General features: G+C 33.8%; 4 protein-coding genes across 4 annotated transcripts; 1 reads left to right on the top strand and 3 right to left on the bottom strand.

Annotated features, from left to right (window-relative positions):
* Positions 1-15,899: 15,899 nt before the first annotated feature.
* Positions 15,900-18,542, top strand: LOC131626540 (uncharacterized). The gene is made up of 3 exons (XM_058897363.1): positions 15,900-16,946; positions 17,363-17,905; positions 18,187-18,542. Exons 1-3 carry the CDS (start codon positions 16,047-16,049, stop codon positions 18,307-18,309), a joined length of 1,566 nt encoding a protein of 521 aa, XP_058753346.1. The 5' UTR covers positions 15,900-16,046; the 3' UTR covers positions 18,310-18,542.
* Positions 18,543-20,116: 1,574 nt separating this feature from the next.
* Positions 20,117-21,646, bottom strand: LOC131626557 (probable serine/threonine-protein kinase PBL5). Its single transcript, XM_058897380.1, has 3 exons — positions 21,505-21,646; positions 20,445-21,223; positions 20,117-20,326 (listed from the first exon to the last, which is right to left on the bottom strand). Exons 1-3 carry the CDS (start codon positions 21,644-21,646, stop codon positions 20,117-20,119), a joined length of 1,131 nt encoding a protein of 376 aa, XP_058753363.1.
* Positions 21,647-25,350: 3,704 nt separating this feature from the next.
* LOC131626547 (two-component response regulator-like APRR3) lies at positions 25,351-31,329 on the bottom strand. The gene is made up of 11 exons (XM_058897367.1): positions 31,173-31,329; positions 30,507-30,947; positions 30,236-30,397; positions 30,005-30,138; positions 29,414-29,575; positions 28,296-28,482; positions 27,764-28,205; positions 27,625-27,649; positions 26,450-27,217; positions 26,012-26,085; positions 25,351-25,911 (listed from the first exon to the last, which is right to left on the bottom strand). Exons 2-11 carry the CDS (start codon positions 30,817-30,819, stop codon positions 25,818-25,820), a joined length of 2,361 nt encoding a protein of 786 aa, XP_058753350.1. The 5' UTR covers positions 30,820-30,947; positions 31,173-31,329; the 3' UTR covers positions 25,351-25,817.
* A 9,816-nt stretch (positions 31,330-41,145) lies between these two features.
* Positions 41,146-45,523, bottom strand: LOC131626546 (mitogen-activated protein kinase homolog NTF6-like). The gene is made up of 6 exons (XM_058897366.1): positions 45,125-45,523; positions 44,914-45,043; positions 44,701-44,838; positions 42,071-42,403; positions 41,787-41,970; positions 41,146-41,689 (listed from the first exon to the last, which is right to left on the bottom strand). Exons 1-6 carry the CDS (start codon positions 45,283-45,285, stop codon positions 41,514-41,516), a joined length of 1,122 nt encoding a protein of 373 aa, XP_058753349.1. The 5' UTR covers positions 45,286-45,523; the 3' UTR covers positions 41,146-41,513.
* Positions 45,524-72,089: the final 26,566 nt, after the last annotated feature.

Genomic DNA, 72,089 nt, shown 5'->3' with positions numbered 1-72,089 from the left:
TAGAACGCAAGAATAGAACTCTACAAGAAATATCCAGAACCATGATCAACGAGACCAACATGGCTAAACACTTCTGGGTAGAAGCAGTTAACACAGCGTGCTACATTCAGAATAGAATCTCTATAAGACCTATTATGGATAAGACTCCCTATGAATTATGGAAGAACAGAAAGCCCGACATTTCTTATTTTCATCCATTTGGTTGTACCTGTTTTATACTAAACACTAAAGATCAACTGAACAAGTTTGATTCTATGGCACAAAAATGTTTAATGTTAGGAAATTATGAACGCTCAAAAGGCTATAGGATATATAACACTAAAACACTTATTGTGGAAGAATCAATAAATATAAGGTTTGATGATAAGCTTGGCCCTCAAAAGTCAAAGCAGTGTGAATCTCTTGCAGATATAGAAGTTGAAATTGCAGGTACTGAAGGTAGAACTTCTGATAACGAAAGAACAAAAGTTCATCAAATTATAGAAGAAGACGAATTATCACCTCCAACAACTTCTGAAGAACCCATTCAGAAGAAATGTTCCAGAAGCATCTCAGCACATCCCGAGGACAAAATTCTGGGAAATGTTGATGATCCAATCAGAACAAGATCCTTATTCAGAAATACTGAAGAATCTCTCATGGGACTAGTGTCTCTGATTGAACCAACCTCCATAAATGAAGATCTACTGTATAATGATTGGATACTTTCTATGCAAGATGAACTAAACCAATTCACCAGAAATGATGTATGGGATTTAGTTCATAAACCAAAAGGCTTCAACATTATCGGAACAAAATAGGTCTTCAGAAATAAACTGAATGAACAAGGAGAAGTAGTCAAAAACAAAGCACGACTGATTGCACAAGGTTATAGTCAGCAAGAAGGGATAGACTATACAGAAACCTTTGCTCCAGTTGCTAGGTTAAAATCTATCCGACTCTTAATTTCATTTGCAGCTAATAATGACATAACTCTATATCAGATGGATGTCAAAGTGCATTTCTAAATGGCTACATTGATGAAGCGGTCTGTGTGCACCAACCCCCTGGTTTTGAAGATTCAAAACATCCAGAGTTTGTTTACAAACTCAAGAAATCGCTATACAGCTCCAAGAGCTTAGTATGAAAGACTAAGTAGTTTTATTTTAGAAAATCGCTTTACCAGAGGGAAGGTGGAAACTACCTTATTCTGTAAGTCATTTAAAAATGAAATTATGATTTGTCAAATTTATGTTGATGATATTATCTTCGGATCTACTAAAGCCTCCTTGGGCAAGGACTTTACTAAGAATATGTAGGCAGAATTTGAAATGAGCATGATAGGCGAACTCAAGTTCTTTCTAGGAATTCAAATTAATCAAACTTCAGAAGGAACATACATACACCAAACTAAGTATGCTAAAGAACTTCTGAAGAAATTTGATATGTCTGAAAGTAAACCATCAAAGACCCTCATGCATCCTACATGCATCCTTGAAAAAGAAGATGTAAGTAAGAAAGTAGAACAGAAGTTCTACAAAGGTATGATTGGCTCTCTTTTATATTTAACTTCCTCAAGACCAGTTATTCTCTACAGTGTTTGTTTATGTTCCAGATTCCAATCAGATCCTAGAGAATCTCACTTAACAGCAGTTAAACGAATTTTCAAGTATCTGAAAGGTACTACTATTCTTGGTTTATTGTATAGAAAATCCAAAAATTACAAATTAGTAGGTTACTGCGACACTGATTTTGCTGGGGACAAAACAGAAAGAAAAGTACTTCTGGAAGCTTCCAGTTTCTTGGAGAAAACTTAATCTCATGGTCCAACAAAAGACAATCTACTGTTGCACTATCAACTGCTGAAGCTGAATATATAGCTGCAGCTGGGTGTAGTACTCAGATGCTCTAGATGAAGAATCAGCTTGAAGATTTTAACATATATGAGAGTAACATTCCTATCCTTTGTGATAATAATTCTGCTAGGCACAAGATGTTATGTCTTGTCGAGCATAATTTTAAAACAAACTCTCTTTCTTTTGCATACAATTTCTTTTAACACACAAATTTACAAAAAGGTTCATGTGGAGTACTATAGATGTAGGGGGTGCTAACACATTCCCCTTACATAATTAACACTCGTACCTAAGATATTTGTTTTTTTTGTTGTTTTATATTTACAAAACTTCTTTGGGTTTATTTCTCTCTTTTCCCTTTTCCTTTGGAAACAATAAAGCGCGGTGGCGACTTTCACTAAAATAATGAGTCAAGTAAATTCATGGCTTTGATCTCAATTTTTCCCGCTATAGAAAATTGGCGACTCTGCTGGGGATCGAACCCAGAATCTATGGTTTCATAAGTGTGTTGAGCCTACTTTTATTTATCTGTGTATATTATTATCTCTTATTTGTTATTGTGTGCTTTGTCTGTTTTTTTTTTAAGTGCTTTGTGATAAAGCGCTTGATACCCCCTGTGTGAGATAAGTCCTATATCCGAACTTGAGTGTATATTAAGATAGGATGGTGGTATAATCATTTTGGCTTATGTGGAGTTAATCTTTAATAAGCTAACTTGAGGTCCACCAACTCAGTGGATTATCTCCTTGAAAGTGATGATGTTGAGCAAGTTAATTGTGAAAGCATTGTTGTTTTCAACCTGAGAACATTATTTAGAGGGAGTCGACTCCTAACATGGATGTGTCGACTCCAGACATAGTTTTTCATAAAAATCATATTTTTGACTTAAACAAATACTCCTAACTTGTTTTATAAGTGTTCTAAGATGAAAATGCAAACTAGACATGGTAAGATAAGATTCAATGTACAAATACTACATATTCCTAGTTTTGACATCATTCAAAATATCTAAGAGAGGATATTGCACTCACATACTCCCCATTTTTTATGATGGAAAAAAATACAATGTATTTGTAGTTTATGATCACATCTCCCCTTGAATATGTGCATCTTCCCTACAAAACTAGACTTTGTTCTTAGTTATTGCATAGCTTTTCCCCCTTTGAAAACATCAAAAAGAAGAAAAGCAACAAAACGTAAGAAGCATCAAGTAAAACACACCATCACATGTATACAATTTAGAGGTGTTGCAAAGATTAATTGATCAACAATAAAAACACTCACATAGAATAACGTTAAAGTGAAAATGCATAAACATAAATAAAGAACAACTAAGACAAAATGAAATATAAACTCATTACAAATTTATCAGAGCAAAGTCATAGTAGAATTATATATAATAACATGCTCAAATACAATGGCATCCAAATGTTCATAATTTGTATCATAAGATACATATGATGATGAAATAAAAATGATTAAAACATGAAGTCACTATAAGCATATAGATTGAAAACACTCATAGGTTAACAACAAAATTTTAGAAAGTGAACATTCATGGGATTGCCACTTTCATCTTTGTCTATGTTATCGTTACCACTATAATTTTTGACGTTAACCTCCTTACCACTTTCATATTTGTCTAAGTTATCGTTAGTGGGAATTGAAGTGTCAGTTGACTTTTTATTTTCCATTCTGAAGCATTTGAGAAACCCTTGGCAGCATTTTGATTGACACATAAATGTCCATTCTTTGAGATGCTTGATCTTAGAGCGTATAGTTACGCCTTTGGCGATGTTTCCAAGAATGTTGTCAATTGGATGGTCCTTGAAGTCCTCCACACCAAGGGAAGATCATCCAATTTAGTTTTACTTTTATCCTTCTTCTTTTCATCAACGTTATCTTCCTCCTTATCAAGTGTCCCCGCATTAGGTTGATCGATTCCTTCTTCGGTGTCTTTGAATATGTCTTCTGAAGATACATTTGTTTCATAAAAATAAATACCTTTCTCGACATTTATCGGATAAGATTCATCAAAAGTAACATGCACATACTCTTCAATAGTAAGAAATTTCTTTTTATAAACTCTAGGCTTTGCTTGATTGAGAGTATCCAAGAAAAGAATATAGATAATTTTTTATCCTCAAGCCCTTGAACGAGTAATCTTTCTTTTCATCATTTTCAATCATGCATGAACTATTTGTGAAAGTTATTTTATATTCTTTGTCGCATTGTTGACTAATGCTAAGTAGATTATGTTTAAGGTTTCAACAAGTATAAAAATAGAGATAGTACTAGAAGAAGGATTACTTGCACTACCTTGACCAAGTATATCACCTTTGTTATTGTCTCCGTAGGTCACATAGCCCTTCTTCTTTGTCGTGAGGTAATGAGTACGGAAATGTCGCCCATCATATGCCTTGAGCATCCATTATCGAGAAACCACATTTTCTTCATGGAGCCTAGACATTTAATCTACAACATAAATTAAGAGTGCTAGGTACCTAATTTTCATTGGATCCTTGAGAGTGAATGGACACTTGGTTGCATTTAGGCAACCATTGAAAAATACCATTATAAATAAGAAATCTCCTAAATTTGCATTTTGCAATGGTATGATCTTTCTTGCAACAATAGTGACAAGTTAAATGATGATGAGAATGAATATTTCTATTTGATTCCTTTTCAACAAAACTATACTTTTTGCATGGCACTATTAAAGATCTTTTAAAATTTGTTAGATCAATAGCAAATGTAATTTTTGGTTCTAAGGCCTTGTTCAATTTGGCTTTTAGAGTATTAACTTCTTTTTGCCAAATATGACAAGTTTCACAACCAAACAAAGAAGGCTCCTCATCCTCCATTTTAACTTTTCGAACCTCTAACATGGTTTGCTTAAGAGTCACATTTTTTTTCGTTTCTAAAACCTTGGCTTCTAAGTGTGAAATTATTCTTTTATTTGAAGTCAACATTTTAAAAGCGTCTTTAGCTTCACCATATAGATTTTCAAAATCAATTTATAAATCAATAAAATACATTTTATCCATAGGTTCATGTTTAGAATGACTTACATTCTTCTTATTTTGATGGGCCCGTGAGGCAAAGATTTTCCTTTTCATCACTTTCACTTGAGCTACCTTCACTTGAGGATTCACTATCACTATCCCATGCGATGTATGCTCTTCTAGACTTGGTAAAATTCTTTTGTTGACACTTTTCTTTATCCTTCTTAAGTAATGGACAATTCGACTTTTAATGACCAGCTCTTCCACAAATATGGCATGAACCTTTAGACTTTTCCTTATTATTTTCATCTTGTTTTTTAGGTATTTGATTGCCTTCTATATTTGATGAGATTCTTGTTGAAATGCTTCAATCCATTTATGACAAACAATTCCATTTCTTTAGGGGTGTTTGCGGTGCGGTTTGGACACTTTTGATGCTAAAAACCATCTGAACCGCGAGAAAAAAATGTGTGGTTTGGTTTGGTTCAGCTGGCTTTCAAAAATAAAACTGAACTAAACCAAATCAAACTAATGTGGTTTGGGTTGGTTCGGTTTTTTATTAAAAAAATTATTGAGTCATACATACACATATAGAGGAAAATATAATTTTGTGTTTAATCGTTCATACATTACCATAAAAAAGTTTATAATTGTAAAAATAAGTTTATAATTTGATACATAAAAATGCTCTTACAATTTTGTATTAGGTCTAAAGAATGATACACATGAAATTGCATTCGTAAATAAATATATAAAGAATACTATATAATATATTTTGTCAAAATAGTATTTATAAATGAATAATTTTTGTTTTTTTGATGATATATAAATTAAAATAAATATCATACAAAGAATATGATAAAATATACCCATAATACTAGTTGATTTCTCTAAAAAAAATTACATATAGGGGTGGAAATAGGCTGGGCTGAGCTAGGCTTTGCCAAGCCTAAGTCTGGCCTGTCAAAAAAACTGAAGCCTAAGTCTGGCCTGTAGCCTGTCGTAGGCTTAATTTTTAGGCCCGAGCCTGGCCTTTTCGAAGGCCTGGTTAGCCTGTTAGCCTACATAAAAGCCTATTTGTTTTAGACATATGTAAATAAGCAATTAAAATAATATATATTTATGTAATTTACATAAATATATATTGGATAGTAAGATTTTGTAACATAATGCAGTTTGGTTCGGTTTTCAAAATAAAAACTGCAAACCGAACCGAACCGTGCCGTTTTGCTATAAATGACCCGAACAAATCCGAACCAAATGCAGTTTTTTGCGGTTTCGATTTGGTTCAGTTCCGTTTTACTGTTTTTTATTGGGCTGGTTCGATTTTGAACACCCCTACATTTCTTCATCATTCAAACACTCATCATCACTAGTTCCACTATCATCTTGCTCTATAAAAGAGTACTTAGAGCTAAAATCCATAAGAGCAATAAAATTCTTGTCTATCTCATTTACCTTGTTCTTCGTCTTCTTAATTTTCTTATCATGCTTATCTAAGCTTGTCAAATAAAGTAGTGATATCCAATGTCAATATATCATTAACTTCCTTGATTCTGGTGACTTTATGTTGCCATTACCAACTGGTTACAACAAATCTAATTTGACCTTATCAAACTATCTCTTGATCATACAACATAAATAGTTATGTCTAGTTGTTGTACGTATGCAATGAGAGGGTATGAAGATGATAAAAGTCTCTTTGTATATTTTTGGTTTCAATCCCTTAGAAATGATGCGTGAATGTGTGTGTATGGGTATTCGCGGTGCGGTTTTGGCGGTTTTTACGTAAAAAAATCATCCGAACCACAAGAGAAAAAAGTGTGTGGTTCGATTTGCTTCGGTTAACTTTTAGAAATAAAATCGAACCAAACCAAACTAACGCGGTTTGGGTTGGTTCGGTTGGTTTGTTTTTTTTAATTATTGAGTTATACATACACATATAGATGACAACATAACTTTGTCTTTACTCATTTATGCGTTATCAAATAACAACAAAATTCATCATATTTGGATAACAACTTTCCATTTAATATACATAAATAAGATTAGATAAAATTGGAATAAAAAAACATAAAATAGTAGCATAAAACAATATGAAAAATATTATAATTAAATAGAAAAAGAGACGAGTGAAAGATTAGAGAAGATGATAAAGAAAGAGCAAAAGAGATGTGAGATTAGAGAATAAGAGGAACATTAAAAACGTAATTAGAAGAGAGAACAATAAAATAAAAATAATAAGATGAAAAAAGAAAGAACTTAAGAGATGAAAGACTATAGAAGAAGATGTGATATGTACTTGAAAAAAAAGATGAGAAAAATGCGCGATACCCCTAGGCGAGATTTGAGAAGACTTAAATTGAAACCTTTAGTGTGAGGAAGGGAAAATCATTCGTGAATGTGTGTGTATGGGTATTCGCGGTGCGGTTTGGCGGTTTTTACGTAAAAAAATCATCCGAACCACAAGAGAAAAAAGTGTGTGGTTCGATTTGCTTCAGTTAACTTTTAGAAATAAAACCGAACCAAACCAAACTAATGCGGTTTGGGTTGGTTCGGTTGGTTCGTTTTTTTTAATTATTGAGTTATACATACGAATATAGATGACAACATAACTTTGTCTTTACTCATTTATGCGTTATCAAATAACAACAAAATTCATCATATTTGGATAACAACTTTCCATTTAATATACATAAATAAGTTTAGATAAAATTGGAATAAAAAAATATAAAATAGTAGCATAAAACAATATGAAAAATATTATAATTAAATAGAAAAAGAGACGAGTGAAAGATTAGAGAAGATGATAAAGAAAGAGCAAAAGAGATGTGAGATTAAAGAATAAGAGGAACATTAAAAACGTGATTAGAAGAGAGAACAATAAAATAAAAATAATAAGATGAAAAAAGAAAGAACTTAAGAGATGAGAGATTATAGAAGAAGATGCGATATGTACTTGAAAAAAAAGATGAGAAAAATGCGCGATACCCCTAGGCGAGATTTGAGAAGACTTAAATTGAAACCTTTAGTGTGAGGAAGGGAAAATCATTCTTAATCATAAGGTTAAGGCATAATAGGTTTGAGTTTGGGCTGGATGTAAGATAAGTGAATGTTGGTTGTTACGTAATGCGGTTTGGTTCGGTTTGATTCAGTTTGTAAATTACAAACCGCAGTCCGAACCAAATTGCACGGTTTTGCTAAAAAATGGTCCAAACACATCCAAACCGAATGCGGTTTTTTGCAGTTTTGGTTTGGTTCGGTTTGGTTTTGCGGTTTTCTATTGGGCCGGTTGGTTTTGAACGCCCCTATATATGTGGTTTTAGAAAGCAATAACGATAAAAACTGACATGAAAATTTATAAAATTTGACAATTTTAAGTCAAGGGAGAGACTCATTCGAATTGGGAGTCGACTCCAATATGCCAAAAAAAATTTGATAAAAAAATGCATCAGTAGGAGTCGACACATTCAAAGACAGAGTCGACTCCTAGGAGCTGGGGAGTCGACCCATGCTGTCTGAGAGTCAGCTCTAAGAGGATAGAAACTTTAAAGAGAAAAATTGCTAGAGAGGGAGTCAACTCACAACTCGAGGGAGTCGACCCATTAGTGTTGTTTGTCGACTCCTAAGGTCTATTTGTTGACTCATACTTGGCAGAAAGTTTTGTTTCAATTTTTCTTCAAAGGGAGTCGACTCCTAAGATGGTCGTGTTGACTCCAAACATAGTTTTTCATAAAAAAAAAACATATTTTTGACTTGACAAAATACTTTTGACTTGTTCTATAAGTGTCATAAGATGAAAATGCAACATAGACATGGTAAGATAAAATCTAATGTACAAATACTACATATTCCTAGTTTTGACATCATTTAAAACATTTAAGAGAGGATATTACACTCACACCTACAAGGTTAGCGCTTCAATGCTTAAGTCAGTGTTTGAGAGAGGTGGAAGAAAATAAGTATGAATGAGAAGAATACTTAGATGTGACTCAGAGTCACTCTTATATAGAGAAGACTGTTAGAACCGTCTCCGATTAATCGACGTGAGATACGAACACCTGTTGAATGTGAATTAACGGTGGAGATGAGAGTCTACTATTTATCAATTAATTAAAAACTTTAGTTAGATTGAATCGTTGTATTTGTATGGTCTTAATGACTTTTAGCCAACTCAGAACAAATGCTAAAAAATTATAAAAACATTTAATATATTACAAATTAAAATTCTCAATATTTATATTCTTCTTACTAAATCACCTATAATTTTTATAAAAAAAAATAAAACTATACAAAGCATATAAAAAAACACATATATACAAGTGAGTGTGTGACCCGTGGAGTATTGATAAGGACCCATAACCATGTGATGGGAAATGCTTTTGTTCTGGACAACATTACCTTATCCAGACTAGGCAATAGATAACTTGGATCCTTGAAGTGGATTGTTTTCTCCTTCACAAATTAACGGAGTTATTATATTATGTTTCATGGGGCTCCCCAGTTCCAATTTAATTCTACTTGTTTATATGTTACATATCTATGTATCTATCACTATCCTCTTAACCTGTAATTGTTGCTCTTTGATTATTGGTTTTTAACCGGCGACAACATCTTCACATTATTATTTATACAGATTATAGTGGCACATGGCCAATGATAAGTTTGTTTAATATATATTGCATAATTGTGCATTTGGAGATCCAATATCTTAATGTAATTGAGTTTCATTTAATCTTGTTTCAAATGATGCTAAAGAAATGCCAAAATGTGGCCTAATTAGTGTACTAACTTTTGAATTCAATACTCAAGTCAATTATAAATTGGTCTATGCCTTTGAAATATAATTCCAACTTATGATAACAATTAACAAGAAGAAAGCCATGAAAACAAGTATAGATGCAAATGAATATGATTTACATTTTATTTTTCTTGGCCTTATCTTAAGTTGGACATAATCAAAATCCAAATGCCTTAGATCAACTGGTCAATTAAGTGCTTATCCCAAAAAAAAAAAGTCAACTAAGTGCAAAATGGTGATAAAAATGAAATTGAGCCATGTAAGAAACAGGGCAAATAATCACACTCTAATGCCACATTGTTTCTCCAACTTTAAGAAAATATGATGATCAGAAGTGTAATATTCCCTTAATTTGAATTTGAATGCCAACATCTTAGCTCAACTTTTTAGCATAAGATGATGTACTATTAGTGATCAAAATCTCAAGAAAATCAAAGCCCACATGACTTGTTTGAGTTTTCAAAACAGTGGCCTCTAATGCAAGAAAGAGCTTAAAACCTTAATCATAGGAATGGTAAATGAGATGAACTATGAAAAGAATATGAGAGTCAATGACCAAATAAAATGGTCATGATGTGATGATGCAAATGAACTAAATTAGTTATCAGATGAAAATTTCAGGGTAAAATTTAGGGTATGACAGTTGCCCCTACTTAATTATCTATGACTTATATAATATGAAGAACCGAAGTATTCATATAATCTTTGTAAAAGATAATTAAGTATGGAATGCTCAAATTTTGTCATGTGAAAGTAAACAGACGGGGTAATGGGAATTTATGAGGGAATACCTTAGCTGGGGATATGAATGATTAATACACATCCACGGGTTAAGGTTTTGCCTTCAATGATAAATTGGAAAGTCAACAGTTGAGAAATTCTTTGAGGATTAACAGAGGATACTCTATTAAGGATATAAATGATCAACTACTCCCAATGCTTTTGCTGGTAGGCTGGTCGACAAAATGAAATTGGGAGATAACAAGATCGTATTCGACTTGAGAGCAGATGCTTAGATCAAAAGATAAAGACATGGTCGTCTTCAACTCGAGAGGTGATGCTTAGATCAAAAGATAAAGACAGATATCATTTTCAACTCAAGAGTTGATGCTTAGATAAAAGGATAAAGACAAAGATCGTCTTCAACTCGAGAGGTCATGCTTAGATCAAAGGATAAAAACAAAGATGGTTTTCAACTCAAGCATTGATGCTTAAATAAAAAGATAAAGACAAAGATCGTATTCAACTCGAGAGTTGATGCTTAGGTCAAAAGATAAAGACAAGATCGTTTTCAACTTGAGAGTTGGTGATTAGATCAAAAGATAAAGACAAAGATCGTCTTGAACTCAAGAGCTGATGCTTAGATAAAAAGATAAAGACAATATCAACTTCAACTCGAGAGTTGATGCTTAGATCAAAAGATAGAGACAAATATCATTTTCAACTTGATAGTTGATGCATAGATCAAAAGATAAAGACAAAATCATCTACGACTCGAGAGTTTATGCTTAGATCAAAAGATAAATACAAGATCATCTTTAACTCGATAATTGATTCGTAGATCAAAAGATAAAGACAATGATTGTCTTGAACTTAAGAGTTGATGCTTAGATAAAAAAGATAAATACAAAATCATCTTCAAGTCGACAGTGACTGCTTAGATCAAAAGATAGAGACAAAGATCGTTTTAAACTCGTGAGTTTATGCTTAAATCAAAAGATAAGACAAGACAGCCTTCAACTCGAGAGTTCATGCTTAGATCATAAGATAAAGACAATATCGTCTTCAACTCGAGAGTTGATGCTTAGATCAAAAGATAAGGACAATGATCATCATCAACTCAAGAGTTGATGCTTTGATAAAAATATAAAGACAAGATCATCTTTAACTCGACAGTTGATGCTTAAAAAAAGATAGAGACAAAGATCGTCTTAATCTCGAAAGTTGATGCTTAGATCAAACGATAAAGACAAGATTATCTTCAACTTGAGAGTTGATGCATGGATAAAAAGATAAATAGAATATCATCTTCAACATGAGAGTTGATGCGTAAATCAAAAGATAAAGACAATGATCGTCTTCAACTCGAGAGTTAATGCTTAGATCAAAAGATAAAGACAAAGAATGTCTTCAACTCGTGAGTTGATGCTTAAATAAAAAAAACGACAAAGATCATCTTCATCTTGAGATTTGATGCTTAGATCAAAAGATAAAGTAGAAAGATTATATTCAACTCGAGATTTGATGCTTGGATCAAAAGATAAAGACAAAGATTTTCTTCAACTCGAGAGTTGATGCTTAGATCAAAAGATATAGACAAGATCGTCTTCAAATCGAGAGTTGATGCTTAAATCAAAATAAAACCCAAAGGTTGGTGCTTAGATCAAGAAAAAACTAATCATCTTCAACCCAAAGGTTAATGATTAGATCAAGATAAAACTGATCATCGTCAACCCACTGGTTGATGCTCAGATCAAGACAACATTGATCGTCTTCAAACCAAAGGTTAATACTTAGATCAAGACAAAATTGATCATCGTCAACCCACTGGTAGATTCTTATATCAAGAGAGTAGTGATCGTCTTCAACCCAAAGGTTGATACTTAGATTAAGACACAACTAATCATCGTTAACACATAAGTTGATGTTTAGATCAAGACAACACTGATCGTCTTAAACCCAAACGTTGATGCTTAAATCAAATATAGGAAACTCTTCGGGGGGGATGAAAAGTTCACAAAGACTCACTAGGATTATGAAAGGTTAACACCAACTCAATGGTTAGTATTTACTTTCAACAACCATATCGAAGGGTCTAATTCAATTGTTTTTGCTATTAGTAAATCGGCAAGAATCACTTACTATGCAGGGAAATGACTGAGGTAATCTACTGGGAATTAAAAAGTGGCATGATATATGCCTATAGTGATAGGACCTTAGGCAAGCATAAATTGATCACAGTTTGAGTTATGTTGTATGGTTGATTATGCTTTGCATTATGCAGGATGCATGAAAAAATTTGTAGCAACTTATCGTGGTACACTACTGGGTGGATATTATATGAGGTGGGAAATGCATGAAATGTAAGAATTTGTGCATGTGTCAAAATATCTAACATCATATTCCCCTACACCCAAAATCTTGAACACTCGGAATTTGAAAGGAATGTCATAAGGACTGCCTTTGTTGTGCTTTAGTTAGGGAAAGTTTAATGATAATCCTTCTTGAAGGATAATGATTTTGCATTAAAACTTCAAGTCATGATGGATTTAGATTGTGTTAGGCTTTAGGATATCAGTGCATTGCGTGGAAATTATTGATGTTCCTTGGTCATCTCAAAGTCAAAGTGTTTATGCTTTTTTTCATTACTTTTTATTATTCTAATGTTTTAATGCATTATTTGTCAGAAATCATTAACATTTTACAAACAAAAAGGAAAACACAAATGAAGGAGAAAGCTATAAAAAGATATTTTATCATACAATAAAATGAATCTTATACAAAGGATGTTAACATATCGGGATGTAAATTCCTATAAGATGAAACTACAAAGAATACCGAAATGGAAAATGGTATTAAGAAATATCTGAATTCCATTGAAATATGATAGATGTTATGTTCCCCATGGCCTCGAGCTTCTGATACTTTGCTTCTGAGAAGGATGGCTAGATTAATCTTCCCCGTATTAGTTTTTTGTTGTGGAACAAACTTGCGTGTTGTAGTCATTTGCCTCGTTGAAAGTTTGTAACTTTTATCTAGACCACTCTTTTGAGTTTTCCATCCACCAGGAAATTGCCCCTGTTTTTTCCTGAGACTCATTTTTAGGTTTTCGACTTAGTGGTTATTTCTTTTAGTATCTCTAATTTTTTCCTAGACTGCTCTTTCGAGTTTTCTGTCCACAGGGATTAGGGGTGGCAAAACAAGTCCGACCGATTAGGCATGCCCATTTTGCCCACACTTTAGTGCGGGCGGACCAAGGATTTAGGCCCTCACCCTCTAATTTGTCCGCATCGCCCCTTCCCGTTTTCTTCAAGGGCTTTTTGGGGCATTGTTACTGCCATATGAGTTTTCACCTTGTCCACTTCCTTGATTAGAACATTCTTATCATCCTCTTCAATAACATTAGTAGAAGGACCAGCATGGCCATGTAGAAGGTTGTTCTTTATATTAGAACCCTTATCCTTGCATGTTATGACTTGTCCATCAATTAGCTCTTGTACCTTGTACTTGAATACTTTACAACTCTCTATGGTGTGCCCTGGAGATCCACCATGGTACTCGCACCTAGCATTATGGTCAAAATTAGGTGGGTACATAAGTGTTATTGGCTTGAGTTTCTTATGAAACCCCAAAGAATTCTGAATTAATTGAGGAAGTAGTTCATTGTACGTCATTAGTATTAGGTCAAATCGGGGCTTTCGTGTTCCCGCCTGATTACGATTGTAATTTTAACCCTGACCTTAGTGGTACTGTTGAGGCGTTTTCTATTGGTATTGTTGAGGAATTTGTTGTTGATACTGATGGTAGCTCGTTGTTGATACTGTTGAGGAAAATAATTTGGAGGGGCTTGCATCACCTGTTGATATGGAGGTCCAGAAGGCTACTAGTACTAAACGACTGTCACGTAAAGAGGCTGATAGTAAGGCACTTGTGCAGGAGCTTGTGCCACTTGTTATGTGTTCTCCCCCTTACTAGATATGATAGCGTTGGTCTCGCCTTTTTTCTTTTTCTGGAAATTATTTGGGAACTTATTTGCCCCAATTTGACTTCTTAAAGGAACTTGGATTTGTTGGGTGAGAATATGGTGTAAGAAAGAAATCTAGAGGGCGTGAATAGACTTTTAAAATAAAGCCTAACCGATTTTTCAAAATTAAAGTATTAGAGGTTTTTCAGAGTATGCGCACAGAAATTTTTAAAGTAAAATAGAGAGAATTATACTTGAATAGAAATTAATACAGATAACCAATACAACAATTATAAATTGAATTAATGATGATGCACAAGGTATTCAATCGATACCACTAGTATAATTCACGAGAGATGAATACACAATGATCTAATTAAGGAATTTTAAACTCAACTAGTTTCTCAGATTTTAATCACCGGTACTTGTGATACTAAATTTGTTAGATCAAATACTTACTTGCACAGGAAAAAAAAGAAAAATTAAGGAATTAAAAGATAAAATTAAGAGAACAAATAGTGAAATATATTCAATAATATATGTAGTGTGCATAAACTATTTATAAGCAATCTCAAAACTAATAACTTTCATAGTTAGTAACTAACCATAAAGTTAACTATAATTATCAATTAACTAACTTCTATGAAACTCATATGTATGTTAACCCGAGTCTCTTATGAGTTGGTTAACTATGTTATCTTTAAGAAAATACTAACTATGGTTAGTTACTTGAGTCTATGAAACTCATAAGAGTTACTCGGGTTGGTTAACTATGATAACCTGAGTTTCAAATATATGTTAACCCGAGTCTCTTATGAGATGGTCTAATTTAATATAGATTTTTTTTTAAGATAACATAGTTGAGAGTGTGATGATTTATGTTTCTACTCAATAATATTTTTATAAATTTACTAAAATATATTTATGACATTATCAAACTCTTTTTTATGACATTGTTAGACTATATTTATGACATTATTGAGGGTTTTATATATGGGAAACATTACGTTACTTTGAATTTATTTGGATACCGATTTTTCAATCAATCAAATATTATAATTAAATATTATAACACATTTTATTTTTTAATTTTAAAATAAATTAAAATTTTAAAATAATTTAATAAAGGTACGGATAGTCAATTTAAACTTATAGATATCAAAGAATTAACTTTTAGTATTATAAAATCAAAAAATCTTTTTATATTATATTTATGAATTTATTCATATACACTTAGTTGTTCTTTATTTTAAAAATATCAATTCATTTATATGATACTCCAGTTTGTAATATAATCAATCCCTTACTAAAAAATGTTTAAGTTAAAAATTGTTACCAAAAAAAAAGTTTAAGTTAAAAATAAACAATAATTATTAAATAGCTTTAATTTTATTTCTAAACAACTTCAAAATTGCATGCAAAACGGAATGTGCATATGTAAATTTTCAACGTTGCTTCCATTTTAACCGCATCCAACTTCGCCTTGTCACATAACAAATTTCACTCTTTCTTTTAACAAAATAACAAACTTCACACATAGAAGAACAAAAATAAAATGTTTAGTGTGATCCGAATAAATCTGAGATTGAACGTCCTTCCGAACACCGTCTTTCTCCACTCCAACGCTTGGGAGCAAAAATAGTAACGCGACAATCTGAAAGAGAATTGAAGAATCTGAGGGAGGGAAAACAGATTACCTCACTTTAACTAGAACAAACCAAATGGTCTCTTCATTCAAGCAACGCATTATCACTTGGTTAATCCTAATCATGATAATATTGTACATCCTTTACTCTTCCAATCTTCTTTTATTAACCAGTGAAAAAAGAAATTGTTCCACTGCCGTTCGATTGAATGCAGCCACTGATGAACAACTTGCGATGATGGGTACTGGTAATATATCCAGAAGTACATCAATCACTGGAAATGAAGTTTCCCACGGGAAAAAAATTGTCAAAAAAAGAAAGGAGGAAGAAGAACAAGAGGAGGAAGAGTTGTCCGTTGATGAGTTATCTCAAAGACAAGACACGGAGACTAAACACATTGTTTTTGGGATAGCAGCTTCAACAAATTTGTGGGAGATAAGAAAAGATTACATCAAGGTTTGGTGGAAGCCTAATGAAACAAGAGGGGTAGTGTGGCTAGATCAAAAAGTGGACATACAGCCTGATGATGAATTACCAGAGATTCGAATTTCAGCAGACACAACAAATTTTAAGTATACAAATCGTCAGGGGCAGAGATCTGCTTTAAGGATATCAAGGGTGGTGACAGAGACATTGAAACTTGGGTTGGAAGATGTGAGATGGTTCATGATGGGAGATGATGACACTGTTTTTATAGTTGATAATGTGGTTAGAGTTCTTTCTAAGTATGATCATAACCAATTTTATTATGTTGGAAGCTCCTCGGAGAGTCATGTTCAGAACATACATTTCTCTTATGGTATGGCTTATGGTGGTGGAGGATTTGCTATAAGTTACCCTTTGGCTAAGGAGCTTGCAAGGATGCAGGATAGTTGTATTCAACATTACCCTGCTTTGTATGGTAGTGATGATAGAATGCAAGCTTGCATGGCTGAGCTAGGCGTTCCATTAACCAAGGAAGCAGGGTTTCACCAGGTAATTTATTAACACTCCTAATAAGTCAATTACTCTCTATTAACACTCCTAAATAACAAGTCCTTTAAGTAGGGATCATATCTCTTTTAGTATAGTATAGTTTAGGATGTATGAAGTACACATTTTTAGAAAAAATTTCCGATTTTTCATTGCACTAATCCATGTTATATTTTCCAATTGCATCATCATTTACCCAATTTCTATTTATGCTGCGAAATACATGTTTTGGCATAGCATTGCTCTTTGAGAAATGTTGCAGAATTAGACTTTCATTTTATACACCAAAACTCATAATAATGATGTTTATTTCTATAAATCTTTACTAGTATCAATTACTAGGGATGATTTGTGACTTGGATTCTCTATTTATGGAAGGAATTGAACTTTGCTTATGTATATATTTCTTGTTTGTTCAGTATGATGTGTATGGAGACCTATTAGGCCTTCTAGGAGCACATCCGGTGGCACCACTAGTGTCATTGCACCACCTCGATGTAGTGCAACCGATATTTCCAAAGATGGACAGAGATCAATCTCTGCGGCACTTAATGAAATCTGCGAAGCAAGATTCAGGTAGCATAATGCAACAATCAATTTGCTATGAGCATAAAAGATATTGGTCCATCTCTGTTTCATGGGGTTATGTGGTTCAGATTTTAAGGGGAGTGCTGTCCCCTAGAGAGTTAGAGATGCCAACAAGAACCTTTCTTAATTGGTATCGAAGAGCTGATTACACTGCATATGCATTCAACACTAGGCCTGTAACTAAACACCCTTGTCAGAAAGCATTCCTTTTCTATATGAACAGAACTCGATACGATCCAGTTAAGAAGCAAATTATTGGTACTTACTATCGTTACAAATCTAAACCTCCTACTTGCCGGTGGAAAATGGACACACCAGAGGAAATTGATTCCGTTATAGTTTCAAAAAGACCAGATCCACTTCGTTGGCAAAGGGTAAGGATGCTTTGAAACTCAGATTACTACACCATTAAAGCACTAACACAAACTTACTATACCGAACACAATAACTAACTAATACTCCTACATTGATAACAATTGAAGAAAATTGAATACCTGAATATAAACACATGTATTGGTGTGTTGAATATCATACATGCATAATGCATTAAATAAACTGAACACACACCATATAATGAGATATCAACCAACCTACTACTTTATCAACATTTGATATGAATCATTACAGTGACTAAATTATAAACTTGTTTTTGCAGTCACCAAGGAGGGATTGTTGTAGAGTTTCGCGTTACTCGCGTAAGGGATCAACTATGTACATATGGGTTGGCAACTGTCGAAAGGGAGAGGTTAGTGAGTTGATCCCTCAAAGTGGAAGTTGAGCTTCCAAATTCCAGTTATGTAGTTTTTTAATCTAATTTTTCTTAGCTATATTTGCATGAGAAAAAGTCCACAGAACACAATGAAATTGAACAATTGTCAATGTTCACAATCTCACAAGCTATAGTTCTTAACCTCACCCCTCCCCTTCCCTCTATGTAATTGTAAACTCAAAAAAGGAGACTATATTGCATAGTTTTTTCTTGGAATGCATTCAATGTAAGAAGTTTATAATTCTTCCCCAATGAAATGAAAATTGGCATAGTTTCATTTTAACTAAGCACAGATTCAGATGAAATCTCTATTCTCTGTCATCTAATGAGCATCCAAAAAGGAAATTGACACATAAAATCTTCAATCGTTTTTTTCCTTTACCAAAGAAAAAGGTTCTTCAGTTGGCGAATTCAATGGAGGCAAGTACATTTCATCCTCACCTGAAACATCTTGATGAATCGAAGAAATTGGTGACGATGCAGCAACAGCAAGTATCGTAAGATCAAATCGAGTATGATCGTTGGAAATCGGTGTATCCATTTGTCGTATGGTCGAAATCCTACCATCCTTGATCTCCAGATCTACTGTTTCCAAAATATCAAAGATCAACAAAATTGAACCAAACTATATTCAAAATTTCAAATCCTAAGAACCCTTGGTGACATTACTAATATATGAATCCTAAGAACCCTTAGTAACACATTTTTACTTAATCATTGATTACTAAACTTCAATTTTCCTTTTCTATTTTTATGATCACAAATCTGAAATTGATATCGCTAATCCGAAATTTTGAACTCAACGAAGGCGCGTGAAATTATAATTATAATAATACCTAATAACAAAAGAGAAGGCGCGTGAAATACGAGATCAACGAAGGCGCGTGAAAACTCGGTACCTGGAAAAGAGAACCACCAGAGAGTGAAGAGACAGAGCAGTACAAGCAAGGGAATAGTGTGAATCATCTTATCCGCCGCCGGCGATCGTGACCGAGAAACGTCTCTCCTTCCGGCGACGGTGCGTGTGTGATAAACCGGAAGCATATCGAGTGAATCATCGTCGGCGCTCCTTCTCCGTTTTGTGCTTTGTTGCTGTTCAGCGCCGATGTTGATGGCTCTGTGATCGTCGGAGGAACATCGCGAGTTTGAGGTTGAAGATCGTTGCTGCATTTCGAAGAACAGAGAGAGCGATTGAAGAAGAAGAAAAAGTTACACTGCCATTGAATGGAAGCTCGCGATTTGTGTTTTCGTTTAGTTCGTTAGGCTCGTAACAGATTTTTAGCGGGAAAGTGAAGTGGTTGTTCATGCCACGCACGTGCTTTATGCTATGCTATCCTATGTTTATGAGAAAATTGATTTGGAATTTAATTAATTTTGTAAATTTATATATTTTAACAGTTTTGTAAAATTAAATTTGTTTTGGATACATGTAAAATTAATTTTACTTAAAACAGTTGTATCTAAAATAACTTTTATATTTCTATAGGTATTAAGTCATAGAATTCTTACACAATTTATAGACAAAATAATGGTTTTATTATCTTTATTCCAAGCATTCATACTAGACTTAAGAATAGTGTATTACAAACTGAAGAAAATTACTATGAAGTAAAGAAATGGTTTATCACATAATTGCTGCTCTAAATTCTACCAATGTGTAGTTATTACATTCTAATAGCACATGTTATCTCCTAACAGAACAAAAGGTAATAACTAGGTCATACATGAACTGACCCAAAAAATGTAACTTCAAAGCCTAAATTGAACTCGAGCAGCAGAAATGAAGAAAGTGTAGGATTCCGAGTTAGCCTTCTGACTAGGGAATGTTTGGTTCATCAGCTGCGCGATTCAATTGTCCTAAAATATCGACAATATGACTCATTTTGGGCTTCTTCATAGAGTCGCTATTAACACAATATTCAGCCATACGAACAAGTGCATGTAAACTCCGCTCATTAAAGTTACCATTTAGCAATGGATCAACAATTTCTTCGTATCTGTCCCTATTACCAAATACTCTCTTTGCCTGAAAACAAAAAAACAATTCAACTTTTTAAGTAATATTTACAATGAATTTTAATCAAACCGTACCAGTCAAATTAATGTCTGGTACGGTTAATGAACTAAAATCAACAACGGCTTACCCATATAAGGAGACTTTGTTCCTCGGTTGGTCTTCTTTCATCAATACATTTTCTACCAGTGACGAGCTCCAAAAGAACAACACCAAAGCTGTGAATATCATTTTGGACTGTACAATTGCCTGTTGTAAAATACGCTGGATCTAAATATCCTACTGTGCCTAAAACCCTTGTCAAGTTACGTTCACGTTCATTAGCTGGGGCTTTTTTAGCACATCCAAAATCAGATAACTTTACAGTATAACCTTCCCCTAACAAAATGTTTGCACATTTTAGATCCCTGTATATTCTCCGAGGCTGCATATTACTATGCAGATACTGCAAACCCTTTGCTGTTTCATATGCTATTCTAACTCTTGTATTCCAATCCAGAACTGCAAGGTTCAAATCTGGATTACGGGTTAGTAAATGTGCTTCCAAAGATCCCATCCTAATGTACTCATAAACTATCATCCTGTGCTCATTCTCAGCACAATATCCAATCAACCGGACAATGTTTTCGTGGTCTGCATTACTCAGAAACTCCACCTCAGTAACGAATTCCCGGGTTCCTTGCTGGCTTTTCGGGTCAAGACACTTTATAGCTACTTCTTGATTCTGTGGAGCCAAGTTTCCTCTGTAAACACGGCCGAAACCTCCTTTAGCCACGCAGTTTTCAGCGCTAAAACCATCTGTTGCAAAGTGAAGTTGAACGAAAGGGAATTTCTGTATAGGCAAAGGTCCTAAATTTAAATTTAGAGTCTCCGCTTCTGCAGTAAGTTCATTGATTCTTGCAAGAGTAGCTGGAATCACAGTTTCAAGAAGAAAGAAAAGGTTACGAATCACGATATCGAAACTTAAGCATATTCAAATCTTGAACTTTGATGATAAGAAAATACGATGACCCACTTCGAAAAACATGATCTTTTATACAAACCCTTCATAAGAAGCTTGATTATAGTAGAAAATGCAGTATTACAAGAACATGATGAGAAAAGAACGTGTTAAAGAATACATTTCAATTGCATGCATGCATGCATGCATGATAATGTTCAAAGATATACGTAACAGAAAAGAAATTTACTTGCGGAAGTAGAGGCTGAAGGGGAAGCCGGAGCGGAAGAGGAAACCGGAGTGGGAGGAGATTGAGAGGAACGGGGAGAGTTTCCGGTTCGGTTGCGGTTGGGGGAACCCTTTGGGGAAAAACAATTGATTACCTTCTTCATCTATGAGCTTTAGCAAGAAAACTGAGACAAGAAGAAGAGAGTGAAGAAAGAGAGTGAAATCGAAAGAAAATGAAATGGAAAAGTGTGATAGTTATGGAAACTCTTGTCTTTTATATGAAGAGGAAATGAATACTTTGGGAGGGTATTTCTGTCATTTTGTGCATGAAAATATAACTGAATTCCTAACGGATTTGAAGTTTATTGATCACAGTGTAAGTAGCTGAAGTTTAATTTAATATTTTTTTTTTAAATTTAATTTAAAAATAGCGACAAGAATAGAATTATTATTGAAGCCAAATAAATAAAATACTGTAAGTATCATATTATTTATATTTATTATAATATAACATTTATATGTATAGGCTTGTTTTAGAGACTTTTTGAAGGATTTAAAGCGTGATATTTTTAGTTGAGTGAGTTTTTAAAAATGTCACACTATATCTATTTAAAAGTATGGTTGTTTATTCTACATTTAATGTAAGCTAAGTTATAAATTTATGTCATGTTAAACTATGATTTATTTAACAAACATATTTACATAAATTTAAGAGTGAAGCTTCTTAGTATTTTTTTTATATTCACATAATTTTAATATATATATATATATATATATATATATATATATATATATATATATATATATATATATATATATATATATATATATATATATATATATATATTATTATTATTAAAGGCTCTAATTTGATAAGACTAAGTTTGTTAAATTTAAGAATTATCACCTCTAAATTCTCAAACCTGAAATCATTTCTCTAATCAACTTATATGCACCTATTTTGGGTCATGTTAGCACACATCTGTCTACTTATACGATTTATTGCATGTGTTTTTTCTTGGGTTACAAGTCTCTCTGGTTATACATTATGATAATGTTGGCATGAATTTGCTTTATAGAATCTGAACATGTCTGATGACATGTACACAGATTCTATAATTCGAACAATAGAATGCATGTTGATTTTAAGTTTTGTAATTGTTTATTGTCAAATTGTCTAAATAGTTAAAAAAAAAATTAGTAGTGGACAATAACACTATGTTGATAACCTGCTTTAGAGGAAATAGAGACTCGGCTACTACCTCTTCTACACATGAATGTAAGTGTAAGATATTCACGTAGAGAGCTGAATCAACTGAGTCACGACATCAGCCTCAAGAGTTTGGTGGAATTTGATCCATGCAGTCGATTCAATTTAGTAGAATAATGTTTAGCTGTTGTATTTTTTCAATTCTGTTACGGGTTGCTCAAATGTATTAATAACATAAATATCATCACTTGTCATATTCGAGACAAAGAATAGTTCATTAATGTCATTCATGACACTAGACTAAGTTGTTGGGCTTGGCCTCCCTTCCTATGTGAAGAAAGACCCGAATATAAATAGTCTATTGTCTCACATATTTAAGTGGAGAGTGTCAATTTAAAGTTAAGAGAGATAGAGAGAAAATAAGGGTTCAAAGAGATAAAAGATGGGAGAAATTTATTTATGTTTTTGAAGCAACCAGACTTACTAAATCGACGATCTCCGAATCGTAAACTGCTGGATCGAGATCAAATTTGGAGGACATGTTCGCAACTCATGTATCTACCTTTTGACCGTTCAGAATTTTAAAACAAGGCATGAGTGGAGAGATATCTGCTTCACACTTAAGTTGCAGATTTGGGTAAATTTTCAGCTTTTTGATTCTTATTTGTAAGCTACTTTGCTTTGTGATTCGTGGTTGTTAGCATCTATTTGTGAATCACTTTAAGACTCTCTTGTACCCTTAATTGATTATAATAAAATTATTTATTTGCTCTAGACGACTAATGGTTCTCACTCTCATATTAAGTGGTTTTTCACGTTAAAATATTGGTGTTCTTTTGTGCCTTTATTTGTTTGATTTTCCATCTTATATTTGTTATTAATCTCAAAGTTCCTACAAGTGTGGAGAATTTTATATCCACTGCGTAGTTTGTTATTGTGTCTTAATTTCTCATCATAAGTAACTTTTTCCCGCAAGTTTCAACATAGTTGATCATGAGATGACCTATTAACATTCTTTTCTAAGATGTAGCACAAGGAGATAAGTATCTTCAAGCTAGCGAGATGGCAATGACACTTGGTGACTTGTCAATTTTTATGCATTTTTCTATCTAAAAGTTGAAGTGTTTTTTTTAATAAGCAACTCTGGATTAAGAGAATGGAGTGCTAGGGGTACTCCAACCCTTACAAGAAACAAAAAAACAATATCAAACAACCCCAATAATTTAGTTATAAAGGATCGAATTTTGTAACCTTTCAAACAAATTACACCTAATTCTATCCTTTGAAACTATTGCATTCCACCACCAAGAATATTAAATAATCATAAAGAAAATTTCATCGATGTCGATGTCTGCGTTGTTAAATACAATATCATTTATGTGCTTTCAAATACACCAAAATATTTGAGATAGTGGATGTGAAGGTTGAGCTACTTGGCTCATATTTGACGAAAACCCTTTATAAAGTTGAAAATACCAATGGGCAATGCAGAGTTCAACTTCCTTAAATAAGAGTTTGAGAGATATATATTATTTATGAGTGTTTCTTACGAGGAAGGTGACAAAATGGACGATCACATTCAGAGATAGTCATTAGAACGTATCTCATATTTTAGGTGGGTCTAATTAATTTCACATACAAGAGCACGGTCTACATCCACTTGGTATATTTTGAGTATTTTAGAGATTTGGAAATGGTTGATGACTATGTTTTAAGATACTCTTTCAAATTACATATTTATGTAGTTGTTTAATTAGCTATTAAGAATATCAAGACAAAACATATAGCATAGTATATGACATTGTTTCACGTAGCATATTCATGGAATCATTTAATTAGTTATTAAAAATATTATTTATTCACTGTTGTTTACTGATTTGTATATGTTGATGCAAACATAGATCTATCACCAATTTCCAAGTATTCATGAGCGAGAGTACAACCAAGAGTACATGGAGATTGAATCTTTTGTCATATTGAGATGTGGCAAACCATTTATTTCTATTGTATCTTTTGTCATATGAGATGTGGCAAACCATTTATTTCTATTGTGTTGTCTAGATTGCATCGACACTTTCTATAGACAAGAATGTAAGTGAATTGATCCCTCGCAGTTACGATTGGGAGGGAGTTGGAACCACTTAATGTCAGAACTAACTCTCGAATCGAACTATACCGGTGGTGAAAAGCCAAAAAAAGAATGCACATGAATTTATATAAAATGATGTGTTTGGTTCATCTACTGTTCACATCAGAAAAACAATAAATCAGAAAAATAATAAATTCTTTTTATCGATATAGTTATAATGAACTCTAACCTAATTGTAATTTACTGGACTCCTCCACATTTGTTTAAGATGAATGTTAATGTTACACGGTCTAATATGAAGGGCCAAGTGGCCAACGAAATCAACTCACGTTAGAACCATGTTTTCAACATACAACTTCAAAACAAAGTTGACATTAGTATACCATGCCATTTCAAGACCACTATTTTGAAAAAAGATGAGTTACATTATATTTTTGGGGAGGAAGCAGAGAATAGGTGACAGAACTACCAATCTTTAGAAGTAATAACAAAGAATAACATAGTCCTGGTTTTGAGATTTGACAGAATAGTGCAATTTAGAAGATGAAAAATTGTGCAAAGATCAGCGATTGAAAATTTAACAGCTTCATGAATTGATACTGTCAACAACAAAAAATAAAGCACACCTTTATAAATTGTTTAACATTGACATTGGCATAGTAACTGTTTTGATATTACAATCAGTAGCTATCCTCAAATTTAAGTTTCTAGAGGTTACCTTTCAACTCAAGAGTTACTGAATTCCTGATTATGATACACAATGTTAGGCGTAGAACGTAAACACGAACAAGGTCGACACTTGACACATTACAGATATGAACATGGGTTCATTGGAATTTTTAAGTTTACAACCATAAATTGAATCTAGAGCATTGTCTTGAAGTTTCAAATTAAATGTCAGTTTTTCTCGTAAAAATGGCGCCTGCCTACTCATAGATTCTTCTATACCATAATTTACAAACCTCCAAGCTTTTTCCATGGTGAAAGTGCAAAGCCGCTAGATGCAGTTGATGGAACAAAATCAGTCAAATAATGATCAGCAATTTGGTTGGTGTTGTTTGGGATCATCGTTAGAATTATCCATAGATACAAGTTCCTCGCTTTCTTTATTTTCTTCATTGGTACCATACCTGAAGAGAAGGGGTGGAATGGTCAGAAGTAAAACCAGTACTTAACTTAGAAAAGGAAACAAAAATAAAAATACAAAACAAATGATATGCAGCAACATACACTATTTGTTTAACAAATTGTCCCCTAACACGCGGCCGCTGATCTGCCAATTTTTTCCGGCTCTGATATCTAACCTGAAAAATAAACAAACGATGCTAAATATTGAACATGAATTAATGTTGGCATATGTACCGGCCTGTGCATGTTGACGATAAAGATCAAGTCATTGACACAAGCATTAAACTCATACAAGGAAACTTCAAAAGGCCAAAAATGTTTTAACTTGAAGTAAAGCCAAAATACTTCAATAAAATTGCATAGGATGCTTTAAAATGGTATTTTTATTACCAGAATCAACAAGCCATCAATTCAGTAATAGATATAGGAACACGATGAGCAGGGAATTACGACATATTTATTCTAAAACTGGACTACATATATCTGATACTGCGATCTTCAGCAAACTCATTATGAACCAAGTAAATAAAAATAGACTACCTTCTTTTCAAAGCATCTTTCTTTTCTCTTTAGACGAAACTTTAACAAGGCAGCCTCTCTCAATGCAAATCGTTGTTCATAAGACCCACTTCCAATGTTTACTTTATCAATGCCACTAATTCCAAAGCTCCCAGCCTCCACATTGCTATTTCTCATATTTATCATTCCGATTGTCAAAGTGTTGCTTCCGTCCTGCCCATTGCTCCCATGATCACTTTCAGCTGCACTTCCATCCTTCCCATAGTTTGTAGCTGTGCCATTACTTTCTGCTGGCTCTCCAAAGGCATTTGACATACATTGCTGATCATCTTTGGTTGTGCTTTCAACTAAGATATCATGAACTGAACGGAGATCTACTGCCTCCTTGTGGGCAATGCGGTTACAATGTTGAAGTTGATGCTGAGCATGCTCGACTTGAAATCCTTGTTCAAAGCCTCCTACCTGTCCTTTAATGCTTCCAGCACATTCTTCCTGGGCAGAAGTCTTCTTCTGAGATGTAGAGACACTATTATTTTGCACGATTTGGAGTTCAGAAGAAGTAAAAGAGCCAATCCCTTTCGAAGACTCGGGTTTCTTTTCAAAATTTTCAGGTTTAGTGCTAAGATATGTATTAGTGGAAGCCAGGTCGTTCATGTTGTTGCTCCCATTAGACTGTTGATTTGGAAGAGTGGCATTTGAATGAGATGTGAAGTTCTGTATTGTCTCTGTATTTGGTGAAACTGAACTATTGTCTAGTGGGGAACAGCTTCCTACATTTCCAGTCTGAGCCTGATAAAATGTACAGATAACATAAGGTTTGCCCAACCATTGAGATTCGGTTCTACACATTATCTTCCAGCAATTGGAACTGGCATTTGTTTGTCACAGTAAATATCTAAAACCATGTCCCGTAAATGCAGCTAAGATGATAAAAGGCTGCTGGGGAGCGGGTTCAAACCCGCAACACCCCACTTCTCCGCACTTAGCATGTGCGTTTTGCCGCTAGGCTCTTTGAAACAACAACAAAAAATATCTAAAACCACTGAAAGATAACTAAGACATGCAGCAAAGTGTCATTTCATCATGTTAGTTATGAAATGACTGGGATTAAAATAAGTAAATAAAACACAAAACCTTAATGTTTATAAATATATAAATCCCCTGCTATCGTGGGAGTAAGGACCGTAGAACAGTACCTGGTAAGCGGAAGCTGTATTGTATCTGCAGAACCAAGAAAAGAAAACACATTTAATTATGTAAATGTTATCAACCAATGTAATGCAACAATATATACTTTCCAAGAGAAGGTGATTATGCTTGCAGGTTTCCTCTTACTTGGAGAATGCCGACAGATCTGAATGTCTCAAAACATTACATTCATCACCTGTGACATGTTCAGCATCTTTTACTTCTCCCATCCTTTTCAATGTTAGTTCAAGTGATGGGTGCTGTTTGAAGCAACTTGTTTTTGTTTTTGCAAAACCAGAAAAACCATTTGAAGTATTCAAATCTCTGCTTTCAGCCTGTGGACTACTGCTATCAGTGACACCAACATTCATAGCCTGATTTTCCTGCATCCTGGTTCTATCACTGTCCTCTTCCGGTTGTACTTTTTCACGAACACTACTATGTCCTTTATTGAGTTGCATACCATCTGTATCAGACATCTTATTAACTCCTTTACACATTGGATTGTTAGACAGTTCCTCATGTGGATGCTTTTCTTGCATGTTCAATGATATTCCCATAGCTAAATCTTTACCCATTGCAATATCATCTGGAAAGTACAAGCCGTTTATTGGGTAAAATATCAAAATCAAAAGAGATAAGTAAAAAAAAGACAGAAAAGGATACTACCAAGGCATACCAGGATGATCAATCGGTTTATGGCACTCTTTTTCTGTGGCCTGGTCCCACTTACTACTACTAATGTTTTCAGGCTTTGGAAGCACCACTTGGGCACACGTGCTATCAGGAGTGTCATGAGATTGTTTATGAGGTGAAACTGGATGAGGGCTGCTGCTAATTTGAGCTAGATTTGTAGTCCATGAACTCTACACAAAACGGGGGTATTTAGATGAATAAATAATTTAGGTGAAACCCCAGTCTAGGAATTTCTAAAAAAAAATATTATGCTTCATTAAAAAGCAAAACAAGTAGAATATTAAGTAAATATTTATGGTTAACCATATTCAAAAGCAAAAACAAGTTACTAAAAATGAAAGAGGGAGTATATATCTCCAGTTCAGCATTCTTTTTTTTTAGAGAGTAGTGTATTTAGGGACAAGCAAAATCTTCAAAAGGGTCCTATAGTAAGGGACAGAGGGAGTATATATCTCCAGTTCACCATTCTTTTTTTTTAATTCCCATCTATAAAATCGCTACTCTTTTAAAACTCAACACATGCTGGAGCTTCAATTCTGAAAACCATCACTTTTGATAGATAGATACATCAATGACTCTGATGTTGAGTAATAGTTGTAGTGTGTGTTTGGTTTTGCGGTGACGAGAATTGATTCCGAGTAAATTGATTTTGGTTAAAACTTAAAAGTGAGTTGAATGCAAAATGATTTATGTTTGAATACATTTATGCAAAAGTGAGTTGAACAACAAATCTCAATGTAAAAATCACATTTAACTCAAAAGCTAGAAATCCTAACTCCAACTAGAATCAATTCTAAAAGCAAAATCAATTCTACTTTTGAGAAAACAAACAAGTCAAAATCAATTTTACACCTCTAAAATTGCTTTTGCTTCTTCCAAAATGGAAACCAAGCATACACGTAGTCTTCCATGTTGACTGGCTACTTGTGTTCAAACTACACTTAACTAATAAACAAAGATGATATTTGGATTTTAAAACTCATACGCATGAATGAACAATGCATTCAACACAGGATATTGCTATAGAATTGGCTTTAAATGGGGTACATACTTAACTGGTTTAATTAATAAAAATCTTAACATGTTAGATGTGTGCAATACCTGAGTTCCACTTCCTTTGTCACTTCCATCTCTAACACTCAAGCCTCTGCTTCCATAATCATTCTCATCACTGCTACCACTGTTGTTGTCATATGCACAGATGCTCCTTGACTTTGCAAATTTCCGGGTGTTTGTCCCACTTTCACTCCCACTATCACTAGACTGAGAAAGTATATTAATAAATGTTAAGGAATCTCATTAATTGTTGATGAATTAATTTTTATATCTAAGTTTGTCAATGAAATGATCCGTCAGATGAATATCATGCTACATAAATTAGTTAAGCTATACTATTTCACTAATACTACTTTAAGGCATATACCTCTATGCAATAAGAAACTTCGAAATTTGCTAGAAAGGAAGTAATGGAGTAATATTAATATTTGAATACTGAACTGGATGATTGAATGTTCAAGTAGTTCAAAGATACTAAGACCCACAAAATAATGATGCAGTAGGAACAATTACTATATTTGGATATCCAATCATATACTCAAAATCATGTTCACTTTCTTCCAATTAAACTGGGAAAGAGCATTCTTTCGCATTTGTTTAATCAAATGCCTGAGACATAAACGTAAAGCAACTCACACTATGGCATCTTCTCCAAACATGTTGCCAGAGGTTTTTAAGTTCATTCCTCCGAATAGGTTTCACTAAAAAATCAGCTGCTCCTTTTGACAAACACTTAAAGACAATACCCATAGAATCGTGAGATGACATCACTGCATGCATTTCAGTATGTTCAGTAAAAGAAAAGATCAAATGAGCAATAGTCATTGAAAATATATACTGCAAGTATGGCTTTGGAATGACACTTACTAATCACAGGAATATTCTTCAGAGCTATGTGGCTCATGATCTTGCACAAAAGACCTATTCCAGATACAAAAGGCATAGCTACCTCCGTTAGAACAAGATCAATTCGATTTCCTGGATCTTCTAGAACTTTCCACGCTTGAAGACCATTGGAAACAGCAGTGACTGTAAATACCAAACGTGAAATTTATCAAATTGGCATGAAATTCAAATTTTATTTGGATGATTTTTACATCTCAATCATGATTAATAAAACAAAACAAAACATATATACCTTCATAACCACAATTCTTTAACAGAGCACACACAACATTACGCGTGGAGTCATCATCGTCCACCAACAAAACTTTTATCGATGTAACAGGGAGAAACCTTTCCCAGTAAGTAACCGGAGCTCGGGGTAGTGGTTGCGGTGAAACCTGAAACCTCTCATGGATCTGACTCGATCCCTTCAACCCATTGTTTCCCTCCTTCGTTACCTTACTAAATCTCGTGTCATTTCCAGTTGACGATTCAGAACCTAGCCCTTCATTAACTTCGCGATTTTGTTCCCCCAAACTTTTATTCCCAACATTATCGTTCATCATCGTATCAGCCTATATCAACCACACTCAGTAAACAACAAGGTGAGGACTTATCAGGAATGCACAAATCCAATCCCCTTGTTGTGAGAACTGTGGATTCTCCATATCATGAGCACTTCACCCATCAATTTCTACAAACACAACCCTATCTATCAGTCAACTCGATACTTTAATCATAATTGTTAACAGAATCTCTTTTTACAGATAAACAACTTATTGATACCGTATACCATAAGCGCTTATCAAATAAGTGATTATGCATATAAGCTATAAGCTATTTTCATAAGATAAAAACAGAATCAAAAACCTAAATAGCATTTTAATTAGATCGAATTGGAGGGAAAAAAACAGCATACTCAAAGGATGATGAAACAGATCTTCAAAGCTCCATTTCCATTCCCAAGCTCCATGCAATAACTTAGAAAAAAATCAAATAAAAAAAATAGTCAAAGCTCAAAATCCAAAATTAAAAAAAAAAAAAAAAAAAAAAACAGATATATATTTTTTGAATGAAGGAATATGAGAAATTGAGTAAAAGAGATTCTAACATTTCTTCTTTTGGTTTTTTTGCTTAATCTGTATAAGAAAAATTGTTGATAAAAAAGGAAAAGACTTTGTTTGACTGGGGGTAGAGAATGAGAAGAAATAGGTAAAGCAAAGTGAGAGAGAGAAAAGGAGAAGGAGAGAGATAGTGGGAGAAGATATTATTGTGAAGAAGCTGACGTGTAGAAAATGGAGGTGTGAATTCCATATGGGAAGATGGGCCTACGTGACGTGGCAATGTGAGTGGCTGTGATGGTGTGAGCTGGATGTATATAATATCAAAATCTGATAGGTTAGATGGAGGAACTCGAATCTTATACGATCTTGTACCATGTGGTTCACTTAACTCACTTGTAAGTTTTTTCAAGCTAGTCTAGTGTTTCCCTCCTATGTTTTTAAAAGCCTCCAAAATTTATTTCTTATATTTATTTGGGAATTTCTCATTGCATCGTGTACTGTGAAAAACACTCCATAAATTTCTATAATAATTTTCGGATATGCATATTCGAATGTGTCATTTTTATATTTTTAAATATTTTGAATATACATATCCGAAAATTTTATAAATCAATTTCAGTAATGCGCATTCGAAATGTGCTTTGTCTTTCATTTTTTTTAAAACTATAAAATTATATTGTTATAATCGGAAAAACGTAGTAACTAAAATTAATACCTCCTTTTATTTGATAAAATATAATGGAAATAAAAAATATGCAGACTAGAATAAAATATCGATATCGAAATATAGTAATAGTTGTTCGAATAAGTGCAAAATGTCGAAATATTACAACACAAAAAAAAGTCATAAATAAAACATGGGTTACTACTACTGAGTATGTCTAATACAAACTCCCTGCGACCTCCTCTGCCTCTTATATGTCGCCGCACTAGACGCCTCACTGACCATCCTCTACACTATGGCAACCGCCTCTGGACCGCCTTCCTCAATGATTCCTCTGTCCAATGCCTCATGTCCAATCAATTGCATCCGCTGGCATATTAGTAGGAGATCAGTGGCATGGTCATCCTCGGCCTGTTGGTTCTCCAAGAGCTCCTCATGCGCTGACCTAGGTGGACGCCCAGGAGCATCGGGTGTCATGATAGGATGTGACACTTGATAAAACCATGTCACGTATTCATCTACACAGTGCCAGCTCTTGGTGGCCCGCGTACGCCGATACTCCTCTAGCACCAAATGATGCGCTCAATACTAGTGAGATCTCGGCGGGTGACGGTGTCGAGAGAAGACAGGCCACATCATGCAGTATGGTCGTCAACTCCCCAACAGGAAAGTCGAAAGACGGCGTCTCCTTATGCCACCTTTCGGAAAATGCCTCCTGCATACCATGATTTATGGTAACATATCTGGTACAACATAACCCGCCAAGTCCGGATCCAACAACATCGTTAAACCACTCAGCCTATGGTTTAAATAGATCAAATATTTTTTCACGAATGGTTCACGGATTTTATGGGCAACCGCTCCTATCAGAAGAAAAAAAATACAAGAATGTTAGTTATTGTTGGTAAACCGTTTAAATTCATTTCAACTATTTGTAAGTAAATTGTTTAAATTAAAATGTGAAATAAAAACAACCTCGTCGTCTCAAATATGTTGAGCGGCATGGTCATGATAATATATCAAGACAGACGTGTCTAAAGGCCCTCCCGGGTAGCCGCCTCATGTGTGTCTTGAGTCCCGTCTTGGATATCCTCTTCGTGCTCAGGGTGAACCTCAGGTACCTCCTCCTCCTCAAATATCTCCTCATCCTCCTCCCGACTAACCTCACGAGAGGAAGACGCCCAAGACAGTCGATGTAACATCCCGAAAATCTAGATTAATTATTTAATTAGTTATTTAATTAATTTGGCGTGAGTATATGAGTCTCTATGAAGTCTTGATGTTCTAATGATGATAATTGTTGTATTGATGATGATATATGATGTTTCGATGATTTTGAGTGGTGCATAGATGTTATGAGAATTATTGAGAATTAGGAGTATTTTACAATAATTAGAATAATTAGTTAGTATTATTTTAATTAATAAAATAGAATAATATTGAGGTAGAGATAATAAGGGCAAGTTAGTAAATTCAAGAGGGTTAAGTGGAACAAAAGGGAAAAGTAAGAAAAGGGTTTTTCATTCGATCGTAGAAGTTTAGAAGAACGTGAAAGAGAGGAGAGCTAGGGCTTGGGAGAACTTGAAGGCTTTATAGAATGCGAAGAGGAATTCGATACCGAGCTTCAATCTAAGGTAAGGGGAGTCTATCCTAATTATTATATTTGGCCTAAGCGTTAGATAATTGTAGGATTGGTTTCGGGGGTTTTGGGTTTATGAGGAATGGATGATGACATGATGAAGTTTGGTGAATTAGAGGTATTGAATTGCAATATCATGATCCCCATAGTGTAGGAGAAGTTATGTTGTTGTTATATGATGAAAGCTGACGTTTAGTGGATGATTTGAGACTCATGATGTGAGGAAATCACAAGACTTTGGACTGGTTTTGGTGCAGAAATCGCATCAGGAAATCCCAGATCGCCCAGATTCGCCAGGAAAATCGATTGAGTCGTCGGACGGGGCAATTAAGACTTAACGCGTCGGGCGAATGATGTAGGTGAGGAGAGGTGTTTGTTACTGCATTGACTCGTCGGGCGAGTGAAGAGGCTCGTCAGGTGAGAGACTTGAGAAATTGGAGAAGTTGGCTACTGCCTTCAGTCGCCGGGCGAACAAAGGTACTCGCCGGGCGATAGTGCCTGAACTAGAAAAATTTGTAAAGACCGTAACTTGAGTTTTCCGGACTCTAGTTGACGCGTCATTTGAAGCGTAAGAGAGCTAATAAAATAATATATACTATGGTGGGATAAAATGGGTTGTTGGTTATAGTTTTATAATAATTTTTCATGATGAGATGATGATGTATTGTGATGAATAATAGTAAACATGCTTTCTATTATGAAATTGATTTAACTATGTTTTGTTGTTACCTGACTAGTGTTCTATGATGTCTTGATGTTTCCGTGAGGTATGTGTGATTATGAAGCATGTGATGATGAATATGTTGAGTTGTGATTAATATGATGAATGACAATGCGTTTTCCATTTATGTGTTGTTGCGCATCATGCTTTCATAGCATTTGTATGACTATTGTCCAGTGATGGAAGGGCAGATGCCCAGTGATGTTAGGACTAATGCCCAGTGCTGGCCTTTGTTACACCCTACTAAACCCCGCGGCAATTAAATAAATAATTCAGAGTAACATGAAACAAGGGTGCCACAATTTAATTTAAAAACAAATTATTGTACGTCATTGCCATGCATTCACTAAGGAAAATTCATCAAAATTCATAACATCTCATGTTAACACAGCGGAAAATTAATCACACGGATAAGCACAACATCTTTGATACTATATTCCACAAGATAACTCAAAACAAAACAAATGGATTTATAAACTCAAAAACTCGCATTCCCCAGTGTTACAATATCAGAGCATGACACCTGACGCTATACTAAACATACTGACTTATGAGCTAATCCTCACCAAGTCGAAAGCCGCTATCCTCAATCTGAAAATGACAACATGTAAGGGTGAGTCTCATTCACAATTAACAAATATTATTGCATCATAAACAATAACACATCATAGTTATATTATTCACCCAATTTCATCATATTCAGATTATCAGAAAACATCCATCAATTACACAAACACCAACAGAATACATCATTGAGACAACACATTATACTCATCAATCAAGTCACAACAAATCATGCATATGTAATGAACTGACACTATTCATGTGGTACCAATCATCATCAATGGGATTAACCCACCAACTGATCCAACATCGTCAAGATACGGCCCTGCCAGCACAAATTCCACACAATGGGAATTATGCCCTTCACTGATCCAACACATCATCTGGATACAACCCTCGTCAATGATTTATGAATGAATGCACACATATAACATACTTATTACATCTTCGATCCGATGAACAACATCGTCTCATACTCTTACCATCATCATCATTATCAAAAAGCATGTATGTGTATTAGCATCATTCAATTCAAATTAATCATCATCATCATCATCATTAAGAACATACATGTATCCGCATCAATCCTCATCATCATCATCCATAAAGAACATACATGTATTCACATCATCCAAAACAAATCAATCATCATTATACAATCCTCAACAATCATTACATAATCATGTTTTCAAACACATCTTATATTGTCACATTTCATCATATATGTCAACAATACATCATTCATCAAAACAAGCAAATCATGGTTTAAAATAAATTCGAGCTACTGCTCATTTCATCATTATAACACAAAGAATATTTCATAAGGTTCATCATACTCGAAACGACACTCAAAACAGGCCAACAGTTCCAAAGTTACGCGTCATCAAACTTTCAAATATCACAAAACAGGAAAATTTTGCATACACGCCTGGCCATACGCGTATCGTACGCATATCAGCAGAGGCTGATTCTCACATAAAATGTGTCATACGCGTATCACCCTACCATACGCGTATCACCCTGCTCCATACGCGTACCGGCAGAAGGTTGGGCTGCGACAGGATAGGGCGGCGTACCATTCGCGTATGGCCCCTTGGGATGTACCTCATACGCGTATCATACGTAAACCACCAGCGACTTCTCCAAAACCTGCAATTGTACCAGTCTATATTCCACTCGTTTTTACTACTAACAGCCTGCGATTTTGGATATAAAACAACATTTTTACACCCTTTAACATATAGGATTCATCCAACTTCATCAATCTACTATTCTATATCAGTTTTACACATTAAAAATCTAACTTCTATTCAAATATTTAGAAATCCTTATTCTCATATTTAGTTTCCATGGATGAACACAGCAACACATCAATAACACTACATTCATATCATAACATCAATTAACACACAATTATACACAGAATTCAACATGGATAACATCAATTATATGATCCTCTTCAAAATCATCTTAAACCTCAACCTAACATATACTCAAATTGACTTAAACAATACATCTAATCAACACTATCATCTATAACACGATAAGAGATGCTAACCGGAAGAGTCCCCCCTTACCTTAGCCAAAGATTCTTGATTGGTCCTCTTTCTCTTCTGTTCCTTTTCCTCGTACCAGCTTCTCTCTTCTTATGTTCTCTTTTCACGTCTAATCCTTCTTTTCTCTTATTTCCTTTTTTTTGTTAAAATAGATTCCAATTAGTAAAAAGGGTCTTACTAACATAACACCCCCTTCCTTACTAATGCCACACATGGCCCAATGGCCTACACCAACTCTTTCCAAATAATTTCCAAAAAACCAAATAATTCTAATTATTAATTTAAATACCAAATAAATTAAAAATTAAAATTATAGGATGTTACAGCCTTAATCACATTGTGTGGATTAATTGTATATTGTGGTGTCTTCCGGTTCCAAGGAGGAATCGATCCTATGTTAGGGATCTTTGGAGGAAGATGATTATGTCATCAGTGATGATGAATTGGTACCACATGCATGAGTCTAATGATGTTGCATCTCATTAATTGTGGCATTGCATAATACTTGAATTAAATTATGTACTTGATGTGATTCTTGAGTTGGAATGTTTGATGTGAAAGATTGGAATGATTTGCTATTGATGTAATAGATGATATCGTGTTGTCGTTGTCCCCATGCTATGACTACTACATCTACTACTTATGCTTTTTATAATGATTGCAATTTACTCACCCCTTTCTATTTGAATGTTGCCTCCATGTGGATAACGCGCATGTAATCAGGAGTAGTCCGCTGAAGTCTACACGATAGCTTCGGAGTGCACTTACTTTAGTTCCGTTAAGTCTATGGGTCTTGCTCTGATATGTAACATATGGATTGGGATCTATTTATTTGAGAACGATAATTATATTCGTTATTTTAAAAGAGTTTTGTGTTGTTTTTATAATCATGTTGTTGTAAGCATGAATTGTGGTGTTTCCGTCGATACTTAAGTTACCTTTCACGGTATTGGTTAATTATGATGAAGATTGTTTTGAAATATTTATTCCGCTGCGAAGTTTGATGTGATTGGCCTATTATGTTAAATATGATATCCATGCTCAAAATATTTGGCAACCCGTGTTACGTAGCAGAATTATTTGTTATACAATGTTTATTGAAGATGTGACATCCTTGTTATTGTTTTACGTTTATTTAATGAATAAAATATTCGTGAAGATCGTGGGGTTTTTAGAAGGGTGTTACAGCCGACTCCTCGATGCAGATGAGGATCCTGTAGGCGCCTCATCCATTTGGACTTGGACTTGAACTCGACCCTGTTCCCGAGTCACTCCTTGCTGTGCGGCTCTCTTGCACCGAGCTGAGGCTGTCTGTGTTGGCCTCTCCTGTCTAAGTCGATCGGTCGGTGCCTAGTTGTCAGCTATTTTCCTGAAAAAATTCCATTGGTAAGAGTATGGAATAGAATTGAAAATTAAAAAAAAAACAACTCAGAGCACATTTCGGAAGTGCATATCTGAAACTGGTCAGAGGGGATTTTGAATATGCACTTCCTAAATAACATGCGAAGCCATTTTTGTCAGGCTTCCATTTCTTGCCGTAACTCATCCAAAATCCAATTTTTTTCCATCTAAACACTATCATTAAACTACAATAACTTCATCCTACATATTATCCTAAATCAAAGTACTCTAATAACAACTTTGAGCTAGATTAGAAAGTAGAGGAACTTACAAAATTTTGGAGCTTTGAGTAGAACTTAATGTAGCTTTGAGCTTTTAGAAATACTTGAATGGAACTTGTAGAGTAAGAATACTTTGAATGAAACTTGGTACAAATGGGTTTGAAGTGAAAATGTTGTGTTTAAAGAGAATGCAAACAGTGAGAATGGTTTTCTGCGTTTTATGAAAAACCCCAAATTAATTCGGATATGCATATCCGAAGATACTTTTAAAAAAAAAAAGTGTCTTCGTATATGCATATCTAAATTATAGGAGTATTTTTGGGTTTTCACCGCGGGTCTGTGAGTAGGTATATGGGTGCAATGAGAATTTCCCTATTTATTTTGTCAATTTTAACTTTAAGAAGATCAATAAGTTCAAATGGGATTTGTTGGAATTATAAGATTGATAAAAAGGAATGACATCTCCAAATATTTTGTCGAATAAATGAACAAAGAAAGAAAGATATTGAAATTTTTTAGGTTCATTCAAAGATTCAATAAAGTGGGTTTAATCCTAAAGAGTTTAATCTAGAGTGTTATTTCGGAAAGTCAGTCGAAGATAGAAATTCATCAAAGAATCAAACACTTGATCTCAACTATTCTTGCATTAATTGCCATTAAATTTGATTGAACGATTCCTACATCACATGTCAGAATAAAAGGAGCCCGTTTTAATAGTTTGTCGTATATAAGCACGGTCACACACCATAACATGTAAGATCTCACTCTCACAAACTACACATATCTGACTTTACGGACTTAGGTGTTGGAGTGTTAATCTTGCAGGTCCACCCTCGTTCGACTGCACTAGAGATTCTCACCACTACTCTAGAAGAACTCATTCCTTCCACATTATCCAATTCTTGTTCCACAAAAAAATGATGTAGTATGTGGGAACCAACATTTGATTTTCACGAGCTTCCACATCGAACTTGTCTAATTTAGAAAGTCATGCCTCATCGATAACGATCTTGCTCAGTTATCGATGGTGATCTTCAATCTAGCTATTATAGCCACCATCCCTATGTAGACACTAAAACCACCAACAAAACTCATCATTTCTTCGATCGATGGAGGATCGTCCAGGAAGAAAGAACAAAACAAAGGACCTATGAAAGACGACACGTCGGGATCGATAGCGACAAAGGGAAAACCGAAGAAAGAAAGACCAGTCCTAGAATTCTAAGACAGTAAAATTTTAGGTGGATTCCCAGCATTACACTTCCATTGGTGGTGACCGCCATTGTGGATAACCATATAGTCTCAAGGATTCTTATCGACGACAGAAGCTCGTACGATGTCATGTATGTTAACCTTTCTGTGGAGTAACACTAGGCAAAGAGGACCTAGCACCGTACGAAGGACGAAACCTTCAAGAGTTCAACGACTTTATTACTCACCCTTGTGACACTAAAGAACTACCATTTTCCTTAGGGGAATGAATGCACAAAAGGACAGTAAATGTGTCCTTCTTAGTGATCCATTGTGAAAGTGTTTACAATTTCGTCCTTGGAAGACCTTTCTTCGTAACATTACACGTAGTAGCCTCCACCGTCCACTTGAAGATGAAATATCACAATTATTTTAGCAAATTAGCTATCATTTTGGCCGAACAGCATGGAGCCCGTTTGGATAGAAGCCAACATACCAAAACTAGTGAGGAGAAGCCTCATACAATGTCTAAGAGCTAACACCGGTCTATTTATGATCCCACTAGACGAAATGCTCGCATCGACGATGTCATAGTGTGTCACCATTTATTGACCCTTCCATTAGATATGTGACTCAAAGAAGAAAATAACAATCCCTTGAGAAAGTTGGAGCCTCTATGAACATGGTATTAGGGCTACTACATGCCAAATTTATTTCCAAAGTAAAATATATTGAATGGTTATCCAATGTTGTCTTAGTCAAAAAGGCATCCGACAAAAGGAACACGTATGTCAATTACACCGACCTCAACCGAGCTTGCCTCAAAGATTTGTACTCGCTCACTAATATTGAGAAGCTAGTAGATAGCTCTGACTGGTACAAACGGTTGTCATTCATGGACACATATTCTAAATATAATCAAATTTATATGCACGAAACAAACAAAGACAAGATTGTTTTCATGAAGGAGCGTGCCAATGTACAACCTCGTGCCTTTTGGCTTAAAGAATGCAAGTGCAACATATCCGAGAAAGGTGAATAAGATTTTTGAAGAAGAGATCGGTGAAACACAAGAGGTATACATGGACGATATGAACGTAAAATCCAATGAAGAAGACTCGCACAAGAAGCATCTCGCCAGTGTGTTTAGACGGGTCTAATAATGTAACATGAGACTTAATTCTAAGAAATACAGACGGGTCTTATAACGTAACATGAGACTTAATTCTAAGAAATACACCTTCAGAATCAAAGCTGACAAGTTCCTTAGTTTCTACTTATCATATACTGGCATAGAAACAAATTCAGACAAGTGTGAAAGAGTTATTAAAATATAGATTCTGAATAAGAAAAAAGGGATAATGAAACTAAATGGAAAAGACTTTGTTTGACTGGTGGTAGAGATTGAGAAGAAATAGGTAAAGCAAATTGAGAGTAACACATTGTGGATTAAACTCAACGTTAGAAGTCATCACCAGTAGAGACCACCAAAGGTTTGAGGAGTGATAGAATATAGGAGCAACCAACTTGGCCTGGTTTCTCATTATCATACCATTTCAGCAGACTTTTCTGATTTATTCATGTAACAGTTATAGAGTTCATCCAAATTGATTGATAGTCCCTTTCCGATCAAACCACTATTAGATTTCAATAACCGTGATCTGCACTTGAAACTAAGGTGTGATGTGCTAATTTGAAAGTAAATGTGACACCAAACACTCCCAAGAATCTTTTAAGCCTAGAAATTATCATAAAAATGCCTCCAAATTTGAAGCCACTGAGTAGTATTGGGTAGGTTTTATTAGAAACAAATAAAAGAGAAGTACATCAATTGAATCAATAAAAGACAAATAAGGAGAACAAAACCGCAATTAAACACGTGGAAACAAAAACCACTATATTGTGGCTTATCTTAACAACTTTTGGATAATACTATATTCGGATTTATACACTGTGAAGCCAAAGACAAAGGCTTGGAGGCATGTGCCCCTATTTTATGTATAACAATCACCAAAAAACAAAGGAAAAGAGAAATCCTTACCCTCTCATCAACAAAGGAAAACATTCCTGATCACTCTGACTACATATTACATGCACAACTCATTCTTGCAACTTCAAACCTCTAACAAACCTTCTGTAACATGTTTTCTAGAATTAAAACTTTCTAGCCCAATGCCAAACCAGTATTATAAAATTCCATAGAATCTCTGGATAAAATTAAAAGATCATTGTGCCAAGACTATTGCAGTATCTGCTCCTGGCTGAAGTTCAGAGATTCCTTCCATATGAGATCCTTTATGTCTTCTTCGTCCAGAGTCGCCTGTTCAAAATCAAAGACAAAAGGGGATGGACAAACAGGCTCCTCGTTGATCTCATGAAGACTTGACATATATGGGTGATTCAGTGCTTCCTCAACTATGCAATCATAGAAGAAAATTAAAACTTACAAAGGAAATGAAAAAGAAAGAAAGAAAAATATGGAGGAAGGGGTATTTAACATAAAGAAACATACCAGTTATGCGTTTGGAGGGATCGAAAACCAACATTTTCTCAGCGAGATCAATTGCCAGTGGGGACAGATCAGGAAACCTTTGTGCAAAAGGCTGCTTATCAACATGCGGGAGCTGCTTAACATATTTCTTTGCATTATCACTTCTAAGGAATCCAAGATCTTCTTCATTTGGTGAACCTAACAACTATTTTGAAGATAATGACAAGGAAGTTATATATAAATTTTTAGAAGGAATTGCAAATTTGACACACTTACAGCCACTAATGAAGTGAGAGGACTAATACCTCAGTTATGAGTGCCAATTGCTGAACGTAATCTTTACCAGGAAATAGAGGCTCCCTTCTAATTGTCTCCATCAAAATGCAACCAACTGACCATACATCAATAGCAGCAGTATATTCTGAACAGTTCAGTAGTAATTCAGGGGCTCTGTACCAACGAGTCACAACATATTCTGTCATGAAGTCTGTCTCAGAGGTTGTTCTGGCAAGCCCAAAGTCGCATATTTTGAGATCACAGTTTGCATTGAGAAGTAAATTGCTTGGTTTTAGATCTCGGTGCAAAACATTTGCAGAGTGTATGTACTTCAATCCTCTCAAGAGTTGATATAGAAAATACTGCAATCACATTTAATATACTGCTTAAGCTTAAATCATTTTAATTCTCTTGCTAAACATCAAAGATTCACAACCACAATCTCAAATAAGAAGGATAAATTTATAACTGTAAGCTAGTAATTCACTATCAGCTTCTAAAGAAAATATCAAGGTACCTGATACTGAAAATTTATACAAGGTCTCATACAGCAATAGATTGCATAAATGCATTATAAATAGAGACAACTTGGCAGTTTCACTGTCACAGTGGTATAGTGAAGAACAAGTTTCTAATATAACTTCCGTACTCATGTTGCATTTAGAAAATAGAAGCATTTTGTAATATTTTGGTCTTCCCCTCCATCAAACAAGCTTATCCAATGACCAACAATCTGATGAGGCCCTGGGGCCCAATATTGAAGTGGGCCAGAAAGAGGGTAAGGTTTTGGATACTGGCCCACAAATGGAAGGTATACTCTAGAAGAGTGACGGAATCTGGCAGTTATTAGCACAACATGGGAGGTGCCGCTTTTATGGGGGGAGTTGAGTTAGGATTAAGTGTATAAATGATTGGGAGGGTAGTAAGTACTATTTCATCCATTCGTCTAATAGTTTGTGACCTGTTTAAAAAGTTAGGCAGAGAGAATATTCCTCTCTGAAGGGGCCTTGGGTATGGTAGTTTGTTGCTTTCCTTTAAAAGACTTGCTTAATTTCTCTTCAATAATCAATATAGACTGTTTTTAGTCCTAGATTCCTGACAAACACTTAATGAACCCAGACATCTGCAGAATATGCTTTTATGTACATTGATGGCATTAAGGTTTGAACCTTTGACTTCATACAAACAACTCAAACCCCTTACCATTAACTCAATCCTAGTTGCTTGCCTTGCTAAATCATTTAACCGAAAAATGAGCAGTCAAAAGGTTATATGTCGTGTAAATTGCTTTACATAACACAAGTGAGATATACATCCTTTTCCCACCTCACAAATTCTAGGAATGTTATTCCCAAGAAAACTAAAACAAAGAATGTTATTCTCGGGTAAACTTCTAAACATGTTTGGTAAATTTAGAAGGAATGAAATGGGAGTGAAAAATTGTTATCATGTCAGTAGAAGTGTAGAACAATAACTTCTACAAACACCGCATCATTATTCCTGCTCTTAAACAAAACTGTAAGGATTTACTGCTACCCCCTTCAATAAACCTCTCATTACCCTCTCTTTCTCATTTTAATACCAAACACATGCAGACTTACTTTTATTCAGAAACAATCTTATCTACTTTATCTATTTTCTGTTCATGCTGCATATTAACCACAGTCTGCAGCCACCAACATCTTTTTCTTTTTTTCTTGACTTTCGACTCACTGCACTCTCTCTCATCTTTCCTTCCCACACAAACACTCACATCATTTTCTTGTTACAATTCAGTATTCACTCTTTCTACTTGCTTTTACAGACACAATCGAACCTTAAGTTTTCACCCTCACCAACTCTCATTTGTTACATCTGTTTCCTCTAGTACTGTCAAATGTCAATGATCAGCCATGACAGATTGCAGTGGCGGATTTTAAGAAAACCGCCATGGCCAATTTTTGAATGACAGCAGCATCACCATGACACTTTACTGTGGATATGGTGGCTTAAAATAACAGGTTTTAGGCTTTACTGCATTAGCAATCGATAACATTGATTTCCTCACAGCACACTAATCATCAAATCACTGTTTTTCATATTCACATTTCACATTCTATCAATCATGCCCACCCTAACATTTCCCTAACTTGTATATCCTTTTACTTTCTCTTACATTTACATTTAAAATTGAAGACACAAATATGTTAAACAGTAAATACCATTCATCTGCATTAAGATCGGCTAATCAACAACTTATTTGAACTTATCTATTAGCATAAACACTTGAAAGATTGCTAGGGAGAGCTTATGGAGTTGTTTATGTCACGTCCATAAACTGTTTTCAGCTTATTTCAATAAGCTCTTCATAACAATGAAGCACGGACACCGAAAACACTGACACTGACATGTAGACACCAGTAATAATTTGAAAAAACGAATAGATTAAACGTATCACAACTATCGGTGTCGGTTTTGGACAGCGACTCTCACAGAGACACACATTTTTTCAGAAGTGCTGGTGCGACAAATCTCCATAATAGTTCATAAATAAAACTTACAACTTACTATATAAAAGCAACAACTACATCTTCTCTTTGATAACAAAAATAGCTTAAGCACAAGCATTACTCAATAAGAGCTTAATTAACCAATTATCCAAACACACACAACTACTCACCTGACAGTGCTCATCAGTGAGAGCCTGATTAGATTGTATAATCTGATGCAGATCAGTATCCATCAACTCATACACAATATACACATCATTAAACTTTTCCTTATCAGCTGGATTAATTATATCCTTAATCTTAATCACCTACAAATAAACACCACCAAAATTACACCAATAAATCAAATCAATTAATAATAAAATAAATATAAAATCGCATACATTATCATGATCCATGTGACAGAGAAGCTTAATTTCCCTAAGCGTTCTCTTCGCATCAATCCTATTATCAAACGCGTCACCTATCTTCTTAATCGCAACACCTTCTTCCGTTTCGGAGTTCGTTGCACAGCTATAGATACAGAATAAAATCGATTAAAAATTTAAACAAAATGAAGAAAAAAAATTGAAGTGGAAGAAGATGGATGCGAACCAAACGATGCCGTATGCGCCGCGACCGACGGGTTGAAGAGGAGGAATGTACTTGGAGTAGACTTCAAAAACGTTGCCTAAGACGTTGTACTGAGTGTATTTTCCGTCGTGAATGAGAGTTCCTTCAGGTTTTGGTTTCTCAGATTCAGGGGTATTTTCCATGGCTTTTTTTGGTGGAATGGATAGAGTGAGTGTGTGTGTGTGTGTGATGAAGGTTTTTGTTGTGTGATTCAAGTTTTGGAAAGAGGGGGAAAATTGGATTGCGTTTTTTGAGGATGGGAATGAGAATGGGGTCAGTGAGGTAATGCGTGTTTATTGCTTTTTTGGCGTTATGTGTTTTTCCACTAAGGAAATTTGATTTTGAATGGAGAGGGTTTGAAATGGAAATTATTTGTCAAAGGAGTGTTGTTGCAGTTACTGATTTTTAGTGGTGACTAAAGACTTTTCGAAAAAGGTAAATGGATATTCTTTTATCATTCCATGCTAGTATCTTTTCTCTTCTTTTTGCTTAAAAGGAAAATAATTGACACCTGTAGGTAAAAAATAGTTTGAAAGTAATTGATATATATCAGCGCTAGACCTAAAAGACAGCCCAAATTTGAGGGGGTAATGGGATATTTTAACTTACTGACATTCCCTAATTTTTTTTTATATATAAAAAGTTTGAGGTATCTTCTTGATATCTTCAAATTTTAAAAAAAAATTTAATTCATTTCTGATTTAGGTGAGCATATTTAAATTTCGCGCTAGATTTTTCTTCTTCTCCTTCATTTTTCAGAAAATCAAAAGTTTCTCTCTATCTTACTTTACTCATTTTTAGTTTCCATTCAATGTCAAATTTTGAAGCAACATTTACTTGTATCTTGCTATTTCCAACACTCCTAACTACTGCGTTCTACGTCAGAGCACTTTACACCCTCATCAACACATTTTTGAGTAAGTTTCTAATTAAGTTTATTTTAATTTTTGATTAATGTATTATCTCAAATAGGTTAATTTTAATGTATTAGATAACATTAGAATTTCAAATAGTTTATGTATAGACTTTGTTTATATGATTTGGATGAGTTTGAATGACTAGGGCAATTGCAGAAGCACTTCTGCTCAATCCCACTAAAAAAAGACTTCTTCTCAAGCACATAGGCAAGAGGATTCCAGTGCTCAAGCAAACTAACAAGAGGCTTCCACTGCTCAAACACATTGGCAAGAGACTTTCTATACTCTAAATAAATAGTTTAGGAGAATATATAACAACCATACTTGATGTAAAATCAGACGTAAAGAAGTGATACAACACACACACACAAAGATTCTTAACCACTTAAGATTTCTAATATATACAAAGATACAGTAAACAATTACAATAATTTTTGCTCAATGTTGTGTTCAGTGTTGTTCATGTTAGATGACTAGATTTCTTCCTTCAAATCTTCAACTCCTTTTATATAGGAAAAAAAAGACGTTGAAAGATAATTTACACAAGTGAACTTTGTTGAGAAATAGTTCCAAGAGAGACATTAGAAGTTGATCCTGTTAAGATCTTTAACCTATGAGTAAAAACTTTATCCAAGGGGTCTTTGTCATACTAGGGATCTGCCAAGATGTTGGAGCAGACTTAAGCAGTCATGTCAACTTTCCTTGAGCCTTTTAAGAAACCCTAGTTGACTTTCTCTATAATATGGCTTTGACAAGATAGATCTTATTTGGAGATAGAGTACGAACTAGAAGCTGAGTACCTTTAACCCAGGTCTTCAAAGTCTAAACTGTCACCAGAGGTTGAGATACCAAGTTTTGAGTCATCAGATTCTAATCCTTCAGAACTTGAGTCCTTTAGCTTCTCTTGAGATGCTCTTATCAGGGTCTGAATCAAGTTGATTTTTAAGCTTATGATTTTGCACACTTGAACATATGTTAGTATACCCAGTTGTTCTTTGATTACTTTGTTATCATCAAAACTCAAGGGATATGAACAATTTGTTCCAACAATTTCCTCAACAGAGTCGGAAGCATCCTTATACTGCTTCTCTCCATCTTCGAGTGCATCTTTAAATTTGGTCACATGAACCACCAAGGAATAAGGAGATCCGTGTATTTGCAATGCCTCTTGCAAGGAGTTAGCAGCTTTAACCTCATCTCGCAGAGTAACAAGCTCAGTCTAGAGATTAGTGCACTTCAGTTCCAAAGCTTCAACCTTCTCTTTCCAAGTATCTCTGTCCTTGAAGGGGCTGTATAAGGCTGATATATCACCCCATACAACAGAGACGAAAGAAAAAAATAGAAGCAACTTTGAACATGTTGTAGGCAAGCTCAAAAGCCATTTTCATTTTAACCCCTTTAGGAAGATTCTGAATGAAAGATAAATCCGACGTCAAGACAATAGTAGTAGCCTCCTCAGGAGTGCGTGGAAGCCAAGAAGAGAAAATGTTTGGTATTTTTATGGAAGGATTAACCCACCCATAAGCGTTGTCCTCAGCAACCCAAGTCTGTTTTAGAGAACACTCATTCTAAGGAGATTGTTGTTCCTCTTCCTGAGCCCTCTTGGTCAAAACTAGAGGTGAAGTTGGTTCTCCCATCATCAAAGTGGTTGTGGCATCTGCAATATGATCCACCTTGAGCACATGAGATGAAGCTTCTACAACCAGGGTTAGAGAAGGGGCTGGAGTAGGAGTGGGGGAAAAAGATGAAGTTCCAGTATTCACCACAGCCCAGATACCTTGGACATCTGCAAAGCGATAAAATATATACAACTTTGTTATTTCATCTATGTTATCTACAAAATGCAATCATGCAGGTAAAAAAAGCATTGAAGACTCTGCTATCTCTGAAAATCTCTCTCTTTCTCTCTCTCTCTCTCTCCTCTCTTTAAGAGTAACTACGCTCAAGATAAAGCAAGTATTAATCCGCCTTTTCCTCACTTTGGTAAGGGCACCTTACTAGGGTCGAACCCTTCCTCGTAACAAAGTCCCTTAAACCAATATTGAATTTCCTCCTTCATCGTCACCTTATCTAGAGAAAGAAAATTCGACTAGGTATAGTAGGAGCCAAAATCCTGGTTAAAGTGGATCTTGGACCAATATTTGAGATATGAAATTTGACATTAATTAGGAGAATCATCAGGAAAATAACAAAAAACAAAGTGAGCTACAGGAGTGAAGAGTTTCACCAATAAGAAACATCTCAGAAAATCACTTTCATCCCTAGTAAATGGGTCGAACCTAGAGATGAACGGATGAAGGCGAAGAAGTCCATGGTTATGAAAGTTGTTCGGGGAAGTATGCCTCAGACGAAAAAGGCCAAATAATAAATTAAGAGAAAACTTTTATAACTTGTGGTTAACACATAGTTGGAAGACCCTTATACATGCCCAAGATCCCGGATTAAGCTTAGAAGAAGCAACTTTCAAAATTTTCAGGACGACTACGTCAAATTCAGAAAAGGGAAGTCAAAGTTCTACTCATAAAACGGGACCATGCATTCATCAAAAGAAGTGCATATTCTCTTCTTTTCTGGAACCCGGAAGGATCGACCACTCCGAAGAATCGCAGACCATAATGTCAACATTACTAGGGGAGGTCTCGGTGCTTAAAGCTGAGGGAGTTCCTGCTACATCTACATATACCTAGTCATAGACCGATGAAACTGGACGACATCGAAGATTCATTTTTCCAACACCTCAATGTTAATTGGCCACGACCTTCAGTCCTCAGGGAAACTTGAATGAAATCTTTGGCAACATGGTAGGAGGGGGCATAGGGACCTCATCCTTATTTGTTCTTCCGTCAACATTTAATGTAAGAAGGTCTAATAACCTAAAAGAAAAAATTTCTTCATCCAAGGAAGTTTCAAACATCCCTTCTAACCCATAATCGTTAGATATGGATATAATTTATGGTCCTACGTGATCACTATTAAGGGAAGGATGGCGAGAATCATGGGACAATCTATAGGAAGTTTCCACTTCGGTGCCACTCACTAAATCGACAGTGTTATCAATCATACTAACTAAGGAAACAACTAATGTTGAAGGGAAAACTTGAGTTAGAATGGCACTTGGTTAAAAGAGATTGATGAAGCAGGAGGAATGAAAAAGACGAAAGCTTTAAGCGAAGCTCCGAATTTTTCCTAGTGATATTCTTAGGAAAAATAAACATGGATTTTTCTCTGGAATGAAACTAAAAGCTTGAAAGCTAAAAGATTGTGAAAACTTTTAAATATTCAACTCACTCTATTTAAAAGTAATGGCAGCTAAAGGATCTAAACCAATTATGGACAAATACCACAAAATCAATGGCTAGATTTTCTCCGATGGATACATACCAACTCAAGCGTACTCAAGTACTCTAAAAACTGTGCCATACCTTAACTAGTCACGTCACTGCACGTGTCAAGAACGAGTGACGAAGCTTTAATCGATGGGACCGCATTAAAAGCACCTGCTCCCCATTACTTCTTCAGAAAACTAATCCCAAGCGATTCAATACTATCTCACCATGGACTATGACATGGAGGTTGATCAACGATTCTTAAGGCTTCCTTTGGCTTCTTTAGTACCCAAAAAAGCCTCGGGAGAAACTGTTTTGGACCGGCTAAAACCTCAATTGATCAAGGCTCAATTCATCTCAAGCCCATTCTACTCGTACCAAAATATAAAAATAGTTCACAAATGATAAGAAGATACACAATCTCTGATCTCTAATTTCACTATACTCATCTTTAAGGATGGATCCACTTATGTGGTGTTGGGGGCTCATGCCCCCCACAACAAAAAAGTCTTTAATTAATTAGTATTAATTATTTTTTCAGCCCCCATATAATAACTACCCCATTAACTTATATTTATCCACCTATTACAACTTTAACTCTTCAATTTCTTTTTTAATTAATACAATTTATTTTTTCTATTTTTTATTATTATTTGACTTTCAAATTCAATTACATTTTCCACTTCTCTCTCTCTCTCTTAACCTTACTTACATTTTCTCACAATTTTTACGGGACAATCAATCTTCTCTTTTAACATAAATTTTTTGTTTCTTCTTCCACCATTATTTTCTTTCAAGAGTTCAAATTCAACATCAATTTGATTTGGTGACTTTGTCTACTACCACTACCATTTGAGTCATTTACAACTAATATTTAGAGAAATGTTTTTCTTAATCAATTTTATTTTTATATTATATTTCTCTTATATATTGTAAAATTATAGAAATAGTCTTTTACTTGGTGTTTATCAAGAAGAAATTAATCTTGTTAACCATGAGTATTTGAATTAAGATTAATGTTTTTTTTCTTCAATTTTGATATAAATTTCTATATTTTTTTAGTTTACTAGAAATGGAAAAATATTTTAAAAGGAAATTTACATCAGTCTCAAGAAGTTGTTGAAAGTAGAAAGTTACCAACACCTTTAAGGTCAATTATGGGTGGGGAAAAGAGATTTTCAGAAGTTGATTTGAAAAACCTTCTGGCTGATCCAGGAGAGAGGAAACAAATTTCATGTTATCATTCAAATGATCGAGATAACATTCGAAGAGCTTATTTGCAAAAAGGACCTTGTCAACTAAGAGATCATGATTTTACAAAAATAAAAATTAAACCTCTTTTTTGGAAGTTTAGCCCTGATTGATATTCAGATTTTGGTAATTGGTTAGAATATAGTGTGTCAAAAGATGATGTATTTTATTTATGTTGTTATCTCATGAGATCTGATATTGGAGAACAAAAAAGTGGTGATGCTTTTTCAATTGACGGTTTTTCAAATTGGAAGAAAAAGAAAGGTTGGATATACATGTTGGAAACTTTAATAGTGCTCACAATCAAGCTTGGAGAAGTTGTGAGGCCTTAATGAATCAAAAACAACATATTGAAGTTGCTATCAGTTAAAAATCAGACTTAATACCAATCGTTAGTTGGCCCAGTGGTGATTGGCGTTGGACTTGGTAGGGAGGACCACTGTTCGATCCCCTGCAACTGCGATCGGGAGGGGGTTTGACCCACTTGATGTCAGAGTTGATCTTCCGAACTGGACTATACCGGTGGTGATAAGCCAAAAAAAATCAGACTTAATGAAAAGAGAATATATGATTCATTTTATCTCAATAATTGATTATATTTGATACATATTGAAGCAAGGATTGGCATTCTGCGGATATGATGAGTCAGTTAATTCAAAAAATCAATGTAATTTTCTTGAGCTTATACATTTAGTTTCCAAACATGATAAAGAGTTTGGTGCGATTCTAAAAAATGCTCGTGGAAATCTAAAATTAGTGTCACCTTCTATTCAAAAGAATATTGTTGATACTGCAGCTTCCGAAACCACAAAAATTAGTGTTGATGATGTTAGAGATGATTTCTTTGCCATTTTAATCGATGAATCTCGAGATACATCAACTAAGGAAAAAATGTCTATTGTTTTGTGTTATGTCAATAAAAAGGAACTGTCATTGAGAGGTTTCTTGGTATTGTCATGTTGCAAATACAAGTGTTATGTCTTTAAAATTAGCATTAGAGTCATTGTTTGCAACACAAAATTTAAGTTTTTCATGAGTGCTTGGACAAGGATATGATGGGGCTATTAATATGCAAGGTGAATTTAATGGACTGAAAATTTTGATATTGAAAAAAAAAATTGCATTCTATGTTCATTGTTTTGCTCATCAACTTTAATTAGAAGTTGTTGCTATTGCCAAAAAGCAAGTTGATATTGGTTTTTTTTTAGTTTGGTTAACAATGTATCTAACCTTGTTAGAGGTTCATGTAAATGTTGAGAGATTCTTAGAGAAAGTCAAATGCATAAAGTTCAAGAAGCTTTACAGATTGGTTAAATTTCTAGCAGTTTTAGCTTGAATCAAGAAAGTACACTGTAACGAGTCGGAGATACAAGATGGGGCTCATATTATGGTACACTACTTAGCTTGATCTCTTTGTTTACTCCAGTGATTGATGTCCTTAAATTTATTGAGCAAAATAGCTCATCATCAGATCAACAAATTGAAGGATGTCATCGTAATCTTAATCTTAATATATATAAATTCAAGATTGTCATGATGGCAACCCTAACCACATGTTATCGTGATAACAACTCTTGGCAAAAACCCTAATATATTATTTACTAATTTGGCCCTACATTAAAAATAAATAATAACAATAAATATATAATAATAATATAATATTCAACCACCACTATTAAATAATATAATATTCAACGACTACTATTAATAATTATAATATAAATAATATATAATAATATAATATTTAGTTAATAATAATAAATAAAAATAATAATTATAATAATATATAATGCTTATTGGCACTACATTAAGAATAAATAACAATAATAATAATATTAAATATAATAATCATAATTAAAAAATATAATAAAATATTTATCCACCACTATTAATAATTAAAATAATTAAAAATAATTTTCTTTTAATTATTTTATATTAATATTTTTGTATAATATAATCTAGACAAATATTTAATAACGTTTACTTAATCAACGTCACATATACTATATAAATTACTTTTGCCCAAAATTAATTAATAAGTTGAAATCAATAAAAAATATAGATAATGAATAGTAATGATAGTGAAAAGTAAAAGACTCAAGTAGATAAAATATCATAAAAATATTAATTTAAAAATTATATTGATTGAATAAATATAGAAATATATCACATAAATATTTTATCGTTTTTTTCTTTCAATTCTGTAACGGCTATTGTTTAATTATCATTCATTCATTTATTGTTTTGATATAAATTTATATTAATAAGTTATAATATGAAATGACTTAATTCATTCATTTATTCGTAGTCACTTTAATTAATTAAAACTAGATATATGTTTATATCATTTTAATTAGAAATTAAATTATACATTAAGATGAATATTTTGTCATTTAGTTTTTCATATAATTTTGACATTTTTATGAATATAATAAAATAGTTATGTGTTTCTATATAATATATTTATTTTACTCAAATTTATCATATTATATATTAAAATATTAGTTTGCAATATATTTTAATATAAAAAGATAACAATTCATTTTTATAAATTCTTATACATAATAATAATAATAATGTAGATTTTATAAAATCATTAACATTTATAATTTTATTTAATAAAAATGAATAAAGTGTTCATATAAAGAAAATCTAAGTAGATGAAATATTATAAACATATTAATTAAAAATGCTATTGATTGAATATACATAGTAATATATCACATAAATATTTGAACCTTTTTTTTCTTCAATTCTATAACTGCTATTGTTTAATTAGGAACATTCGCTCATTTATTATATTATATAAAATTTAATTAGTAGATTATTATTTTTATTATTTGTTATTGTTCTATCCATATCCCAAATCATCGTGTATATAAATTTGTGATAATAGTTTATCATCATTTTTTACAAAATAAATCTTTGATGGTGATCTTCTATTTTGTATAATAGTTTTTATTTCTTTTTACATATATGTGTTACCTTTGGTTTGTGTGGCATAATAGTAGGGCCGGTCTTATCCGTTTAGAGGCCTAAAACAAATTTTAAAATTAGGCCTTTAAAATGTATTATTGAATAATAATTTTGTGGTTGCTAAGAGTTGAACTCAAGATAAAAAAAAGCCTAAGCGTGCGTTTGATTTGCTAAAAAACGAGATACTAGACAGGACAATTTTTTTTGTACGCTGTTTGATACAGAAACTAATCATGGTACTGGACAAAAAATATGGCAAGGTACTTGACAAAACCATAATTTCTTGTCCCCCACTAAACCATGGGACAACTTTTTGTCCCAAGCACTAATTATCAAAAAATTATTTTTTACTCTCTTTCTTATTGTTTAATATTTTAATTCATAATTAATATTTGATATATAAAAAAATGTTATAGTAAAAATTATAATATTTTTATTTGGTTCATTAACATATCAAATAAAGTAGAGAAAAAAAATCTCAATTTATTGTTTTTTTCCTCATTCTTTAATATTTTGATTCAAAAATATTAATAAAAAAATATTATATAAGAAATTATATTAATTTGTCTGTTGCATAAACATATTAAACAAAGTAGAGTAAAAAAATTATTTCTTCATCTTTTTTCCTCCTTATTATTTAATATTTTTATTCATAAATATTATATTTTACATATCAATAAATAATATTATATTAAAAATTATATTATTTTGTCTGGTACATAGACATGTCAAGCAAAATCGAGAAAATAGTTGTCCAGTCTAGTAACCATCAAACAGAGTACAATACAAAAAATTGTTTTGTACAGTTCTGTACTGTCTAGTACTGTTCTGTTCAGTACTTCATATTTTACAAATCAAACGCGCCCTAAGTTTTACCAACTAAACTACAATTGTATATGTGATCAATGCGTCACATTATATATATTTATAACTAAATAAAAAATTTTGAGGCCTTTTTTAAGCTCAAATTTTTTAGGTCTAAAGCCCTAACCTTGGTAGCTTGGCCCTTGGGTATAAGGGTCGGCCCTGCATAATAGAGACTGTATTATTCTATTACAAATATTTAAACTCTCTTTTTATAGATATATTTTTTTCCATTTGAATCAGGAAAAGAGGATAAATTTGTGTTTGATCATTGCTGCTTGGAAAGTTTGTGAAATGGTCGCTTATGCATGTTGTTATTGATGTAATCTTTGTTATTTTAGTTGTAATTTTTAAATAGTTGTTTAAATAAATAGATATATGTTTATCTCTAATATCTTTATCCACCACATTGTTACTATTGTTTCATTAGTTACTATTGATAGATATGTTCTTTCATTTACCTTTAATATGAGTTTTAATGTATAAATTATAAAACTAGTAGTTTTATATTCTACCTAAGAGTTGATCATGCATATGTTGCTTAAGGTAATATTTGGAAATTCTACGTGCTAAAAATGTGTTTGAAATTTTTCGATTCAGTAGGGGTTAAACACATATCATTTTGAAAGTAATAAGCCCTTAGAGTATTCTGATTTAGAATTTAGAGTTGAATATATTTGTGTTACTAGAAGATCTATTATCATTTTATGTTAATGCTACAAAAAATGTATTTTTTTAGGTTATTGTATTTGGTTCCAATTCGTAATACCCGGTATAATTATCACTAACAGATTCCATTGATTAAATTTGGTGAGGTTATTGGAGGATAATTAGTTTTGATCACTCATTGACCTAAATTGGAGGGTTTTAAACTAAATGAGTGACAAGGGGTGTTTTAGACATTTAAACTCTTTAGTGGACTCAATAAGATTTATTTTGTTGACCTTGTACATGGGAATAGAAGGAAAAATCATACTTTTGGAGTAGAGAGAAAGAGGGGAAACGTGAAAACAAGAGGAAGAAGCCATTTTGGTCCAAACTCAATTCAACCTTGCATGCACCAAGAGATTGTTCGAAGTTCTGATTCTCCTCATCACCATCCTATTAAATAGCTTCTTTTCTTCATTCCAAGGTGAGTCTCATTATTCAAAGACTTTGGGGATTTTAGGGGTGTTTGCATGAAATGAGGATTTGGGGTTTTGATGAAAAATTGATGTTTACATGTTGGTAATCTATGCTCTATCTTGTTAAATTTTGTGTATGGTCACGTATATGTTGAATTCATATATGGGTATGAATAATGGATGCATTATGTTGAAATGCTATGTTGTGATCATATTATGTTTCCGTTGTTCCGGTTGAACATTCAGAGGTTTGTTGCCTCTGTGGCTTGATGATATGATATGCTATATTTATATGCCTTTTTTTATTGTATTGTGTTGACAAGTACTGACAGGGCAAACCTGACATAGCACCTAGTTTAGGCGAATCCTGTGTGCTAGTGATAGTACTGACACGGAAAACCTGGCACGCCACCCAATTTAGGTGAATCCTGTGTACTTTTGAGGAGCATTGCAATGTCCTGGTGAGGTTCCTAAAGGGCATTTCCCGCTGGCGTGACTTTTCTGAAGCATCGACGTGCTTGGCATGGTGAGGTTGTGATGCCATGTAGGCTACATCACTTCGGATCAACTCACCTTTAGTGGTGCCACGTAGGCAATGCCACTAAGCTTTTCCCCAGTGGACTTGTATTATCATGTAGGTGTTTTCGCATTTGGTTAATCACATGCGTATATATGACAGACGAGGTAGTGATACCACATAGGAAGTCTTTGCGGTAATTCGTCACAAATGAGGTTGTGTAGCCAAGTAGGCGTCAATCACCTGGTATTCATCTAATTAATTGTGTGGTGGTCTTGTGCGAGTCTCTTGACGCAATGTACACGGGTAACTCACCAAGGGTGTGGTTGTATGGTCTAGGTAGGGGCATTAACGTGCTTCTGAATTCCCCATACACGAGTACGGGTCTGCATACTTGTGTGTGTTTGGCTGTGAGTTTGTTGCTATCTCATAGGTTAGTTATGAGACTTCAAATGGTGATATTTCCCCTGTTGTGTATTTGTACTCGACCGTGAGGAAAACCCGGATCCTCGGTGGACCCGTTTGATTGCATGAACCCTTTAGAACTGAGTGAACCCTTAAGATAGGGAGACTCACTAAGATTTAGTAATCTTAGTGATTTCCCCAGGTTGTTCGAGGCAGGTTAAAGGCAAGGGAAAGATGACTTAGTCTTGCGACGGTGTTTCTTTGCGATGTTCCATTCTTTTGTATCTTTCAGCTATGTATCTTTTGGACTATGTATTAGTACCGTTGTGGTGTCGTTTTCTTTACCTCCCCGTTTCACTTGGGAGGACGGCACGCTAAACCCTTCACGCGAAATTTGGAAGGAGAATGCGCCCGTGGTGGGATGAATTTTATTTCAGTTCTTCCTACGATATCACACGAACTTTCTTATTGGTCCTACGAGTAGGAAAGGGGAAAAAAGATCTCAACTAAACCCTAGGAGTTTGCTAAGTGTGGGGATTTCACCTAGACTAGAAATTCTGGAGTCCGGGGGGTCGGTTATACATAGGGAAGTGTTTAAACACCCTACATATCTGTAGTACTCTACAGGAACCTTCTCTGTGTCATTTGTGATTGTGTTTGCTGCTAATGATTGGGAAAGTTTCTCCTTTGTGTTAGGAGAAGGAATTGATTTGATTTGAAAAGACAGACAGACAGACAGACTGACTATTTTTGGTATTTTATTAGCTCGCTGAGATTCCTTGTGAATCTCATGCCTACATATCCCTAGTGGAAGTCAGAGCTTAATGTAGTTCGGGGAACTAACTAGGGAAATTAACTGTTTTTTTTTTGTGCCTTGCTTGAAGCTCAAGGTTGAAGCTTGGAATTAAATCTCTGTTTACAGTAAAGAGACATGAAATCATCTCTACAGAGAGGTATTTGTACTATTCTACCACAAACATTTAAAGGAGTGACAGAATAATTGGATTCATTTCATTCAAGAGGGGAGTCTACTTGGTTGATCAAGTATGACAGCCATCGTGCCTCTAAAATGAAAGAAAGATGCTCATCCAAATTAGGGAAAGTGTACAAGTCTGGGGATGTGCCAGAGCATGTCTTTCAGAGTCCTAAATGGGAGACTTTGATTGAAATTGAAATGTTTGTTTGTTTGAATGTGGTAGAGTAGTAAAAATATCTCTCTATAGAGATAAGCTATGTCTATTTACTATATGAAAGATTTGACTTTAGCTGGCTTGAATGAGGCCCAAGCTTGAGGCTTTTTGATTGACTTATTAATTATTATTGACTTTGGGAGATGGCTCCACTGGGGATTAATTACAGGGTATTTTTGTGTTCTGTACAAAGCCCAGAATTGAGGCTGACTCTACTTAGGGAGACTCTATTTGTGTGCCTTGTACAAAGCCCAAGGTTGTGGCTGACTGCTGAGGATATTTGAATTTTTTGAGACTATGAATGACTCTATTTTGTGTGCCTTGTACAAAGCCCAAGGTTGTGGCTAACTCTAGCTAGGGAAAACATTATTTTCTGCCTTGTACAAAGCCCAAGGTTGTGGCAGACTCTTAAATAAATGAATTGAGTATGGATGACTCTAAGGGGAAAAGATCCCAGGTGTTAGGAATCTTTGACACATGAAAGTATGGTTTATCTGCCTTGTACAAAGCCCAAGGTTGTGGCTACTGAATGATGAAGAACTCACTGGGGAGACTCTATTATCTGCCTTGTACAATGCCCAAGGTTGAGGCTGACTCTTAACAGGGGAGTTTTATTGTTTGGATGCCTTGTATGAAGCCCAAGGTTGAGGCTAACTGTTTTTGTTGGTTTTGACTCTACTGAGGAGATTTTATTTATTAAAAGACTGCTTTTCTTTGGAAGCTAACCCTTTCCAGGGATTTTGACTCAGCTGGTGAATTTGTTTGTTAAAAGACTGACTTTATCATGTTTTTTGGAGGCTGACCCTTTCCAGGGGTTTTGACTCTTTTGGGGAAATTATCTCCTAAGAGAAATAAATCTCTATTTTTTTGACGTTTTTATTAATTGACTTTGGAGGCTAACCCTTTCCAGGGGTTTGTATTAAAAATGAAAGAATGTGTGGAAGCTAACCCTTTCCAGGGATTTATTGAAATGGAGGTTGATTTTAATTGACTTTGGAGGCTAACCCTTTCCAGGGGTTTGACATTTTTTAGACAGATGTTGGAGGCTAACCCTTTCCAGGGGTTTTGTTGAAAATGAATGGCAGAAAGATTATCTAATGGAGACTTCTTGTTTAAAGCCCAAGATGAAGGCTGACTCAATGCTGAGGATGACCCAAAGCATGGATCCTAGACTCTGCTAAGGAAGATTGATGAAGATAAGGGTGACAGAGACTGTCCATGTCTCTCATTCCAAAAGGTGTACTCAATGCAAAATTGAGACAAACTTAGCTTGTTTAAAGTCTGGTTTAAATTGGAAGAAACTCACCAGGGTAGGCTAAAAGGTGGCTAAAGACCTGTTCCTATGTTTATAAGAAACCTGATGGGTCCTTGTATACAAGCTCAAGAGGAAGCTGGAAATGCTTTTAAGAAGCCTGTGGGTCCTTGTACAAAGCCCAAGAGGAGGCTAATCGAGGGTCATCGAGGGTCCTTGTTATAGCACAAGAGAAAGCTATGTGGTTTTGAACTTATTTTGGCTCTAAGCAAATGGGTAAGAGGTTTCACCGGGAATAATTCCTCTTTGGGTGGATGTGTCCTATTATTTGGATTCTAAGGTTTTTACCAAGATGTTTCACCGGGAATAATTCATCTTGGGGGTTCGAACTACAGATCTCTAATTAGGAAAGAGCCTTCACCGGGAAGACATTCTCAATCCTAGGCCATATTCCTATAATATATATATAGTTTAACTGTCCTAAGGTTTATACTCAAACGTAGTTCTAAACTAATATATGCACAGTTTATATTTGACAGTAATTTAAATAAAGACTGTAAATTGAAAGCTTGTAAAGCCTAACCTGGATGGAGTGGAGGCCATTGAAGAAGTATGTACAGAGCCTCAACAGTAATTTTTGTTGTTTTGTTGATGACAGTTGAATATATGATAAACAGTTAATGGTTTTTGAAAACAGAAGAAGTGAAGATGGACAAAGGTCACATAGGTATCTGAAGAGTTTCACCGGGAATAATGCCCTTCAAATACCAGAGGAATGTTTTGAAAACAGAAAGAAGATTTTGAAAATACAGTTTTGAAAACAAGCTAAGAAGAGAAGGTTTTTGGGACTTACACTCTATTAGAGGCCCAGTACTTTACAGTACTGGTGTAAAAGCAATTGAAAATGATTTTGAATGATACAAGGTTTTGTTGTTTGAAAACCCTAATCATTTGATTTATTCGGAGATTGAAAACAGTTTTGAGATTTGACAAAAGTCAACTTAATTAAGGTAAAAATAAAGATTTTTTACTTAATTAAGACCTAAACAATTAGGGTTTTATCATAAACTTTATTTACAAAATGATTTAGGTTAAAACAAAGTGAAAATATGTATTAAAGTATTTAAGAAAACACCTAAAACATACTATTTTAAACTTAATAAAAATACATGAAATAAATAATATTTTTATGATTTTTATGATTATTCACAAAATAGATATGTTAAATAAAAAGTGTGTGAAAAATGAAGTGAAAATGATTTAATTTGATAAGTGAATTAATTATGTGAAGTTGTGAAGAAAATGAAAAGAAAAAGTGATAAAAAAAATATTTTGGCCTCACCATGGTTTGAACCCACGCCCTTGAAGCCAACAATCAAAACACACACCAACCAGCCAACGCGCGCATGGTGTTATAGAGGGCATTTCATTGCAATATGTGTGTTGTCTAGTGCATAGAGTGGAAAAAAGAAAATAAAATCAAAAGGTCTGAGGCGAGGGGGATTCGAACCCCAGACCTTGGGCATGAGGAGACTAAGAGCGCATGTGTGGCCACTAGGGCAAGTTATTCATTCGTTAAGGAAACGCCTATCATTAAAAATAAAACAAACTTCGCTCAGAGATTTGAAAAATGGCGCCACCCTCCATCTTCGTCTTCAACCTCAAGCTCCATCAATTCAAATTTCTGAACTCTCTCAACTCTCAACCATTTGCAATGATGTAAACATGAAACTTGCTCTAAATTCACTCACGATTCTAAATATGTAACTAACATGAATTAATATTAACTACATCTAACTAATTTACCAGAAATCGTGAAGAACCCTAAAATTTCAAAATCAAATTAAATGACTATACTGAAAGATAAATGGATGATGATAGAGGGTTTTCAATCCTCTGATGATGCTGAACAAGATAGAATCGAGCTATTTCACAAAGAGTACTTAAATTAGAGAAGTGAGGTTCAGAAACTTACCTCTGAAAATGGAGGTCGTGAGGATGATAGAGACCACCTGGGCTTGAATGAATGATCTCAATAGCTTCCCTGAGACTCAATGATGCTAACTGGATGCTTATTGTAGCCTGAATCCTTCTGAATTGTTCTATGGACCTCCCTCGATTTCAGCTTCAAGTGAACATGGAGGTTGTTGAATTTGGAGTTACAGATGAGCTGTAGCCATCTGGTTAGCTTCACTATGACCTGAGGAGTGTGCCTGGATGATTGGCTTGGCTTGAAACCTCCTGAATTGTTCTGTGGTCCTCCAACTGCAAGTGCTCCAAATGAGAGGTGGAGATGATGATTCTCCACGCCCAGCAGTGTTCCAGAGGTTTGGATCACCTCCAAATGCCTCCCTCAATGTGTTTGAATACTTATTTTCAAAGAGAGAGCTTTGGTTTAAAGAATCCGAGTCTTCTTGCCAAAGGACCTTTGAAAAAACTAAGTATGAAGAAAGAAAAGAGAAAGCAAGAATTCTGTTGCTTTGGTGTGTTTTTTGAATGAGAATGAGGCCTCTATTTATAGGAAAATGGATGCAGATCAATTGGCTGTGGTGAGCTTGCTTAGTGTAGTGAGTTTGGTTTCTTAGCCGTGAAGAAATTCAAAGAATCTCCAAAATGCAATGATGCATTTTCGGGCTAGCTTCCCCTATCCATTGATCTTGCAGGATCTTAGGGAACATTTCTGATATGTAGCAAGTTTCTATTGGCTTAGGAGAAGATTCCAATTGGTGAATCATTGCTTATCATAAATTCTCAAAAGTAATGATTACATAATCACATGTTCTTGCTTTTGGGAATCTTCTTCAATCTTCATGCCATGGTGAAAATGAATGCATGATATTGTTTCAGACATGTTATGGGTCGTGTAGCATCCATTCATGAAGCAAAATGCACAAAATTGCAAAGTTCCAATTTGCACATGACCTATAATTTTACTTCATGAGGCCAACTTTGAACAAGCATAACTCCTAGCTCAAATTGAATTTGGAGAAGGTTGAACACAATTTGGAAAGCCCTAAACATCTACTTCAAATCATTAGTTTATGTCTTCTTCAGAATCATTTGGGAAATTTGTGAAAAAATGAGCCCAAAGTTGGATGAAAACTAGGTTAAAACACTTAGAAAAATTTCTAAGTGTTTATGACCTAAACTTCAAAATTTCCAAAACTTCATAAATGGTTGATCTTTTTGAAAAAAGTTCCCTTGTAAGATGTTGTTTTATTTTGCAAGATCTACAACTTTCATGTTGGAAGTTTTTTGAGTTGTGTAGGTGAAATTTTGAGTTCTCACCATGCCTTCAAAAACCCTAATTCCCGACTTTTTGTTCCTTGATGAATTTCTTTGAATTTCTTTGGTCAAATGACTTTGACATCCATATATTGATGATATTGATCTTTGAAAATCATTATTTGACCAAAAACCTTAAAAGTCAATGATAATCCTTCACAGTTGACTTTTCCCTGACAAAGTGAATTTTTGGGCTTTTGTGTAGAAACAAGATCTTCTCCTCAAATGAATGATGTAAATGGATTATATTGAGGTAGTAGAGATTTTTGAATCATGTCTTGAGTTTTGGATTCATGCCCTGATTAAAAGTCCACTATCTTGGTGAATTAGGTCAAAACCCTAATTTGTCGACCATGTGAAAATAATGACTGTAGACTTTGAATTGAAGTGTGATGTCCGGTGGATCTTGTAATATGAGATATTTGAAGATGATTGATGTCTTTGAATGATCCCCTGAGGTTTTTTAGGGCTTCCCAAATGTGATCCCTGATTTCAGTCCTTGATAGGCTCAAAACCCTAGTTTGGTGACCTGAGTAAACCTGTACTCAGATGACTGGATGTCTAATCAATCATAGATGAGAAAAATGAAGTCCTTGAGCCCCATGATTGTATTAGGGACTAATACTTGTATTGATTGATCCTTTGCCTGAGCTTTCTTGTCTTTGAGCATCCTCGATTAGATACCAGATGGAGAAGTAACTGCTCTGGGAACTTGTCTTGACCTGATGAAAAATCCTGAAGATATGCCATCTCAGGGGGGTCAAAAATTAGGGTATGACAACCGTATTTGGATTTATGTATTTTTTGGCCATGATACATTCGACTTTTGTACTTGTACTAATACTATCTACTTTCCGCTGCTTATGTATGACTTTCATGTACCATTTAATACCATATGCGCGTTATCCTAAGCAATGATAAGTGTGGGGTGTTATACAATTTCATATATGGCTTAACAACTAATAATTTTTTGATTATATGGTTTTATAATGGTTCAATTTTAAAGTTTTCTTTGTGTGATTATTTTTCACGTGATTGTGTTAGCACCAAGAATATTAATAATACTATAATAATATGTAAGTCATTTGAATATTTAATTTATTTTTTTATTACATAAATTTAGATGATGATAATTATATCTTAATTTTTTATATTTTATAATTATTATATCTTAATAACATCTCAATCTATTAAATTTTTATTATTATTTAGATGTTTCTATAATTTATATTTATTTTTAATTAATAATTAGATAACTATTTAAATTAGAATAATAGTTATTAAAATTATTTTTTTATAAAATTTTTGTAATCTGAATAAAATTAATTTTTTAATTAATTTCTTAAAATAAATTTATATCGTCCTTAAAAATAATACCAACTTTATTTTTAATGAGTAACTTATAACTTTATTGCTTTTTATTTTTATATAGATTAATATTTATATATTTTTTTGTAACAAATAAATTTTACATCTAATTTTAGTTTTATCTTATTAGTCTTAATGAAAATAAAACATATAAAAAAATGAACATTAGTTATTTAGTTGAGTAACTGATGTGTATAAAATGATATTTGTAAGAAATCGTAAATTTTATCATAAGATAAATTTTACGATTCCTTACGAATAAAGGTCTACATAATTTGACTAAATAAGTAGTTATAATATAATTATGTGTTATTTAATCTCACATATTATTAACTAAAAAGTAAATTTTTTCTCATTTATTATCTTTAACATTAAAAAATTAATAGTATAATTGCAAACATAATCTAAATGGCCAATAAGATAATTTTATATGTAAATAAAAAAAATTAAATATCAACTATTATAAAAATATATAGTTTTATTTTTAATATACCCCAATCTAGTTTATTGAAGTTCATACAATCTTTTGAATTTATTTTTAACTTGCACTTGATGAAAAATATATTTGGATTTACTAATGATTTATCTCAAGCATTGCAAAAAAGTGATCAAGATATTGTAAATATCATATCATTATTTAGAGTTTGCAAGGACATATTACAAAGTATGAGAGATAATGATTGACATACTTTACTTATTTTGTGAGAAGAAAAATATTAGCATTCCAAATATGGATGATGCACTCATTACACAAGGAAAATCAAAGCGTAAGGTTCAAAAAATTCAAATCTATATTGTTTTCAAGTTGAGTTATTTTATGAAGTGATTGATAGAAAACTACAAGAGCTTAACATTAGATTTAACAAGGTGAACTCTGAGTTGTTTCTTTGTGTAGCAAGCTTAAATCCAAGAGATTCATTTTTTTTTTTTTTGCATATGATAAGGAGAAGTTGACTCACTTGGCTAAGTTTTATCGATAAGAATTTTCTCATGTGGAGCTTATGGTGCTTGATAGTTAGCTTGAAACTTTTATCATAGATCTTTGGTCTGATGATCAATTTTCAAAGTTAAATATAATCACCCATCTTTCTAAAATGTTGGTAAAAACTAGAAAGCATATATATATTGTGTATCCAATGATATGTTTACTTGTGAGGTTAGCTTTGATTTTACTTGTGGCAACTGCAACTATTGAAAGATCTTTATCTGCCATAAATTTTTATGAAGAATGGTTTGCACAATCGTATGAGAGATGAGTGGTTGAATGGTTGTTTAGTTACATATTTAAGATTGGTATATTTGATAACATGGACAATGAAAAAAAATATTAAACATTTTCAAAATATGAAAACTCATAGAGAACAATTGGTAGCTCTTATGCATTTATTTTTTTTGGTCGTTATAGTATGTATTTTGGAACGATATCAAGTATTTTCCTTTATTCAAAATATATCAATCATTTTTTATCCCCCACTATAGAAAATATATGGATCTGCCACTGCTCATCTTGAATCTTGAACTGACTTAGGCGTTAGAGTCATAACCATGCATGTCCACCTCATGCTAACGTAGAGGAGATCGGAGCCACCGTTCAAGATCAGCAATTATCCAACTCTCTTCTTTTCTGGTTCCTTCGTCGAGTTAGATAATCCATTTATGGTTCCCGAATGGAACAAGTCCTGATCATACCTCGATTCCCCACGACACTCGATTATCCTAAAAAGGTCGTCTATACCTGAGCTAAGTCCACATGGATGGTTTATGATGCAAAACATTTTAGTTATAAGATAAGTATTAATGTGTGTGTTCTCGAGGACACCTACTCCCACTCAACGAAATTTTCCATTCATCTCTTCTAGAGGGTGGAGCAGCCCAAGTAGCCAAGATAAGGAAGAAGGACGTCTTAAGGTCGATCTCGAAGCTCTAGCTCAATCCTAACTACACACGTGATAAGGATTTGGGGGAAATTGTTTCGGACCGATTAAAGACCTAACAAGACTGGTCCAACTCCGAATTTCTAACCCAAAGCATGCTCATTGAAAGGAGTCGAACAGATAGAGTTTCACTCAAAGACCACGCACTTGGTCCAAGTTACTAGTCCAGACACCGTTAGATATGATCAATCGTTCTCCCACAATGCAAGTCAGATCAAATGAGAACAATTTGAACCGCTCTCTTTATATAAACCTGTCACGCACTATGATGTGTATTTATTATTCTCACTCCTACAAGTTAGATTCCTCTCAAAGTCACTAAATTCAACACTAAATTGCTAACATTGCATGTCCATTCGTGCTCCACCATATTGGAGGCTCATACACTACAATGAGAAACTTCTTTCTACTATGTCACTGATCTCTCGTTCAGTTTATAAAAAATAGGGTTAAATGACTTTTACCCCCTGCCATATAGGCGTGTTTTGGTTTACCCCCCTTTAAAAAAAATTGTAAGACAGACCTTAAAAAAAAGATTCCATCATTAAAGCCCCTATACCATATTTTTGGCGAAGATTCGTCACCTATGTGGACAAAAAAAATCTGCTGACTGTGTAATTGTTGTACACGTGGCATTTTTCTAATTTTTTTTTTGAATTTCACGTGGAAATTTGAATTTTTTTCATTTTTTTCCACGTGAGAATTTTTCTTCCTTTTGCATTTTTTTAAAATCAATTAAATAATCATAAATTGTCAAAAAGTTTTAAAATTCATTAATTTTTTTTACTATATAATTATTTAAATATGTTTATAATAAAATAATAATTTAATAACGTTAATATATAATTAAAAAATAACATTAAAATTTTTTATAAAATAATATTAATTTATTAACTATAAGTATTACTGCATATTCAAATAAATTTATAAAATAAATAATTTATGAAGTAGCAGTAAAAAAACATAGTAAATTAAATTTGGGTTGTTGATATAGTAAAAAAACATCAGAACAGAAAACATTCTCCTACTTTGGCTATTGACTGGATTTTGTTGCAAGTGCAGCTCTCTAGAAATTGCTATAGATAGGGGTTGGTCTAAGCTTTGGGTGGAAAATGACTCTAGTTTGGTTGTCAAAGCTTTCTCCAATCATAACTTAGTTCCATTCATTTATAGAATTCGTTGGCGCCTTTGCGTCCTTCACTCTAAATTCACGCATCTAACTTTCACCCATATATTTAGGGAAGGTGATTCTTGTGTCGATTTTTTGGCGAATTTCGCGCTCGGCGTTGGTTCTACCATCCTTTTTGAGTCCATTCCGTTAGGTATTCGACATGATTTTGTAAAGAATATGTTAAGTATACCTTTCTTTAGATTCTCTTTAATTATATATTAACGTTATTAAATTATTTTTTATTATAAACATATTTAAATAATTATATTGTAAAAAAAAATTAATGAATTTTAATTTTTTTTAACGATTTATGATTATTTAATTGGTTTTAAAAAAAATGCAAAAGGAAGAAAAATTCTCACGTGGAAAGAAAATTTAAAAATAAAATAAAAAAAATTTTAAAAAAAATGAAAACAAAATCGAATTTTCACGTGGAATTCAAAAAAATTAAAAATTAAAAGAATGTCACGTGTATAGCAATTACACAGTCAGCAAATTTTTTTGTCCACGTAAACAAATCCTGACCAAAAATATGACATAGGGGCATTAATGATGAAATTTTTTTTTTTTAAAGTCTATCTTAATTTTTTTTTTTAAAGAGGGATAAACCAAAACACTAAAATAAAAGGACTATTAAAAAAATATTTTTTACCAAAATATGAAAACATGTGTTTATCCTATTCAAAGTGAGAGATGCTATACGTGACTGGAACGACTCCTGATATCATAATAACCGCGTTACTTTTCATTTTAAATAAATTAACTAAAGATCGAGAATATATGTTAGGCAGCTGATATTTACTTAAAGTTTCAGTATAAAAAACATAAGAAATGTTATTCTTACATCAAATCTTACACCTACACTGTATGTACGGACGGTACTGTTTATGTACGGACTGCACTGTTCATATACGGATGAATACTATTCATGTTCGGACGTTTATTTTTAATACCTGGACGTGCATTAACCAACTTCATTACTGCATTAACCAAGGTTTTACACTGCATTAACCAAGTTTGATAATTGCTAAAAATATTTTTAATACCTGAATGTTGCATTAACCAACTCTATTACTGCATTAACCAAGTTTTTACACTGCATTAACCAAATTTAGTGACTGCTAAAAATTATTTTAATACCTGAATGTTGCATTAACCAATTTCATTACTGCATTAACCAAATTTTTACACTGTATTAACCAAATTTAATGACTACTATAAAGTATTGTTGGATGTAAGTATTAGTGTAATAATTAGGTGTATGAATAGCACTACTCAAAAAAAATTAGAATTTCTTTTACAGACCAAAGTATGTAATTATTATTTATTAGTTATTACTATAACATATTTCGAGTTGTTCATTATCAAGAGAAAGCTACAATGTTATGGTCGAAGAATCCATTTGCAAGTGCTTGTCAATTTCATTCCTATTTTGTACCCTAAAGAGTCGCAATTGATTCTTTTCAATTATTGATTCAGTTCAAAGCTTTCAATTATTTTTTACCCATACTCTGCTTTTTAATAAATCTTTCACGAATCTAATCTTTCTCAGTGGCAAATTTCAACCAGGAATCTATGCTTATTTGGTACAGAAGATAATTTCTGGAACATTTTTACCAGCAAAAAGATTGATACGTTTGAGCATGTTGAAAATATCCAAACTGATGTGTAGTATGTGAGTAATCCATTTCAACTGGCTCGTTATACTATGTGCATTTTTTTTCAAATGCACTCTTGTTAATTCTAATTTATCTTTAGAAATTACAAAAATAAAACTACATATATTAATATAATTTTATTTAGAATATCAACATATAGAATGAAGTCATTATATTTGCTATTAACCATTTTTAAAAATATATATTGTACATGCTGTTAGTACTGCACTAGTACAATAGGGGGACGTATCAAAATAAGAACTTTATCCATGGGCGGAGTTATAGTTCAGCGAGTTGTACAAAATTAGTAATTTTTAGACAAATTCAAGGCAAAATTAGTAAAAACAAAGTGTGAAATTTTTGGACAAAATCAAGGACAAATTTTTAAGACAAAATCAAGGGCAAAATTAGTAGAAACAGAAATTTTTGGCTCCGCCACTGACTTTACCTATAATGACAACTGAAAGACTTTTACTACAAGTGAGTCAGTCCTTCACTCAAACCAATGCTTCATGATACCAATGTTGGATCATCAACTTAGGGGTTCAACATGAGAGAACCTTTTTACATCGGGGTCTTTCTTTTTGAGCAACACACCTTGTGAGAGACACACCACATATTCACTAAAAACATTAAGATGATAAGTGTGTGGATTCTCTCATTTATAAAGTGCCCAATTTTCACTTTTGCGATCAATGTGGGAGTTCTCCACACTTGTTTCTCAATACTTTTAACTTACACTTGTTTTTCTCAAAAAGATGGACCTAGGCTATAACATTTATGACTCTTCAAAACCCAAACACGAGGCTTGTGAGGTTGAAGTTGTTAAAGAGACATAATATTCTAAAGCCCCCAAGCACGAGGTTTGTAAAGGAAAAATGATTAAAGAGAAACAGAACATTCTAGATCCTTTCAAGTACGAGGCCTATAAAGGCAGTGTTGTTAAATATCACCATTTATTTTATGGTTAAAGAGAAACATAACGGTCCACATCCCTCAAAACACGTAAGTATATTTTATGTCTAAAATATCAATTTATTTATCATAATTTCAGGTTAATTGTTTACCTTTCCTGATGCATGAAGCATGACTCCATTTTCACTAGCGCAAAGGAATGCATTCCTCGAGAATACCAAGTTAAAGGGGGGCAAAAAAGGTTGTGCCAATGAAAAAAGTGGCCCAGATGGGGTGTTGAAGAGGCACACTAAATAAAAACCAGAAGGTGAGTAAAAAATCACACATAACCAAACTTTTAACACATATAAGGCTTCATCGTCCAGCGGAGCAAGGATCTCACCATCCAAGAAACAAAAGAGTGATGCAGGGAAATCAGTGGCGGAGCCAAAAATTTTAGACAGCCTGGGCAAAAATTTTACACCATTGATTATTCATCTATTTTAATTTTTATAACTTATTTTTATTAATTTTGCCCTTGATTTTATCTAAAAATCGGCTATTAGATTGGGAAGAATACAAAGAAAATAGGGGTTGAGCCCGGGCGCGTGCCCGGGCTAGCTGGGCTATGGCTCCGCCCCTGAGGGAAATGACCACTTATTAATTAGGATACTTTCATATTTCCCTAAAAGTTACAATTTGTGATACCTCCTGAAGGTTATGTGGTGCCTTTTTTGTGGGACATAAGATTTGACAACAGCGGTTTCATTCATGGCCACCTTAACATGCCGACAGACACCCAAAGGAAGCAGAAAATGGGTTTGACAAAAATTGATAAAATGATGGGGACCTAGCTGTTAAGGAGTGTACTCTTGTTGCAAGCTATGATTAAAGAGTTCCCATCAGTGTAGGAAAGTGAAGGGCTCAAATTGAAGCTTCACAAGCTGCAAACAAGTTATAAATTCATGAATCCTTTTTGTAGTCAGCAAGAGACACCCTGTTATTTGTGGAGAGAAAAAATACTCTGAGGCTCAATGTTCTATAGAGTTGTTAGAAAGAATATGACACCTTCTGAAATCTAGAGGAGGAAGTGACGAATTTAATACTTTGAAATATCAAGCTGCAATTGACACCATTTCCAAGAGTAATTTGGAAGTCAATATAGAGGAGTCCCAAATGGATGTCCCCATTTCGTGGAGGTCATAACCCGCCTTATTGACAAGAAAATATAAGATAACTATAAGGTGAGTAAAAAATTACACATAATCGTCTAGCGGAGCAAGGATCTCGCCATCCAAGAAACAAAAGAGTGATGCAGGGAAATGGCCCCTTATTAATTAGGATACTTTCATATTTCCCTAAGGGTGTGTTTGGTTCGGAGTAGATGGAGGGGAGGGGAGGGGAGGGGAGAGAATATTTTTAATTAAATGTGTTTGGTTCAAATTTTATGAGGGGAGGGGAGGGAAGGGGAGGGGAGCAAAACCCCTCCAAAACACACTTTTTGCGTTCCTCCAAATTGGAGGGATTTGGAGGGGAGGGGAGAGAATCTCAATTTTAATATTTTAAAAATTATTATAATTACTATAATATCCCCAGTTCAATTTTAATATTTTAAAATTATTCATTTTCTTATGTATTATTGCTCTCTTATGTGTGATTTTTCTCGATTGCTTCTATCAACTTATTATAATTATTCTCCACCTTCAAATTATTTTGAAATTTTTGTCCTTAATATAAATCATAATCATTTCACTTTTTTAATTTTTTTATAACTCTTTTATGTTTATTTATAATTTTTTCTAATTTTGTTATGTATCCTATCATATTTTGTTTTATATCAAATTTTAAAATTTTCATTTTAATTTATTTATTTATTTCATTAAAAGATTTAAACTATTTATATTTAATAATAAATTATTTTATGTGTTAAATAATTAATTACGATTTCAAAGTTGTTATCAACATATAGTGTAATTTGTTTGTGAACATTTTATTCAAATTAAGTGAACTCAATTTTTTAACGTTATATAGTAAATTATAACTTTTTAGTCACTCAATATTAGAAATTTTACTAACAAAAAAAAATTATCGGTTTTTCACATTTGAATATTATATTGTATCACTTATATGAGATAATAAGGATAAAAATGTAAATTATTAATAAAACCCCTCCCCTCCCCTCCTGAACCAAACATATTATTAATTAAAATCCCTCTCTTCCCCTCCCCTCCCCTCGTTTGAACCAAACACCCATCTGATTAAAAAAATCCCCTCACCTCCCCTCCCCTTCTCTCCCCTCCATTAAAATCCCTCCCCTCCCCTCCCCTTCATTTGAACCAAACACACCCTAAAAGGTACATTTTGTGATACCTCCTGAAGGTTATGTGGTGCCTTTTGTTGTGGGACATAAGATTTGACAACAGAGGTTTCATTCATGGCCACCTTAACATGCCAACAGACACTCAAAGGAAGCAGAAAATGGGTTCGCGGCATATTGATCAGATGATGGGAACCTACCTGCTGAGGAGTGTGCTCTTGTTGCTATCTATGATTAAAGAGTTCCCATCAGTGTAGGAAAGTGAAGGGCTCAAATTGAAGCTTCACAAGCTGCAAACAAGTTATGGATTCATGAATCCTTTTTGGAGTCAGCAAGAGACACCCTGTTATTTGTGGAGAAAAAAAATACTCCGAGGCTCAATGTTCTATAGAGTTGTTAGAAAGAATATGACACCTTCTAAAATCTAGAGGAGGAAGTGACGAATTTAATACTTTGAAATATCAAGCTGCAATTGACACCATTTCCAAGAGTAATTTG

Source organism: Vicia villosa, unplaced genomic scaffold (assembly GCF_029867415.1).
Source record: "Vicia villosa cultivar HV-30 ecotype Madison, WI unplaced genomic scaffold, Vvil1.0 ctg.000305F_1_1, whole genome shotgun sequence".
In the NCBI taxonomy this organism is placed as follows: Eukaryota; Viridiplantae; Streptophyta; class Magnoliopsida; order Fabales; family Fabaceae; genus Vicia; species Vicia villosa.
This window is presented reverse-complemented; position numbering and strand designations above follow the sequence as displayed.

Coding starts and splice junctions, on each gene's coding strand:
- LOC131626540 (XM_058897363.1), top strand. CDS start 16,047: ATGGTCTCTTCATTCAAGCAACGCATTATCACTTGGTTAATCCTAATC. Junction 16,947..17,362: donor AGGAAGCAGGGTTTCACCAG/GTAATTTATTAA, acceptor TTGTTTGTTCAG/TATGATGTGTATGGAGACCT. Junction 17,906..18,186: donor ATCCACTTCGTTGGCAAAGG/GTAAGGATGCTT, acceptor TTGTTTTTGCAG/TCACCAAGGAGGGATTGTTG.
- LOC131626557 (XM_058897380.1), bottom strand. CDS start 21,646: ATGAAGAAGGTAATCAATTGTTTTTCCCCAAAGGGTTCCCCCAACCGC. Junction 21,224..21,504: donor TTCAGCCTCTACTTCCGCAA/GTAAATTTCTTT, acceptor CTGTGATTCCAG/CTACTCTTGCAAGAATCAAT. Junction 20,327..20,444: donor AACAAAGTCTCCTTATATGG/GTAAGCCGTTGT, acceptor TTTTGTTTTCAG/GCAAAGAGAGTATTTGGTAA.
- LOC131626547 (XM_058897367.1), bottom strand. CDS start 30,819: ATGATGAACGATAATGTTGGGAATAAAAGTTTGGGGGAACAAAATCGC. Junction 28,483..29,413: donor ACAAAGGAAGTGGAACTCAG/GTATTGCACACA, acceptor CGTTTTGTGTAG/AGTTCATGGACTACAAATCT. Junction 28,206..28,295: donor TAAACCGATTGATCATCCTG/GTATGCCTTGGT, acceptor TGTACTTTCCAG/ATGATATTGCAATGGGTAAA.
- LOC131626546 (XM_058897366.1), bottom strand. CDS start 45,285: ATGGAAAATACCCCTGAATCTGAGAAACCAAAACCTGAAGGAACTCTC. Junction 45,044..45,124: donor GGCGCATACGGCATCGTTTG/GTTCGCATCCAT, acceptor CTGTATCTATAG/CTGTGCAACGAACTCCGAAA. Junction 41,971..42,070: donor AATTGGCACTCATAACTGAG/GTATTAGTCCTC, acceptor TCTTCAAAATAG/TTGTTAGGTTCACCAAATGA.